Genomic DNA, 70,489 nt, shown 5'->3' on the forward strand with positions numbered 1-70,489 from the left:
GGTCACATGTGAAAGTGCCTTCAAAATCTTATTATATCGTGAAAACCAACTTCTGTTTCAGGCAAATAGAAGATTTATTTGTTTATTTTCTTATTTTACAAGAATAAATGTTTTTTCCCCAAATGTTTCATTTGAATTACAATCTTGACATTCTTAAAATGCCAACAGATTTATCCTACTTTTAAGCTCTTTAACCATTAACAATAAACACTGAAAAGACCTGACAAAGGAGGGGCAAAGGTCATTTTCCTTCCAAAGTCCTTCCAATTACAAGTCAAGATGATTTACAAAGACAGTGAAATTTTCCAACTCATAATAACAATAACAGAGTATAAGGGCTAGATTAAGAAAAAAGACAGTTTAGAGTGATCTTTTTTTTATTATTATTATTATTATTGTTCACTTTGACAATAAACTTGAAATACTATTTTAAGATTAAACTCAAAATATAATTTCACCTTAAGGAGTATGTGAGTCATGTGCATTATGCATTACATACTATTTATTTCAACTTTTGTTGTGAAATTTCATATTTACTCTCAAAATGAATAATTGAAAAATTCTTTCTTATATTGTTTTTTTCTTGGTCCTTACAAATAAAATATTTGTATCAAATGTACTTTCTTATACAGGACACTCAAAAGAGAACTTATTTTAACAATTTAAAAAGTTCGTACAAAGCTTAATGTCTTTAATTTTTTAAAGGGTGAAAAAAAACGTCTGAAAGTAGAAAGCCTTGTTGGTGTGCTCCCTTGCTTTCTAGTCTTCTCAAATTGCACCCTGCCCCTTCGTGTGAACTTCCTGGTCTCGAACCAACAGGAGTTCTAGCTGCGTGTCACGTGTCCAGCCTCGCTGAACTCTGACGTTGAGTGCGTCTTGTCGAAGTCGGAGCTGAGCAGAGGGGTGAGTTTCTAAAATCTTTACGTTAGCTAACAGTCCAACCTACAGAAAGCATCTGCACATGCTCATCAGTTAAAGTCATTACTGTGTGGTTGATCGCGCTTGAGCAGCTGATGCAAGTAAAGTTTTTGTAGGTTACACACGTTTGAAAAAAATCTGTTATGCAACAATAGGAATCAATGACATTTCTGCAGTTACAGGTTAACGTGTTTGAAAAGCGATTACAGTCCAATGCTACTTTGAATTGTTACATTTTCTGGACTGTATTTAGAGGGTTTTTTTAAACCATCCAAATCTACTTAGAAGACAGGAGATTCTAGCAATACCACTCACCTTTGTATCTTTTCTTAATGTTATCTCAGTTTAAAATCAAATAGAATAGAATAGCTCTTAATTGCCATTGTACATGTACAACGGAATTATGGAAATTATGGTTTCTAGTAATACCTGTCTGCACATCCTTAGATACACTGCAAATTCACCATAGTTGTACTGGTGCCACTTTTTCTTCTTTGTCTGAGATGGCCACAGTAACTGAAAATCTGCACTGTTTCTAAGACTAATGAACTGAGAACAGGCACAAGCAGTAAGCAGTGAAGCTTAAAATGTCATTTCTCATTTGAGTCACATTGTGTTTCATTATCTCATGTGAGGATTTACACACGAGTTAATACTTAATGAGCAACAGCAGACTGATAGGTAAGTTAAAGTTTTACAGTTTGCTTTAAGACAATGCAGAAGTGCAAAATGTGGAAATCCTGCACTGAATGGTTGAAATCTTCATTCAAATGCTAAACTGGCCCTATGACAGGTCAGTCCACCAGTGCCCAGCAGCCCACATGGTATGGTGTGCCATTTTGTGGTTATTTAAAAGAAAAAAGTTATTTTTTTTTCCTGGAGGTACCAGAGTGGTGTGAAGTGTTTTTGTTCTATAGCTTCACCAAGGCCATGGACATTTGAAAAGGTATACACCTCATTTGCCTGTGGCAATGGTATTAGCTCAGTAATAAACCCAGTATTTTCAAAAATTTTAAACTTCTCCTGGAAAAATTGATAAAACGTAGGAGTCTCCAGAACTGTTAGGCCCCAGCATCGACTGTTACCACTCACAAGAGAAGGAGTGCCATGTCTTTATGAATTAAATATAAATGAAGAATTCTTTGGCAAGTGCTAACTAGGATTGGATCCATCCTTACAGGCACTGTAGGAACTGTTAATTAGCTCTGCGGGGCCTACAATGCTTAATCCTTGGCCACAAGACTGGTGTGCATCAATTCCCTCTTGTTGGCTTACTTTTCAGGGCCTGCTGCAGAATTTGGCTTCTGCAGGCCTGAATTATAAATCTGGAGGACAAGTGTACATGCCCAGGCTTCGGGATAGTTCGTGGCCTCCATGATTGAGGCAAACAACCAGGTCTGGCTGTCAGGTTTAGTTTGTCAGACCAGGACTGCATAGTTGTTCTGGCAGCTTCTATAGAACCTTAAGCCTTGTTTTTGGCCAGGTTTTGGTTGTGTTTTGTATGAACTGCAACCTCACAAGAGCCCGTTTACCGGACTCACCAATGTCTGCTTTTGAACTATAGATGTTGCTATTGAGGATTATTTTATATTATTGTTCTCCTTTTGTTAATACAAAAGGAGAAGTCCAAACAGTAAACACAGCTATTGCAGAGTTTTCCTCAGAACAGTTTAATATTTTCAAGTTGTTAAGCTCTGTGTAAACCCTGGGCATCTCTGAGCTCTGAACTTCTTGCAAACTTGTGTATTCAACAATGACCATCTTGTGCACGCCAGGTTACAAAAAACAAGGCCTGCACGAAAAGTTGAAACAAAAGTAAAGAGTGGAACTGGTACCAAGAGTTGTGACGTCACTTTTGGCGCACGTTGCCGTTCTTAAGGGTGACAAAAACCATGTGTCAGTATACTAGCCCGCCTCCCCTTCCAAAGCCTTCGATGCTTGTTGCCTCCTGGGAATACGAGGCGGGTCTGGGCCCGGGCTGGAGAGTTGGCGCAGTGGCAGGAAGGCTGCTGTGTTGCCTGGGATTACTCCTCATCCCCTACCCAACCCTGTTGCTGGTCACATGCTCTATAATGTTGTACTGTGGACATTTATGTGCTTTCTGTGCAGAGGAGTTTTTTTGTTTCCTGTTCTCATGCTGTCCTCCTATAGCCCAGCATGAGTAGAGGTCTCTTTTTTTCCTCTTGTACTTTCCCATTGTAGTGTACATTTCAGTGGTTTTTCTGCAATGCAACCGTTCTCTGACTTGTATCCCCATGTGATGTCTGTGTTGTGTGTGTAAGGTCGGGGGCGGGTTCATTCCACTGCAGGGCAACCTGCCACTGCAAGTGGCGAATAAAATTTGAACTTGAACTTAATTGAGGGACATGCAGTACTGTGCTCAAGGTTGAGATAGGGTCAGATAACATTTTCAAACCAGGCCTTCCCGAGTCAGGACGACCTGAACTCTATTCAGACAATTTTCTTGGGAGTCACAATTATAAAGAACAAGCAATTTATTATACTATTACATATACATATACTCTCTCATAAACACCTTATTCTTAGAGGGTAGGACCCAATGGGGGTCTGTTTAATGGTTCTCTAGATTCAGAGGTAAGTAAGTACACATGTTCAGTAAGATGAGAGTTATAAAATATAGATAGTTATGCTTTACAACTCAAGTGAATTAAATTTAAATTATATAGAGCAAAATCACAGCAACAGTTGCTTTGTGGTGCTTTATATTCTAACGTAAAAGAGCCCACAATAATCTTCATAAATATATCATCTTCATGTTGGTAATATTGATGAAATGATAAGAAGAACTTTTGTGCTCTGAACTTTGTATAGACAGATGTGATTCCTGTATGTTATTCTATATCTTTAAGTCCTTGACTGAGAAACTGCCATATTGCATTATTTCTGGGCTGTGTCACGTCATATTTGGTCTAATTACTAACTTTCACTACAAGTTTCATGGTACTGATCTTGTCTGATTTGTTGGGTGACATTATTGTATTTTTTTTTTTTTTTTTTTTTTTGTCTTTTTGCCTGTCCTGTTTGGCTCTTTTGCCATCAGAATTATTGCCTAAAGGCAAAGAAAGATGCCCAACGGATTTACTTTACCAAATTGACCATCCCAGCCTTGCCATAATGGTCCATTTGATTCACCTTTTATTGTTTATTTTATTTTCACTTGCTGAATACGGGACAGACTTGACTGGAGGAAAGAAGGGGAGAAAGAAAGAGGGAAAGAGAAACAGCTGAGAAGAGGGACGGGGGAGAAGGGCAAAAAACAAAAACCAACAGAATGGGCAGGAAAGAAAAATGCATCTATCGATCACCTGGATCACCTGTTGAGAAAGAAAAAAGAAAACAAGCAGAAGAGAACAAGAGTAATAGAATAAACAACATCACAATGATATATGGGAATATGACAGTAAATACTAAATATTAAACATTATTGTGCAGCACATAACATCAACAGAACACAGTGTGCTTTGAGGTAGGAGCCAAAAAGGGTGTAGTTTGTGGGTGTGATCACCCGTGTGTACACCTGTGAGCATGGACACGCTTGTTTTTTTAAAAGGTTCCTTCATGTAATGATCTGCTAGAGGGTGTGGGGGGGCCACAGCCCTGTCCTCCAGCGCATGAAGCAGGTATGGAGGAGATCAAAACTCCAGACATCCAGAGGCCCCCAGAACACAAGAGACCAAGGAAGACCAACAGAGGGGCAGCCGCGCCACTGTCCCAGAAGAGCTGAGGAGAGTCCCAGATGAGGGCTCACTCAGCAGTCGCGGAGCAGATGCCAGGGGGAGTTGCAGTGACACGCTCGTGAGCTCCGCTGGCAGCCAGCTGTGCCTGAGTGACCGAGCCCCAGGCCGAGAGGCCGGGGGCACCCCACCTCCGAAGTGGCCCGAGCGAGCCCCAGGCTCCAGGCCCCGATAAGTAGGGATGGGACCGGTTCTGACATAAACGGTAGTAACCAGACCGAAAAGCAGCGCACATTTCGGTGCTTTATTTCGGTGCTTTTTTTCCTGAGCTGTGATACACTTCTAGCCAATCATTTTACGTTTCCGAGAATAGTAGGCGGGTCCAGGTACGTATGTTCTTTTAGAGCAGAGCTACAGATTAAAAATGTCCAAGGCGAAGCGGTCAAAAGTCTGGCTGTACTTCACAGCAAAATATGCAAACTCAGCAGCCTGCAACAAGTGCTTTAAGCTGATACTGTGATACTGTCAAAGGAAGTAACACCTCGAATCCGATGAAACACCTGGCGATGCATAGCGTTTTTTTTAAAAGCCCAGAAATGCGCCGTATTTGATAGCTTGCTGTGAGACCTCACACCGAGCGCATCTACTGCGGGTGGGTTGGCTGTTATGCAACATCCCCCAAAAACACGAAGAGGAGAGTCCTGGCCCCTAGCCCTGCCAGTGTAGCAGAAATGATGATGGATGATGATGCAGCAGCAGCCGTTCTTTTCTGCGTGCGTAGCTTCATGTTGTTCGAGTGTAATTTACGTTGAGTAGGCTAACCACGTTATTACATTAATGCATGTAAGGTGAACTAGCAAACATCATCATAGCTACATGCGGCTGTCTTCTTGTTTGATGGCAGATACTCCCTTCACCCTGGCCAAAAAGGCTAAAATGACCAAAGAAAAAGTGGAAAACAGTTAAACATGAGAGGTTTTTGGACAAAGTTTGTGTTTTTTCCATTGTTTAAGCACTGCTTCCAGCCATGAGTGATACCATATATGCCCCATAGCTGCAGAAAAGGCTAACATTGTTATCTTTTTACAAAAAACAGCTGAACATGAGAGGTTTTTGGACCAATTTTGTGTTCTCCATTCTTTAAGCACCGGTTTGAGCACCGTTTGAGCACCGGCACCATTTCAAAAGTACCGATTTGGCACCGGTATCGGATAAAACCTAAACGATACCCATCCCTACCGATAAGCGGCCGCCAAGGAGTGAGCCGGTGTGTACCTGGACGCCCATCCCCGGACACAAAGAACCTCCAACGCACCGATGTCTGAGGGAGTCCGCCACTGGCAGGGGAAGTGGTGGTGGGGGGAGATAGGCCTCCAAACCTTGGAGGGCCTGAGATGTCCCCAGAGAGGTGGCGTATGATACCCAACCTGACATATAGAGACAGGCATACAGGCACACACAGATACAAACATCCATTCCCACCCTCATGCTCTCATATGCACTTACTCCACACTCAACCAACGTGGAGACAGACATAAAGAGACGCTGTACACACGATCACACTCCCCAAAGGTACTCTACGAACCGGGTCTAGGTACCCTTGCCCCTGGAGGGGGGAACTGCACCCAGACCCAGGTGGTGTTACCCTTTTCCCTGCGGTGGGGAGAGGCAGACCGCCCCGACTCCGCAGCAGCAGGGAGGCCCCACACTCCAGACCGCAGTCGGACGGCCAACTCCTCCTCCTAGCCCCCCCGCTCCAGCAGGCTGCAGAGAATGGGGGTGAGAGAAGACTCCAAACCTCCCTCCACCCGCTCATTGTAGTGTTGATGCATGTGTGTTCTAAGGTGCATTTAAAACCCAGGAGGGCTTGGAGCTACCTGCCAGAGAGCAGCAGGTAAGCGCATAGTCCCTCCAGCTAGCCCTCAATGTCTACGTGTATTTAAAATTGAGAGGTGGGCAACGACGCCAGGGGTGAGGTGTACACCCTGATGGTACTTTGGATTCCGTGTATCGTGCCCACCCCCAAGATCCTATATGTATGTGTAATGAGAGTGTGAGTAATGTGAATGTCTAAGTTGTGGGATAAAATTGAGGCAGAGGCAGCCAGAAGGGGACAGGGGGGGGGGGGTAGCCTCCTCTGCACCCTGGTGACACACCCCTACTCCAAGGCCCTGCATGTGTGGGTGGTTGTGGTGGAGCGGGAAGAGGGAGGCAGCTGGAGATGGGGAGGGAAAGAAGGGAGGGCCAAGTGACCCCTCCCTGGGGCCAGCTCCCCCGCTGACCCCAGTAGGCACCCCCATACTCCGCGACCCGCCAGGGAAAGGGGGCCCAGGCCCATCCGGACCGGGGCCCAGTGCAGCAGCGCCTCCCGGCCCCACAGAGCCCGGGACAGTCCACACAACCCCACCACAGAAAAAACTGCACCCACCCCACCATCCACTCATCTTCCAGACTACATAAGACAATAGACGCCCAGGCTGAGATCTTCCTCCACCTCTTCTGTATCTCCCCCTCCTGCAGAGAGAGTTCCTGAAGAGAGGAAAGCTCCTGCAAGGTGTGACAATCTCCCCCACCAGTTGAAGAGCCCCCCAGGTGGCTCGACGCACCAGCGGCACCCTGCGCCAGGGCTGGGCCCCCATGCACGCACCCGCCCACAACCCCGGCAACACACCAACCAGGACCCAAGCCCCCGAGGCCCGGCCAGGGCCCCAGCCCAGAGACTGAGCGCCCCCAGAACCTCACACCCATCCCGGACCCACCCAGGGGCAGCCAGGCTACCAGGTCAGTAACCCACGTCCGTCAGCACAGACCCTCCCCTAGCCTTGCTGCACGCAGCCACGAGGAAACAGTCACCTGAGAGCCAACAGAGCCCCTAACTGGACATGACCGCTACCCCGGGTTGAGCCCCCCAAGGAAGATGCCTCCGGGGAACCCCCCGACACCCTAAGCCTGTCCCTACCCCCACACCAATCACAACAGTGAAGGCGGGACCAAACTATGACCCTCCACCCCCACTAGGTGATGGAGCTGATCAAAGGAGCCCAGAGCAATTGATCTGATGTGGTGGCAGAGGCTGTATCAAGACTAATGTAATCTAATAGATAATTTCTATATTGGTTAGAATTAAGATTATTTTTATTTTTCCAGTTCATGAGGACTGTTTTCTTGGCTATGCATAGGGCAGTGAAAACCATATGGGCTATATTCTTTTCTGAAGTGACATTATCTAAGCTGCCCAACAAACACACTAAGGGGGAAGTTGGAATGTTATATTTCAGGTACTTTGATAAGTCTTCACATATCTCGCGCCAAAACTTCTGAACTGGTGGACAGAACCAAAGAGCATGGATATAATTGTCCGGTGAATTGGGTGACATTATTGTAAATAAGGACCAGCACTCTGTGAACTGAATTTAAGCTGGTACTGGAAGCGGAAGACAGACTCACTGATAAAGCACATTTGTTAATAGGGCCTTTTTACCATAAGCTACAATCATTTTGAGCCAAGTAATAAAATTTACATTAATATTTATAATGCCTGACTTTGTCACTATTAGTGACTGAATGCGCTAAACCTAACACTACAGCAAGCTTCTAATGAATTCAAGTCCTCTTCGTAAGTGGTTTTGTGGGGTCACTTAAGAGTTCTCTCTTAGCTGTAGGCCATCAAATGCACCATTTTGCCAATGGTCAATGATTGCACAGTTATATAACCAAATTACGAATTGCACCACACTTTTCAGAGATTAGCAGTGAATGTATGTCTTTGCATGTCTGGACTGCTGAAAACCACGAATTAAAGTATAGAAATTTGTACATTTGTGTAAAAAACATGCTTGATATACCTTTTTAAATTAAGACTGAAAGCATTTATCTAAATAAATGTGCTGTTATTCTCCAATCTTTTGTTTGTTTTGTTCACAGCAGCAGTGAAAGGTAAACTATGGGTCGCCTGGATGGGAAAGTGATTGTTCTGTCCGCTGCTGCTCAGGGGATTGGACGTGCTGCAGCAATGGTAAAAACATTTCATATCTTCTTCTTAACATCTCACTGATTTAGTGGCTTCTAAATCACAGCAGAAAATGTTTATTTAGTAGTTAAATATTGCACTTATTCAGTGCTCTTTACATTTTGATAAGTATTAAATATAGATTAACTAATATAGGATATACTGCTTAGAGTTAAAGATTTTAAGAAGTCCCGTGATGTAATTTTTCTTAATGTAATTTAAAACATGTTTCTTCCAACTTCCTTATGTATAGAAACACTTAAGCATGTCACCTAATGTCCTGTAAATGACTGCTGTAATAGTGATTCCTGAGTTAATGGAGGCAAAGGTTCAGGACCGTCCTTTAGGGATATTCTTGCCAAAGAGATAACAACACACTTGAAAATCTCACACACTGGATTGGACCATCGCTACATCTGTTCCCTCCAAGTGATCTTAAAGTGTGCAAAGGTGCCTTGTATTACAGTGAACTGGGTTTTTATTGGAGGAATTCAACCTAAAAGTTAAAAGATGCAAATGTTATAAGGGGTCTTTTGAGCAAATCCATTTGCACTTTAAAAACCTGCCTTATTGATGGGAAGTTGAATGGATTTCAGAAGAGTTGTGGAACTGTGGATGGATATTGACAGTCTGCTTTCAGATGCTTGATAATGAGATATTGATTGGTATTGATGATCTGAATTATTCCCTGTAGTTGGAGTGCCCTCGTCCATTCGTACAGCAATTTAGATTCCTGCTCAGTTGTGTCTGTGGCTCGGTGTCCTTCTCTTTTCGGTTTTGTGTCATAACCAATCATCATAATTGCAAATTTTTCCTTAAATTTTATAGCACAGCATGTAGAACATTGAGGAACCACTTGGAACTGAACACTGATTATTTTTTTTTAAACTGTAGGCATTTGCTAAGGAGGGAGCTCAGGTCACAGCCACAGACATAAATGGAGAAAAGCTGAAGGAGCTGGATGGTATTCAAGGCAAGTGTCATCTCTGCTGATCTATGACTGCCATCTTCTGGCTATTTGAGGCGTTGCAAAAGGGATGCCAGTTTACTCCTATCCCTTCATTCAAGTTCTTTCACAACTTAATTATTTGATGCAAAGTTTTAAAATTTTGATTACTTTGAAATAGCTTGTACTTAGAGATAGGGTGGGAAGTTCAGTTATTCAAGAGGGGCTTAGATTAAAACCGTGGTTCCTCCACATCGAAAGGAGCCAGTTGAGATGGTTCGGGTATCTGACAAGGATGCCTCCTGGGTGCACCGTGAGGGAGGTTTTCTGGGATTGTCTGACTGAGAGGAGGTTTTAGCCTATAAAGCCTAGGACCTAGGTTCTCTGCTTAGGTTACCGGCACCAGATAAGTGGAAGAAGCAATGCATGCATTCTACTAATTTCTCTCATTTTGGCCAAAGCAGCTAATTAGTATAAATGCATAACACCTATGCTTTCCCCAGAGTGAAGTTGTTTTTTCTACAAGAGCCATTTAACGTATCTCTATTAGAGAAATTGAAATTGCACTGTGGTAATTTTAAAAAGAAAAAAAAAAAACAGATTATCTCATTTCTGGTGTGCATATCATATATTAGTTGTAAAAGGCTTTATATGGGTTTTAATTGTCTTTTCTTCAAGACTGTGAGAAGAGAACCATATCTCTATTTATTCTGGTCTCTGCAGTAAATGAGTTTGAATAAAAAGGACATGAGCAACATTCTTCTTCTGATATCACGCCTGAGCACTTCACCCTCTTAACTGGCTTTCTGCAGAGCCATTGAGCGGTCAGTAGGAAAAGATGTATGTTGAAGAAGATAGCAGCCAGGACCATTGTTTTGCTGTGTAACTGTGAAAATGATTGATAAATGAAGCTGCTATACCTTGAATTATTTCATGCACTAAAATAAAGCCAGCTGTTATGAAGACAAAAGCAGTGCAAGTATAATCTAAACTGTCCTTGTTTTTGTTTTCGGTGTCAGGGATCAGGACCAAAGTGGTGGACGTGACCAAGAAGGACCAAGTAGAAGCCCTGGCCAAGGAACATGACCATGTAGATGTTCTGTTCAACGTTGCTGGGTACTTTTTAAATTAGTTTTTATTTCTCTGATTTACTGAAGAAACAAAAACCTTACATAATTCTTGGAAAAACAAAATGTATGGTATTTAGAAGTTCCACATCAAGTAAAACAAATAAAGCTGTAATTTGCACCATTTTTGGAAGTAAATTCATGTGAGTTATTGTTGACAACAGATTAAAGTAGAAAACTGAAAAAAATATGTCAAAACCAGAATTCCTAAATCAGCAGTCACTGTGCATTTTACTTGTAGTTTCAAATAAACGTTAAGTTATTCTTTTTAACCATGAGGAAGTCAGGAGAGACAGAGAAGTATGTGAGGGTGGTGCAGGACATGTAAGAGGACAGCGAGACAGCGGTAAGGTGTGCAGTAGGAGTGACAGATGGGTTCAGGGTAAGGGTGGGATTACATTAGGGATCAGCTCTGAGCCCCTTCTTGTTTGCAGTGGTGATGGACAGGATGACAGATGAGGTCAGACAGGAGATACTGTGCACTATGATTATTTAAAGACAGAATACATGTGAATTAGATGGACACAGGTCGAAAGGTGAACATGCAAGTGAAGGTAGTGAAGGTAGATCAGTTTAAATACCTGCGTTCAACCATCAAAACCAATGGACAGTGCACAAGAGAGGTGAAGAAGAGATTGCAGGAGCATGGAGTGGCTGGAGACAAGTGTCAGGGATAATTTGTGACAGAAGGATAGCAACAAGAGTGAAAGAAAAGGTTCAAAAGATGGTAATAAAGATGCTCAGATTTTTGAGTGAACAGGATGGGTAATATTAGAACTGAGTACATCAGAGGGACAGCTCAGGTCGAACGGTTTGGAGACAGAGTTAGAAAGTCTAGGCTGAGATGGTTTGGAGATGTGCAGAGGAGGGACAGTGGACAGAGGATGTTGCCAGCAAGGAGGAAAAAAGACACAGATGAGGTTCTCGGATGAAGTCAAGGAGGACATGCAGTGTTGGTGTGACATAGGTGGAAGCTAGGAATAAGATGTGATGTCAGTTGGATGATCTGCTGTGGTGACCGCAAAAGGAGAAAAAAAGATAAAATTGAAGTTACACTTTTCTAATTCACCCATCTGTCTCCTGCTTACTACTTAATTACATTTCCAAAACCCCATAACATACATACATAACCCCCTCTCCCCTTTTCTCAATTTTATTAACAGGTTTCTTCTACATTATCACCTTTGAGTTTTATCTTGAAATGGCAGTAGTTTACCACTCTGGTTTTGATTAAGTTATTAGGTACAGTTTGTCCAAATTGTCATATTAATGCTGTCTAAAGTTATTAGATGAGGCTATTTTTCCACTAAATGTCTGTGCTCGTACACAGATTTGTGCATCATGGCACCATCTTGGATTGTGAAGAGGATGACTGGGACTTCACAATGAATGTCAATGTGCGGAGCATGTACCTGATGAGCAAGGCTTTCTTGCCTAAGGTGACTTTTGGCCACTTCACCAAACTCTTAACACCATTTATCCCGTGAATGTAATAGGTGCTACTGATAATAGTGTGACATATGCCTTTAATTTTGTTCTCATCCGTTGTTGGATTAGCTGCATTAACTGTACCACTGTGAACCCATGACATGATGGGTGAGGACTGCTCAGCTACTAATCCTGCTTTAGCTGCAAACTAACCAAACTGCCAAACTGTACCTTTAGCGCAGATCTCGGCACTTTTTATTGCTTTGTTTGTGTAGTTTTAATCTGGATTCAACAAAAACAATTCTGTTAATATGCCATTTGTCATTCTAGATGTTGGCAAAGAAGTCGGGAAACATTATTAACATGGCATCTGTTGCATCAAGCATAAAAGGTAAACGATCTTCCTCAGATCTTTTTTTTTTTTTTATTGCAGTTGCTTGTAGAACTATTCCTACTTAAAGGGACACGATGTCTTTGAAGTTTGGCCAGTCTTTGCAATCCTCTTATCTCAGATAAATGCTTTGCCTGCGTATGGCTGTGTGTGAGTGACAGATGTGTTTCCTCAACACAGGCGTTGTTAAGCGGTGTGTCTATAGTACCTCCAAGGCTGCAGTGATTGGGCTCACCAAGTCCATAGCTGCGGATTTCATTGAGCAAGGCATTCGCTGTAACTGTGTTTGTCCTGGTAAGGTTAGAACACAGTGCAACAAATCACCATATCACCATGTGTTTTTAGTCTTCCTCAGTGATACTCAAAGTATACTGTAAACGTCCTTGAAATTAAACTAAATTGATGGGGTGTTTTAGCTGAAGGTTGTTTCATGTTAGGGCACACTGGCTTAAGAGCCAGTCTAAAAAGATGCTGTGTATACTTTTATTTTGATTATTTATATACATCACATCCAAGTCCAACCCAATCGTATTTGATACTTATTAATAGAAAAATGTTCATTTAGCCAAAGACCATAATTTCTTAACTAACTCTTGTCTTTTGATAAACATTTCATTAGGCTTGCTCTCTTTCTATTTCTGTAGGGACTGTTGATACTCCATCACTGAGGGGTAGGATCCAGGCTCAGCCCGACCCAGAACAGGTATTGCAGGCTTTGATGTACATTTTCGCCAACCTGACAGTAATGCCTGCGTGATTCATATACTATGTGTCATATGTTATCTTTATTTACACAATGTTAAATAATGATGACTGGATGATGAAGATAATGAATGATCCAATTATAACTCATTTACAGGCTTATAAAGACTTTATGGCAAGACAGAAAACTGGCAGGCTGTGCACAGCCGAAGAGGTTGCACACCTGTGCGTATACCTGGCCTCAGATGAGGTGAGTGCTTGCACAGATGTAATTCAGGAGGTATAATAATAGTATGAATAGAGTGTAGGTATCATAGGAATACACATACCTAGAGAAAGCTGTAGATATTTTTGTCAGTAAAGTAATTTACCAGTGGTTTTAAACTGTCTGGGCCCTCCACAGTCAGCCTATGTGACTGGGACAGAGCACATCATCGATGGAGGTTGGAGACTGTGAGGAAACTGGAAGGACTACATCATTACAGAAGTGGAATCCAAACCTTGAATTCAAATAAAGTTGTCATAAATGGATAATTTTTTAAAATTATTATTATAAAATAAGAAAAAAATATCAGTAATATTGCATATTTTATGGAAAAATGTCTTGTTTTGCAACTGAAACCTATGCTGCAAATATATTTGTCATCCTAAATTCAAAATATAAATAATGTACAGAAGTGTGTAATCAACTTTAAACCTTTCCCGTTTTCCATTACTGTGCATTACTCTGTGCATAATAGTGAAACAAAAGCTATGTGCAAGATGTTAAGCAAACCAGTTTTCCAAGTAACCCAAGTTCTCCATGCACCGTTGTGGACGCTACATACTTGCTTGGCAGTCACTAATCCGCCTCATTCCTCATGTACCAGCTGGTGCATCTGCTGCAGGCCTACGAGAAAAGCTGCCACAGACAGCCCGCATGCTCTGGTGTTTACGATATGAGGTGAGCGCGTTTTTTCTTCTATAATTATAGGTAATTTTTGTCAGAGGCGGTCGCTTGCTAGCTATCTGCATAAAAGGTTGGGTGCACTGCCAGCTTTTAGTAGGCGGTACACAGGCATAAGCAGCTACTGGACAGTAGGACATCAAATATCGGACAAGAACCAGCTGTCAGGGTGGTGGAGATTAAACTAGCCCCCATACTTGCTGGTCCAGTTGACTGAAAAGTAAAATCCAGCTTGATTGTATAAACCGAAGTTAGAAAACCTCGGCCGTCAATTTAACGTTTAAAGAAATTAGGGTCGTTGTTTGACTTTAGCAGTAGGACATTGTACACAGCCTAAACGCTGTAATCCACAGATATTTGCGAAACGCTCCCATATTAAACGAAAAAATAGCTAGTGGCGGAAGGAGCGGTGGTAGCTGGCGATAGTGCACACCCAGGAGTGGGTCATGTCTGATAATGGAACCACAGCTAGTGAAACCAATTGAATAGTATGGCCAAAAGTTTCTTCTGTGCTTTGGCCATACACGTGTTTACAGTGAATGAAACATGGATACACCCCTATATCTCGAAGATTTGCTGGCGATAGTTGACAAACTAGGTTTAGTGATACCAGTGCGAGCGGGTTGTTGCCGTTGACAGCTGCACGTTAACCTACTTGCTTTAGCATCCGCGCTCTGTAACCTACCTACTTGAGCTAACGCTAGCTACTGTGCCATATGGTGTAGCTGTAAGCATTGATTAGCGGGGTTTGCTTACAATTGGATTAACAGGACGTCTGTCGCTCGCTAAAAGCAAGTTTCAAAACATTGTAGTAGCGTCTGTTTGGCGTTCCTGTGTATGTGGTACTTGTAACCACCAAAACACCATATTAATGTTATACACTGTTATACACAAACGTTGACAAGTCACTCACATTTTTATAGTACATACAGCACACATAGGGTTGCCAACCGTCCCTTAAAATACGGAATCGTCCCGTATTTCGAAACAAAAGTACACGTCCCGTATTGAGCTAATAAGGGACGCACTTTGTCCCGTAATACAGTGAGAATCAAAAGTAGTCTATAAATGTTTATGGAATTAACACTTTGTTTGAAAACATAATTCCCAGCCCCTCTCCTGCTTTGTGACCAATGAGCTGACAGCACACTTATGACAATTCGAGTATGACAATTCAGATTACCGCTCATCTCATTGGTCGAGGAAAGGTCGCTTGCGGAGAAAATACCGGAAGACAACAGATGACCACAACAAGAAGCATGGCCAACAGGGAAACAAACGCCGACACTGCGGTGCAAGTCTCGGACGACAGTACACCTAAAGCTGGGCAGACACTGTGCGATTTTTTCAGTCACGTTATTCAGCTCCTGCTCAAACTGCACGATTGACTCACAGGGGTTAGACGTTCATAGGTCACGATGCAGGGTCTCACACTATACGGCCCGATGCTCTGATGCGACCTGAGTGCTCACACTGTGCCTCCATAAAATGAAGGTTATAACAGAAAATCTGTCGCTCGCTCTCTCTGTCTTTCACTCACACAGACACACCACTACCATCAACTTTGCTAAATTGCTAATGAAAAACATTGATCAGGCAGCTGTGATTGAGCAGCAATGTAAATCCAACTATTTTCACGGTTGTTGTGGTCGTGATAATTTCGTGAGGCCACATCGAAAAGGCTCGGATGAGCTTTCCAAAGTTCTACAAGTTGTGCCTCCATCGCTTGTGTCCAGATCACACGCTGCACAGCCGTGCTGCGCCGTCTTTTTCACCAACGTTTACGTTTGCGCGTGAGCAGTGTGAGCGCCTGTGGTGACACCCTCACGAGCGATTGATGATCGGGAGCTGGTCGTGAGGTGTTAATCACTTCTCGTTACCCCACGTATACTACACGACGCACAATGAAGGCCAAAATCGGTCCGATCACTCAAAAATCGGCTCAAAATGGGCCAAAAATCGCACAGTGTGAGCCCAGCATTAGAGCAGCAATGTTTGTTCCCCTCAGAGAAAGGGAAGAATGGGAAAAGGAAAACACCTGGCTGGAAAACGTTAATATGGGCATGTGCAGTGAAAATCAGCGCTATGTGGCCAGAAGTGTGATAATATAATTTATTTTGTGTAATAAACAACTGCAAGGATAGATGATTACAACAAATTGATGACTAATACATAAAAGTAATACATAGATGAATAATGATGATGAGTTAAGATGCGTAATCATGGGAACAAGCGGGTTTACAAACAGGAGCAGCTGATTAGCATTAGAAAAGCTGAAATAATACCTCAACTGAAGCCAATTGTACTAAATGCACTAAATGTGCACTGTTACAAGAATATTTTTCTTTCTATTGTTTTCTATTATTTTAAGTTAAGCAGGACAGAGTGCTTTTAAAGAAAGATTTACTTGTATTCTTAAAAGTTAAGCATGACAGGCTTCTGTTTAAGAAAGAGACCTGTTTTATTGTGTTAATGTTGTCATTTTGAGCTAAAAATAAATGGCTAAATGATCATTTGTTTCACATGTGTTCATATCACAAAGAATAGAATATGCATCTACTTAAATCAACTTCAAGTCAAATGGTTAAAAAAATAATTTCACACACAAAAAAAGAGCTAGAAAATTCACCACACTGGGAAGGGTGAAGACAACTGGGTCGCCCGGCCCTGGCCACGAGGTGTCCCTTATTTATTTTTCAGGGAGTTGGCAACCCTAAGCACACAGAGCGAGAGACTGGGACTGATGTGGAGGTTACAGCAGCTCTCCTCAACAGTCCCATGTGTCCACCTGTGTATTAGCCTGATAAATCGCTGCTTGCACACGTTATAGCTTGTACTATGCAGTATTTGTGAAATGTAATGAAATCCATTTCTTTTAAATACCAAACACTCGTGTGTTTAGTCAATTATGCGCATGTAGGAGATTTAACCATATCATTTCACATTATGTCAATATTTGTACCAGCACCACTGATACTGTTTGTTTTTTCTTACTGATAAAAACCTATTGTATGAATGGAAACCTGTGGATAGAGGTGGATATGCCAAAAGAAAAGTAAAAGAACAGCCCACTGATGGCTAACCCCACCCCTCAGCTTGATGTCTTGTGATACAAGAGTGGACCAGAAAGATTGTAGGCAACCGCCATGGAGGACACCCAGCACAAACCTGCAAACCCGGACCTGAGTCCTGCACCCAGTCCAGTGCCTAGTCCAGCTCCCAGCCCACTATTGGACAGAATTCCTTTGCCTGTGCCAAACCATGTGGAGGTTTAGTATTTTACTGCTAATAATTTTTTGCACCTGTTGTTCTGTTTAATGATTCTATGTTGTATATATTGTTCATTAAAATTAATACCGTCGCCTTATTGATGTTTTTTTTTTCTTTTAATTTTTCCTCTGAGAAAGAATTGTAAACCAGTTCAAGGAATTCTCCCAACTTTGAGCCAACATAACCCCTTGAGCAACTCTGTGAAATTGTTATCAGTTTATAGGGCATATCACTTTGGCGTTCATTTCACAAGTGTATAGCAGTCTGTAAACTTAGGATATGGCATGCCTCTGTAAAACTGCTGGTATCCTTCTGACTGAAGATGTGCAAAATAAGACATAGTAAATATAATCCAGAAACACGTGCCACTATTTAGCTAGTTATGTTAATGCTGTATTTATGCTTATGTTATTATACTATATGTTATGACGAGTTGTGGAGTTGAGCAGTAAATTTGAATTTGCACACTAATCTGCACATTTCATATTTATTTGTCATCTGTTATGCACTGCCTTTAGAAATATGCTATGTCATCTAGCAGAACAGTTTGTGTGAACACTGACCTGCTCTACTCCATGTCGTGATCCTTCTTTTAAAGCACCTAAATGTGAACCAGATCCAGGTGGTGGTACGTCGCTGCTCAAGTCCAAATGTAACAGAGGAGACCACTTATTTTATTCCTCGTAACCCCGTAGTGGACGCCGGTACCAACACAGATCCACCAGTGGTCTGTTGTCCTTTGCTGCGAAGATTTTGCCCCTGTCCGCCAAGAGGCTTTCTCGCCTCCCTTATTACCAAAGGTAAAAAAGGAGGCTGATTTGTCCTCCAAAGCACATTTGTTGTATGTTTCCATCCAAGAATGTGTAAAAACTGCAGATCATGAGTATACAGTAGTTATTGAACTACCTGAGAAATGCAGCCCCATAATTCCCTGTTCTCTCTAGTTCTTTTGGCAGTTGTGCTCTTTGGAGTGGTTTGGTCAATCACAGAGGACGAATGTCTCCCAGGAGGAAACCTCTTTGGCATTACAATACTCTTCATCTGTGCAGTTGTTGGTGGAAAATTGGTGTCTCTCATTCGTCTGCCCAAACTTCCACCTTTCCCACCACTCCTTGGTAAGAGAGAAAATCTGGTGCTTTGACTTTTTATGGTGACACTGGCATGTTAATCTAAGTATTTAGTCCATATATATCTACACAGATTTATCCATCAGAGTGATATATAGTTCTAACTGATATTAGCCATGTTAACTGACATTGGCATTGCTCCATAGTGTAGTGGTGTACAGATTTGCCCAAGAAGTAAAAGATAACGACTTTGAAAACTAGAATCAAACACAAATCCCATTGGGACTGGATCGTGAAGGGCATCCGGTGTTCTTCCTCATGCAGCTAAACGCTTTTTATCACACTGTTTTTTGTTTCTCTCAAACAATAGGGGTTAACATAAAAGAAAGTGAAACCTCAACCCCAGTCATGGTCCTGGTTTCTTCCTGTTAAAAGGGGTTTTTCCCTTCCCACTGTTTCCAAATGCTTGCTCATAGGCGTTTGTCGTTGTTGAGGTTTTTGTCTTGTTGGGGTCTTTACCTTAGAATATAAGGACTGTTGTTGTTATTTCAATGTATATAAATAAAATAAAATTGAACTGAAAAAAAGATTGTCATTTTAAACATTGGTGCATGCCTAGTTGTTAGATTTGTGATTGTTAAACTTCCATATTTGTAAAGCACATACAGTTTTAATGATGGGTTCACTTATTGATAATGATGGGAGCACTGTGTCATTTATGACATAAAAGTGCATACATGCCATGAGCATTTGCTAACAGGCTGCCTTAATGGATTCTTGATGCCTACAAATGGGTATTAACCTTGTTATTTGTCTTTGTTTTTTGTTTTTTTTGTGCATGATAGACATCAGTATTTGTTAAACTGTTGGCAGTTATGTCAGCATGCAGGTAAAGTTTCTAAAAACCGCATTTCCAAGGACACTCATACATGATTATGCAATGCAAGGTGGCAGTATGGCTGTTCCTGTAATAACTTCATGTTCTTATCTCACATGGTGCTCATTCTCAATCTGGGCAACTCATCCTGCAGCTCACTGAACTATATAAAAAGAGGTTTGCTTCACTCTCTGAACTGAGCTCTTGCTGGGGAGTAAGACCTAGTAGTGCTGCAGTGCTGTCTGTATATTTTTATCTAGAAGCTTTTTGAAAAAAAGTCCTGTGTTAAAGCTTTGTCGTTGTTTGTATGTTGGCAACAGCGAGGTCAACTGATGAGTGATGATCCCTGCTGTGGGTGAGAGGGAAGTCAGGTGACGGTATATATTTCTGCGTGTTTAGAAAAAAACAAAACAATACCAAAAAACCTGAACCTTTAAATTGAAAACTGAATACTTCTTATTATACGTAACGTTCTACATCAGGGGTGGAGAACTCCAGGCCTCAAGGGCTGGTGTCCCACAGGTTTTAGATGTGTCCTTCATCCAACACAGCTGATTTAAATGGCTAAATTACCTCCTCAGCATGTCTTGAAGTTCTCCAGAGGCCTGGTAATGAACTAGTCATTGATTTAGGTGTGTTGACCCAGGTTGATATCTAAAACCTGCAGGACACTGGTCCTTGAGGCCTGGAGTTCCCCACCTCTGTTCTCCATCATCTAGGACTAAGGTTGAATTTCTTTGAGAAACTTTTAATTTGCATGAGCTTGTCAAGTTACTGTAAGTTTATCCATGTGAAAAGTTAAAAATCATGTTATCCGTTGATGTTCTGGATTTTTTGTGTTTTGCATCTCTTTGTTGTATTTTTACACAGCAAAGATTATTGTGGCACCTTTGGCTTGAAAAGATATGCCAATTGTGCTGCTAGTTTTCAGGGGGTGAAAACGTGCTGATCATCAGAAGTGTTATTTGCACTGTGCATTGTCATGATGTGATGTGACTCTCTCATTTGATCAATTTCCTTGATAAATATCAAGGAAACTGTAACCACTCCTTGTTTAGTTGATAACATTATAGGGAGGGGTAGAAGTTTGCATCTCTAAACATCTCGTTCATGTTTTTTCATTTTCATTTTCAGTAAGTCTTCAAAAAGGAGCTTTGCTTAACAGTTAGGTGTTAATTTTTGAGGTTTCTGGTTTGTCTAGTCTTTCAATAAACCACTAACTAGAATGCTGTTATAAAATTTAGAGGATGGTGCTTAGCTTCCATGGTAGAATATTTGTCTGGCAACCCATTAGAATATGTGCATCATATGTTTTTTCCCCCACTTATTATAGCATAAGACTTTCTCTGTAGATCCGAAATCTAACCTTTCTACTGCTTTTTTAGATAGATAATTAATTAATACTAATGTTGCATTGTTTGACTCGAACAATTATCCGAGTCAAGAAGTTTTAGAAGAGGTTGTGGATTGTTGAAACCTCTGGTGTTAGGGTTTCAACATTCACAGTTTGCAGAGTATCTGATTCTAACACCCTGTGTTCAAAAAGCAACTGGTGAGCTTGTGTTTTTTTTTTCTCTGTAGCAACATGAAAGAAAGCTTCAAAGAATAAACAAACCTTAATGGTAATAAGGATCAGCTTTCCTCTTTCTCACCCTCACTTGTGCTTTGCTGCAGGTATGCTGCTCATGGGCTTCCTGCTGAGGAACATTCCAGTTGTTACAGATGAGGTGTACATTGACTTCAAATGGTCTGCATCTCTCAGGAACATTGCTCTGGCTGTCATTCTGGCCAGAGCTGGTCTAGGGTTGGATCCCACGGTATGCTAGATACTATAGAAGCTTAACATCAGCATTGAGAGGTAGAAATACAGTAATTATATGTTAATCTCATCTCTTTTCACATGCCATTGTTATACTGGTGGTGAAGTGGTTGAAGTGGTTAAAGTAGTTAAAAGAAGAGTTAATTAAACCTTCTAAGGCCTAAACTCTTTCATGGCATGCATTTTTAATTTCTCTTTGCCATTTGGGCTGATTGGGACCTGATGAACGTAAAAACAAAGAATAAAAAGATTTATTTTTTTTTACCTAATTTTTGTTTCTGAGAAAAATGAGATCCACATATGAGGACATTCGCTTTAAATTTCGATAAAACGGTGGTAGTATAATGTCCTCGTAAGTGGATATCAGGCCCTTGTACAGCAAAATTTAGTATTTTGGTCTAGAGAACCCAAAATGTGATGTCCACATATGTGGATGCCAGGTCCTCGGAGGTTAAGAAATGACAGGAAGAATCTGTTCATGTTTTAGTCAGTTATTTACCTCATCATTCAGTACTACTAAATATGCTTGTTAAAGCTTTTTGTAGTGATGTGCAGAACCTAATAACTTGTTTGATGTGTGTGTCTGTTATCAGGCTCTAAGGAAACTAAAAGCTGTGTGTATACGTGTGGCAGCTGGGCCGTGCTCGATAGAGGCTTGCACCGTAGCTGTGATCTCTCACTTCCTCATGGGCTTGCCCTGGGTGTGGGCCTTCATCCTTGGGTAAATACAACACTACTCTCACTTCATAACCAAAATCACCATTGATTGATGTCTATGGCAAATCTATACACATACTTTAAAATTACTGTTTCATTCGTGATCCCCAGGTGTGTCACAAACACAAAATTTGTATTTGGTGACTCGCTGGGTGAAATCGGTCGCAAAGAAGGTGCTGCCCCAGAAATTGCTGTGATCGCTAGCAGATTGACATGGCTACCTGTAACTGGCATGAAAGATGTTGACATTGCTGCAAACTACTTGCCAAGTGGTAGTGAAACATTAAAAAAAGCCTGGAACAAACCAGAAAGGGAGGATGATTGTCCATTGCTACTGAGACCATCACATTTCAAAAGGCACAACTTTTAAATCTTCTTAGTCAGGGAATAGACATTTTAATCCCAGCGACTGGTAGCTGCTAGGAAGTCCTTGATTGGTGTCAAGGCCTGTGTGACTAGGGCCCAATGAACCAGACTTTGTCCTGTTTTTGTCTGGATTTTACCTGCAACTTAACTTTGTGTTATATTCATATTTGGATTATGTGACCACTTAGCTCTCTGGGTCCATGAGAAATTAGAGAGCTGAGTGAAGGTCAAATCTTACTTTGTGAAAAATTAAACCTAACACTGCAAAAAAAAACCAAAAAAGAAACCAAAACACTGCAGTTATAAGGAACATGTTTACATGAAGAACAGCACAAAAACTGAAATTTAAATAAGATGCATATCTGCTTCATCAGCATTGAGGGTATTAAGTGGAGCATTAGTATTTGTAAAAAAACAAGAAGCTCTGGTTTTACATCTAGATAGCTTGTTCTTCTTGTGTTGCATGTTGTGGTTAATGGATGACTTAGTAGAAAGAAGGCCCTGTTAGCTGTTCATAACCACAGAAATCTTTTTCTACTAATTCCACTTTACATTAGTCAGCTCAAACTTTTCCTTTTGCTTCTACCCAAATGGTAAGACGTCATAATAAACATTGTTAAATGGTAAATGTATAGCTAAATAAATGTTAGGCAATATGTTTCTCAATTGAACAGTAACACAATTACTATAAAAGTAAAGTAATGTCTGATTATCATGATCAATTATTATATTATTTAACATGTTTAGTATCATCGTGTGGTTTAAATGCATTTTATGAGCATTGATACAAGAACAGAATATGTTTCTTAAAATAAATAATTATTACACAAACTAATGACATACAGGCAAGTTTTAAATTGTTAATGATTAGCAGACAAAAAACAATCTATTATAATGTCATCTTCTTCACAATACAATAACTATTTGTTTGCTTAAAAACTGATTTACTATTTATTAACTATGATATAATAAATTCTTACCAAATGTTTGTAAAGCTTGCTCAGTTTTTCATTTATCAGTGAATAAATGAACCCTCTATCTTCTCCACGTTGCAGCTTCGTGCTAGGAGCTGTGTCTCCAGCAGTGGTGGTTCCCTCCATGCTCCTGCTGCAGAAGGACGGTTACGGTGTAGAGAAGGGCATCCCCACCCTGCTGATGGCTGCAGGCAGCTTTGATGACATTCTTGCGATCACAGGATTCACAACATGCTTGGGCATGGCCTTTGCCACAGGTAATCTCTGCTCTGTGCGTTTACATGTGTGGAGCCGTGAGAGGAAAACAAGAATTGATGGATTTATCGCTTTGTTTTGCCTTTGACACACAACAGCACCTTATCTCCCGAAGAGAAACACATAGAAGAAAATAACTTTTTGCTGTAGTTTGTAAAGATGTCACCAGAGGGTGTGAGCGTGCTGATTACTCTTAATACAGAGTTCTGGCACCAGTTCATTATATATGGCAGAATCTGAATTTTTTACCTTTGTATTGCTGCAACACTCTTTCTATTGTGGTGTAATTCAACAGCACTCAAACTGTAGATGCCAAAATGTCCAACATGTTAAGCCTTCCTTACACTAAATAAAGTGTAAGAAAGTGTAAAGTATATACTTTGAGTGTTTGCTGGCTTCTGTATTAAGCTGCATTAGTTAGAGAGACTTGTTTCTGAACTGGCAAATTAAAATATTTTAGAAATTCACAATTTCACAAATGTTTGTTTTGATTGATTCTTCTAGGTTCAACTTGGTACAACCTCCTCAGGGGGGTGCTGGAGGTGGCAGGAGGGATGGTTGCTGGGATTCTTCTTGGTTTTCTCATCCAGTACTTCCCTAGTGTTGACCAGGTAAAGTAACAGCCAGGAAAAGCTTGTATGGATAATTCACTAGCAGGGACCACTCCCTTGGTAACGATGAGCAATGAGGGATGAGGGAGTGTGACTAGTGCTGCGGTTTGGGGAAGGCCTTGAAGGGGACTGGCGACGGCTCTCTGTACTAACGAGAAATAAAGGGAGGAAAGGAAGAGAGGAGAGGACAGGAGAAGAGAGTAAAGAAAAAAAGGGGGGCAGGGTGGAGCATGAAAATGAGAACAGTGGGTGTTGGAGAAGGGGGGCTTTTATAGCCTGAGGCCAGAGGGGGCATGAAGGAGGAGTGGTCCCGCTCCTGAAATTCAGATGATATCTCCACAAAAGTATAACCCTTTTTCCATAAAAAAGTTTGGGGTAGTGTGTGAATAGGAAACATAATAAGAATAAAACTGCAGATTTTAACCCTGTTAACTGAAAAAGTGAACTGAAAAAGTATCAGATGTGAAAGGTTTTATTTTTAATGTGCTCATTTTGCCCTTTTTACCTCAGAATGTGCCACATGTTTTTACTGGGGACATATTTGGACTAAGCAGGCCAGTTTAGCCCAAGGACTCTTACTGTCATCTCAATGGCAGCATGTGTTAAAAACCTCGATACTATGTAGCTTTAGATTACATATTGGATTTATTTCTTCATCAAAAGTGAAAGTGCTGTGAACCAACACGTCCTAGCTTCTTTGCAAATGATTTCTTATAGACCTTAGAGCTATTATTTGTTAAATAATGCATATTGTAATCCTTTTCGCTATCTAGAAACCTACTGTTAACTATTTCTTCTAGAAACACTTGGTGATGAAGCGTTCCTTCTTGGTGCTGGGTCTGTCTGTTTTTGCTGTGTTTGGCAGCGGTGTGGCAGGCTTTCCTGGCTCCGGAGGCCTGTGCACCTTGGTGCTGGCATTCCTGGCTGGCCTCGGCTGGGGGACAGAAAAGGTAAAAATAATGCATCTAATAACTACAGTACATCAGTACGTCTGTTTGCAGTTTTCTGACTTTGGAGGTGAATTTGAACGAGGCTAACTGTCCAAAATCTTAGACCTAACTTCTTGGTTGTTATATATTATAATTAAATGTGAACAGTGAACATGTCCTGCATTCTTTGTCCTTAGGCACGTGTGGAAGAAGTGATAGGGTGGGCGTGGGATGTGTTTCAGCCTCTTCTCTTTGGACTGATAGGAGCTGAGATTCGAGTCTCTGAGTTGGAGGGACACACAGTTGGTGAGATAAACAGACACACACACACAAACAGCCTTCAAAATAACCCACAGTAAGATGGCTGTTATCACTGTGAAAAATTCAAATATTACTCTGTGTATGAAAATATATTTGCATAACCCAAAAAAAGAGGCAATGTGAGAGATATGATGCTTCTTCCCGTCCTGTAAATACTAATCCCTCTGTCTTTGTTAGCACTTTACAGCTATAGCAGTTTACTAAATAACTTATGACATGTTTGTTTTGCATGAGTCAGTGCAGCTGAAATGACACTGCACATAATTTTCTTGCAGTAATTTTTTTTTTGGGGGGGGGGGATTTATATGGTGTACATATAATATTGTTGTCCTTGTATGACTTTTGCCTCTACATGTCTCTAGGTCTGGGTATCGTCTCTCTCCTCATTGGTCTGCTGGTTAGAGTGGGGTTCACCTTCGTCTGTGTGTTGTTTGCGGGCTTTAGCATAAAGGAAAAAGTGTTCATAGCCCTAGCATGGATGCCTAAAGCAACAGTGCAGGTATGTCTCCTTAGCAAATCTTTGAATGAAAAGCATATGCATTAAATGTCTTTGAAGTCTGTGGGGTTGTGCCGCATCTTGGCTTGTCTCTGTCAGGCAGCTATAGGATCCACAGCTTTGGACATGGCGAGGACAAAGGATGACAAGCAGCTGCAGAAATACGGCATGGACGTGCTGACTGTGGCTGTGCTCGCCATCCTTCTCACAGCCCCTGTAGGTGCACTTATCATAGGGCTGTGTGGCCCTCGCCTGCTGCAAAAGCCAGAGAACCCAGTCAGCGGTGAGCGAGTCAAACCCAGTTTATCAGCTTTCTTCCTAGGTATGTAAAGTCTTTCTTTTGAAAATTCAAGCTCGGCTCAGCAACCTTTGCTAACCTAACTAGGTGTGTTTGAGTAGTGAGTATCCTTTCCTTTCCTAATATTTTTCCTGCTACACCCTTATGACATAAAGATTTGCATAGCTTGGGCCACTGTGTCATTCAGCAGCTTCACGATTTTTTACAGGCACACAACAGTGGTATTGTGTTCATGTAAATACATTTATTCACAGTGCAAAAAGTGCAGCTAGTTTCATTTTTTAAATCTTTCATTTTCTCACTCTTATTATTTTTTTCCTCCCTGTCTCTTCTTCCTCTTTCTTAGGCACTGCAGCAGGAGATCAAGATGACAATGAAACTCCCGTCACCTATGAAAGTACACTCTGATGTCAAGTGTGAGAGAGGAGAATTAAAGAAACTCCTCACACCTCAGATATTTGAACTTCTCTTTGGCCACCGAGTGGCCCTCGCTGTGTCTCTGTTGTTCAGCTCTCTGTGTTCGCAGTCCTGCAGGAACACGTGAATCATTTTGTATTTATAGCATCTGGTGATTTCCAGGCCTAACACTGCAAACAAATGACCCACATTGCACTGTCTGGAAAAAAAATAATATTGTTTTCAAGGTATAGAAATGGTTTATACTTTTAAAAGGATCTTGTCATATTCACTAAATCCAGAATTTTTCCACTGTTCTTGATTGGATTACCAGTAAGAAAGCACTTTACTTTGACTTGAAAGGTCAAAGTAAAGCAGCTTTCTTCGTGGGGGACGGAGAACGTTTTGGGATGTTGTTGATAAGCAATTTTTATTGCTATGAGTAGACTACACTGTAAAACCACATGCAAGTTTTAGGCATCCTACATCTTCATGCTGTGTTTGTTTACTTTGATTTGTGTATGCATATTAGCCCTCTGTCAGTATGGTGAGATCAGTTGCGTAGTTTGCAAAGAGTCAGGGAAGGATTTGTGTAATTGATAATATTTTAGTTTAAGTACGATGCTGATAAATGTCAGCCAGTGTGATCATGTCCATATCTGCAAAACTGTATGAATCCAACATTTTATAATTGAAGAAGAAATATAGATTTTTCAGTATTCTTAGTCAAAGGAGCTTGCAAAGAAAAGCGTCTGGACTTCTTTAAGTTGCTTGAAGACGTTTCACCTCTCATCCGAGAAGCTTCTTCAGTTCAGTCCAAAACTGGATTATAGATGGCAGAGAGTTGGTGTCGTAAACCCCGCCTCTGTTCAAAGATGGTCGCTCACAGTGGACATCTATGTCCACTGTGAGCGACCATCTACGATGACCTGGATGACTGAGAACCTTCAGACATATTCAGTATTCTTAGTTTTTTTTTTTTTAATTGCAGAATGTATCTGGTGTAACATGAAATGTCTTTTGCTTTAATTTATATGACCTCACTTAAAAGATTTCATAATAGCAGCTATTTATGAAATTTTTTTTCCATTTTACCCAAATACTATGTAAAAGTAAATTTATTGTCCATCTTTAACATTGCTGCAGTAAAAGCTTAAATTATTCAAAAGTGTTGTGTGAGCAGTTTCCTTTCTGGTCACACTAGCGGTGCGCTTCTAGTGAGGATCTGTGGGTAAGGCCATCAGTGTGGGCCTGGAACAAATGCCTCTACTAGACTGCTGTAAAATTAGTAGACATTCATGATATGAGAAGATCAATGGTGATCCAACAACATTTATGCTTCCAAAAGGCCAAAATTATCAGTTGTCTAGTGAATCTGATGGTTTTTCCACATCATTTTTGACTATGGTAACTTCAACCCTCTAGTGCCAATAAAAAGACTTGTTCTGAATACTAACAGCTCAATGTTTGTTGGACTGGCATGAAGTCCACCTCTGAAAAGTCACACACTCTTGTAGCTCCCTTCCATTACCACCATTGCCTGAAAAACTGACTTTAAAAAAAAAATTATATATATATATATTAAAATGATAAACATAACCGCTTAAAAAATAAATTAAAAAAAAAAAAAAGCATTCTCTAAGTACAACCTTACAGACCTTTTATTTCCAAAGGTGACAAGCAGACACATCTCATTAATTTAACATTAAAGATGCCAAAATTCTCTTTATTTCTACATCTAGCATGAATAAATTCACACCATTATCTTGCAAAGCTCATGAACAGTTATACTGTAAAAAACAAACAAACAAAATGCAGATTTGTTATTGATAGTCATTAATGAAGAAAATTTTCCAAGACAACTTCATACAGATATGACAAAAGCCAAAGGAAACAGACATTTTCAAACCTTGAAAGTTTAGTGAAACACAATTTATCTTGAAATTACTTGTGTGGTTTGAAATGTATTAAGGCAACAGAACAGAATACAAAATGTAAAACTCAACATTTAAAGGCTATGAGTAGAACAGATTTAAAGAATAAGTAGCTTCCCATACACACAATAACTTAAAATATGTCACATCCATTAAGTATGGAAATGTTAGTATTTGGCACACATATCTGAAGCAAACAAAATAAAGGAATTAAAGAAAAAAGAAGGAAAAAAAAGCTGTCCAATATCATCCAAAATGAAGGAAGGTCAGACTAGTTTTGAGGACTCCATTTAAACAGACATTTATCTGCAAAACCTCTCGCCTGATGGCCTCACATTAGATAAATGCATCATAAAGTCACTGCAATTATGCAGTTATGTTTCAAGTTTCCCCCTCAAAGTGGTCCCAGTCAAATAAAACTGCTCCTCTGTTAAACAACAAACGTGAACAATGAACAAAAAGGCCCACACAAAAACGAAGTTACTCTTTTTTTATTTTTTAAAAACTTCCCTTATTGCAAACTATCATTAAAGTATCCCAAATGTAGCTTTCAAACAGAGTGTGGTTTCTATTTTTAAGTAAATATAACACCAAGACAAGAGCAAGAAAAACTGTTTAGAGAAAAAAATCCGATCAGTGGTCAATTATAGTATCTTCTTTTTAAGTATGAGCGGTCCCACGTTGTCTCCAGTCAGCTCGTTGTGCTTTAAGTGTGACTTGTCGCATACAGGAAACTAAAACAGGAAACAATATTAACTGATCAGCAAGACGTAAAATGCCCAAACACTTATCCCAGCTTAACTAGAGGGGTTTATCAATAAATCACAAGCAATAATAATAATAATAATAATAATAATAATGTGGATAATACAGAAATGTATCCTGCAGTCTGTGTGAACAATATTTAGATTTACTAACAGTATACTTCAGAAAATACTAACAGACTTACAGTTTTGGAACGCCAGCAGCGACAGTAACACACATTTGCGCTGTTCAGGTCCTCAATGTCTATCTCATTGACCACTTTTGGGTTCTCTTTCTGGATCTTCAGATTGATCAGGCTGTCCCTCTGCTTTTTCTTCTTAGGCAGAAAGGGGCGAATGGTGAGATAACCGAGCAAAGCCAAGATGCCCAGAAGAGGAAGCAACCGGAGCCACTCAGACACTATAGATATTATAGCATAAACAACATACACACATTAGCTAAAGAAGAAAAACACGCATACAATGTTGAACTGGATTCTATGGTCCTAAAACTGGCATTTACTACTGGCCATTCAGATTAGAGATGAAACCAACTGACAGGAAATGTATCATATATGTTGATGAGCCAGTACTAGTACTCATATGCAATGTATACATAAGAAACGTTTTTACTCTATCACTACCGTTTCAAGTGTGTTTCTGGTTCTGCTGGGGGTTTCTTCCTGTTTAGAGGGTTTCTCCTTCCCACCATCACCAAGTGCTTGCTCGTGGAGAGGGGAGGGGTGATTGTCTGGGTTTCTTTCTTTCATTATGGGGTCTTTACGCCATAATACACAATTATACTACTATTGTGATTTGGGGTTATATTAATCAACTGACCTCAACTAAATTTCGCACTGTCTGTCAAGTGTGACAAAAACACATCTTCAACAGTGCTGTGTGCATTTCCGTACACTCTTCCTCATTCTGATGAACTCATTAGTGAGCCAGTCAAGCCTCATATATGTGATTTATTCAAGGAGCTTTATTGTCATTTGCATCACATGTTAACATGAGGTGGAACGAAATTATGTACACACGGTCCCGGAGCGAAGAGACAGAATAATGAAAAAAAAAAAAAAACAAAACAAACAGAAATGTTTTTAAAAAGTAATCAATGAATAGGTTTGTTTAACGAAAAAGAATAACAAGTAATAAAACAACACGATAAGCAGAGTGCAACAACCTGAGTACCAGTATGGAGTTATAAGCATAATTTTGCATAAATAATGCATAAGAGAAATCTTAGTGATTTATGCACGCTAAAAATGTGGATCAAAATGTGGATTCTCGGATCCACATTTCTTGTATAGCTTGTGTCTGATCTGCATTACTAATGTATTATTACACTCGATCCAACTCGAGTGTCATATCACACCAACAGCTACCAGGGGAAATGCCACACCGAGACCTTAAAAGTGCTCTGGGAAAACCCGCCTTATGCTCCACCATACATCAGAATCAGAATACTTTATTGATCCCTGGGGGAAATTATACATGGTGAAGACACAATCGGGATTAAAGACAGCTGTGTAATTTCACTATTAGCACTGTGTCAGACCCCAGCTTTTGATAATACCTTTATGCGGGTTAAAAGGATTCTGATGCCTAATGGGACATTTCTAATCCTTAATCCTTTTAACAAATTGTACACAGTTCAAAAGGGATGTCTTTGCATGTGGGAGAATGGCTATGCACCGTCATCTAATATGAACTGACCCACTTTGCTGCTTAGGACAAACTGACAGTTAGCAGGGCCTTCATAACTAGGCTTTAACTTAAAACCACTAATATTATGCCTGTCAGTGAGTATTAACCAACGCCATCTCCCAAAAGAAGAGTGTTGGTTTTGGTTGAAGGCCTTCTCAGATGGGCATTAATGTTTTACTTTCTCCACAAGGGTTAGCTAGTGATGTAAATGCCATTACCAAAGGGTGCATGTGACACTGTGTGCCTTTCATTGTGTTGTGGTCAAGCTATCATGATACTACAAAGAGTATCAACTGCACATGCTTCCTTCAGGCAGACTCAGGAGTATTATAACTACACATGCCTTGCTTTAAACGTCCTCATCCACAAATCCAAAACTTTTCAATGATCTATGCTGGCTCAAAAGATCAAGTTTTGAATTGACTTCACGAAGCCCTGGTTTACTTCTTCCGTTCCTATATTTAAACTGCGCAAGACTTGCCAAAGTTCAGCATTTCGGTTCTCAGTTAAACTGGTTCAGCAGATACTACGTGTGATGTTAAGAGTTCACAGAACAGTCTGAAAGAGTCAGCGCAGCTGGGACCACAGGGTAGTAGGTTAGTATGCAAAACGGGCCCCGAGAGAGTCTCAGACGCATTTGTATGATTTATTCAAAATAATTTAAAAACTTCTGCAGGAGCGCCACCAGATGATCATATGGTGCAAAATAAAACAAATGTGTTTAAAACTTGCTTTTCACAAAATTACAGTTTGGCCAGTGCTCGAATGAGCAGGACAATTAAGAAAAATCGTTTTTACACAAGCGATATGCAGGTAATTAGCAATTAGCATCACACCATTCACAGGACTTCACTTACAAAAAGACAATGTTTGTAAAGTTATAACGAATTCGTGGTTATTATCACGTGTTTGCACATTCAAACAGACGCAAACAACCAACAAGCACGACCGTAAGGTCATTACTTTGTCTTTGACACACACACAGACAAGCACAAAAGATTTACGCTTAGCTGTTTCATGACTCAAAGAAGCACTCTGGGACATAATCCCTGTTTTTGTAGGACTGCTCTTCACGACACTACTAAAGCAGCGTTTGAAGAAGCAGCTAGCTAGAGTAAAAAAACTCTGTCTCCCACGAGTTTACTACTCATCACCCCAGGACTGTCTGAAGTTCAACACAGCAGCTGCTAATTACCTGTTAACCTCGCAAATCCGCCGATGGTCTCCGGCAGCGGTAGCCTCTTGAGGTAGGCTGGAAGCTGGACTTTTATTATTTTTGCTATCGTCTCTAAAACCATTGTGAATTGCTCGGTTGAGGAGCTTTTGTGTTTGACTTGAATAGTTCCTGAGCTTCGTTTATGTCACGGCGTTCATTACTAAGCGCAGTTTTTTTTTTTGCCGGTACGTAAGCCCCTTCTGATGAAAAGTAGAAAGAACCGAGAAGAAGCGTAGACGTCTCTGTGAATACACGTAACGATGGCACGTGACGGTGGCGTCAGACCAATCAGCGTCCGAGGACCTGGTCGTCTACGATTGGACAACTTGAATTTTGCGTGAGGATGGCTTCTTCTGCAATTTCATGTGCACTTTCTAAAAAAAAAAGGTGTGTGTGTGTGTGTTCGTCAGAGAGTCAGCACAGAAGCACTATAGTCTGAAGTCTATTTTTTAATCTGATACCATCAGGGGGTCAGGGGGTCAGTGTTGACATTGTGGAGGACTATAAATACCTTGGAGTACACATTGACAATAAACTGGACTGGGCTAAAAACACCACAGCACTTTACAGGAAGGGCCAGAGTCGTCTCTATTTTTTGAGGCGACTGAGGTCCTTCAACATCTGCCAGAAAATGCTGAGGATTTTCTATGAGTCTGTTGTGGCCAGTGCGATCCTCTATGCTGTTGCATGCTGGGGGAGCAGGCTGAGGGTCGCAGATGCCAACAGACTTAATAAACTAATCCGTAAGGCCAGCAATGTTGTGGGGATGGAGCTGGACTCCCTCAAGGTGGTGTCGGAGAGGCGGATGCTGTCCAAGATAAAGACAATGTTGGATAACACCTCCCACCCACTCCATGACATGCTGGTCAGTCACAGGAGCACGTTCAGTGAGAGACTGAGATTACCGAAAAGCACCACTGAACGACACAGGAAATCATTCCTGCCTGTGGCTATCTCCCTGTACAACGCATCCACTTAACACACTGTTTACTGCTACAACTACACATGTTTCTTTTCCAACTATTTATTTATGAGTGACTTATGTATGTATGTATGTATATATATGTATATATTGTACTATTCTTAGTTAGTGTATTGTCTGTCTTGTCTTAATGTTGGTTTAAAATGGAGCACTGTAACAAAAAATAATTTCCCCCAGGGATCAATAAAGTATTCTGATTCTGATGATTCTGATTCAAAATTATTGCACGCTTTTAGTAACTGTCGCGGTCCACCCCTAAGCCTAAGTAGTTCCCCCTTTTTTAAAGTCTTTTTTTCGTGTTTCACACTTGTGGAACTGTAAATTAGCAGCAGTTATAAGAGCACTGTCATTTCACAGTGAATTCAAAATTTAAAGAAACCTGCCTTCATTTTTAGAAACCCACCAATCATGGTAAACTCACGTAGGATAAGCTCCTTTTTCTTAGTAGGAGTTACACGTAAGTCTGCAACAGTACACATTATCTTTGCTTTAGAATGGGATTTCCAAAGAAAGAAAACCTCGGCAGTTTTAATAGCTGAAGATGTCTGTAGATTATTTAACGGCTGTTTAATATTAATATTTTTATATATATATATATATTTAAGGTGGTCTGGTTTTGTTGATTACAGCTGTGCATTGTATTCTGGATGTATCGGTAATATTCACTGTTATGTATCATTTTACTATATAAAAGTTTAAATACCTTTGTTTTTACTGTACCTGTGATAAACAAATAAAATCTCACAAAATGGCAATAATCTGTGTGTGTGTCCTACCTGTGTCCTGCAGTTAAAAATATCCTAAAGCCTCAGATGTATTTATATTGTGCTAGTTCAAACATCAATCGCCTCAATGTGTTTCGAAATATGGACTCCAAAAACGATGGTTTCACCTGAATCATTACTGTTACTGTTAGTAATGATCCACGTCTTTTTTCATACCTTGGCTCATGTGTTTACACACATGATTAATAGTGGGTCAACGACCACCTCCTAAGAGACAATCCCCACTAGAGTTTAAATACCCAGCACTCTCCACCTTTTGGTTTTATAACTGAAGAAGCCTCTTGGATGAGAGGCAAAACTTCTTCAACAAACTTAAATAAGTTCAGTTGCCCTATTTTCAAGCTCCTAAGACTGCCAGGACCTTGGTGAACTAGAACCCTTTCAAATTACTGCTGTTCCAAGGTCAAGAAACAAACATCTTAAACACAATATACAATATTTATTTCTGGCTCAGGGTCCTGTAAAGTGACATTCAGCGGCATTATCCACATCAACATGATCTATGCGCCCTCTAGTGCCATTATGGCACTGGTGCTGTCTTTCAAGTACTGTGTCAGAACTTCATTACCCATAGTTCATTGTGGGTTCAAGTATCCTACTTTTCGCCTGTTTTTTTTTTAACCCCGGTGTTTGTGTAGCAACTGTCAAGCTCACCGCTTACTAAAAATAAATAATAGTAATTTATTTGAGTTAATACTGACAATTATAAATTCAGTGCAAATTAACGACTTGTTATAGTGCTTTTCTTTAAAACTCTCGATTCCACCGGGATATTTATGGTCAACTAAGATCCTTGTGAGAGGTCCTCAGTCTCCAGTGTCATTGGTGAATGACCGAAGATGTCTCACAGCAGATTGTTTGCTAGGCTGCTTTGTAAGTATTGTAGCAAACAATAGTTTAGTCATACAAATTGTTTGACAGTTTGCTTTCGGTATCGCACGTATACTTACCGTCTGTGTGCTCTACATTAGCTTTGCAGGCACGTATAGTTTTGCACCGGCTAGCAAGGCTCCTGTGGGTTGGCTGTCAGGGGGCTTACACGTTAGTTAACCACGTTAGCCTGGAGACCGTAGAGGAATGCAGGGAAAACTCACTGACAGTTAGCAGGACCTTAGCCTTACGCTAAATAAAATCTAACTTTAAGCACCTACCAGCCTGCTTCCGTACAAGTGTTAATTGTTGATCGTTGATCTTTGACCTTGCATGTCTTGTGAACTACAACGGCTGTGTGTGACAGCAGGTTCATCAGCCCATGTTATCGAGCAGTAACTGAAAGCAGCTAAATGAACTTTTTGAGGCAGTTTATTTGCATGTTACTTTCTGACAGTTAAAAAAATGTAAAAATAAGTTTGCGTTAGATTTTAGAGGGCGACATAACTTTAATTTAGTACGCCTTTCTTGAGACTTTAGCTAAGATGAACTTTGCTTATCTCACTGATAAATTGTGTCTTGTTGGGAGGTTTGAAAGCGGGCCAAAGTTCAGTTAGTCAGGCTGCTGGTTAATATTAGCCCAGTCACAAACACGCGTTAGGGCTGAACTGAAAAAGAAAAACAGGAATGATTTTGGGGCATTTGGGCTACAGGACAGTGTGTTCGGCAAAAGAAGCCTGTGAGTTTATTTGTTTTAGCCTGTAGAGATCGCGGTGTCATATTATTTATTTTGGCAGTGTCCTCTTAGTAAATAGGCTGCACCTTTATTTTTGAATAGTAGCTTCACAAAGTGAGTAAGAGGGAAGAACGGATCACCACAAGACAAGCTCGAGTCTCACATGACATTGAAGGAACTGCAAGAACTGAAATAATAATTGTTATTAGTCAGACAGATGCAGTTTTAATATAATTAATATTTGTATAGAAAACGCATTTCGAACTGTGTGTACGCACAATGAGAAAATACATTGTTCTTTTTCTTGCAGTTGGATGTGAATTGTAAAATATGAAACACCTAGCTACCCATTTGCTGCTTGGAGACTGATGAGCTTTAATTTATATTAATGTCGTCAATGTCACTATCAGTTCTTCTTATATTTGATTCTTTATTGATTTCCATGGTAATTTTCTGCTGTGAGGGGAGTTTAACTACATAGTCTTTTGACATTAATGCAGTAGTATAGTAGTAAAAGTGTCTCATAGCCATGTTGTGAGTAGTGCAGCATATTTCTCATTTTACCTGTTAGGTGAGATTATGTAATACCTACAGTCTTTGTCTTATCAGATGCCTCGCAGCATGCATAAACCTTGATTAAAGTTCTTCAACTGAGTCGTGACCTGCAGCTGCTGGACACATTGTTACACCAAACACTAACTAACTTGTAATGCCTCCGTAGGTTAACTAAAATTATCATAAAACTGAACAGAAGTCTTAAAAATTGAGTGGGGTTTTTTTTGGTAACATTTTCTGTAAAACATATCTCTGTAAGTCTTAAAAGAAAGTTTTAAATGTTGCTCAGCAACTTTGAAGGATAGTTGGAGGGTAAAAGATTGTTGCCAAAAACAGTGTGGAGCTTAGGGTTTCCCTGAAAGGTAAATATTTGATTAAACACTTTGCTGTCCACTGTGAGAAGAGTGGTTTAGGATCGGTTCAGATTTGAGAGAAACTGCAGTTTACTTGTTGCAAAACATGTCTCCTTTGAACAAAACAGGTTTAATGTGTAGTCTTGCCTCTATGTTAAGTTCTCACAAATAACAAAAAAACTCTGTTGTTCCCTTTTCCCCCGTCCATTAGTGCAGCACAGTGGAGTCAGACACTGCTACACAGGCACAAGAAAGAACCTGTACATCGACAAGAACACGAAGGTCATCTGCCAAGGTTTCACGGGGAAGCAGGTTTGGACTGAAAACCTCTCGTTGTTTTTGCTTCACATCAGTTTAAGTTACTGCAATCTTGTTGTGAAATCTCAGGTTTTCCTTACTGCACACACAATTCCTCATTTTTGTATGTCAAAGACTTTCTGTATGAGTAAGATTACCAGAAGGACATTTTAAAAGTGCATCTCCATCAGCTGTAAAAATCTCATTCTTTATTTCTGCCTAAATTCAGTTTTGTTTTAATGGCACAAGTTATGTCAGTGTAGTTCAAGTTAATTTTATGTTTACAGCCTAATAAGTCTGTTGTGTCTTAGAGATTTGTCTCAGACCTTTTAGCATTAAAACCTTGGCTAAGATGAAGAAAAGCTCCTGCATTGTCCCAAGGAGAGCAGAATCCTTTATTACTCCTTAACAACCCAAACATAGTCCTTACTCTATTCTCTCAGGGCACATACTCATGTCAAAACAGAGAATCATAATTTCACTAACAATTTGAAAGTTGTTTAAAAGGTTTAAAATGGAATCAAATACTGTACTGTGCAAAAGCCTTGGTCTGCTGGTCATTTTGTTTTGTTTTGTTGGGAAAACGGAAAGTAAGTGCAGAGCTTTATTAAAACATGTGCAAACATTCAGGGAATAATCAGGAATAGTTCTCCAGGCTTCTCGAAGGTTATTCAAAGCTGTTTTGAATGACCTTCTGATGTTAACTGCTTTTTGTTCTGTTCTTAATAGAGTTAAGGTCCAGACTCTGAGGATTTTCCTGTGTTCATAAGTCCAAAACTTATGAATTGTTGGCAAGATTTCCAACACCACTGGCTGAAATGCAGCCCCAAACCATGACACAGCCTGCACCTGCCTTAAACCAAAAATTTCACACGTGGATTCATCACTCCATAGGACTCTTTTACATTTGACTTTCAATCCAATTCTTGTGTACCTGTGGGACATGACTTCCAGCGAGTCTATTTCTGATGAGGCATCAGTGATCAGTTGAGGATCAGCTGAAGGGCTGGTGCATGTCTTTCCTGGATTTTTTACATCCAGACTTTCGGATACTCTTCATATGCTGTAGAGCTTTAAGCTTTGCCATCACTACAATTTAAAACAGTTTTTTAAAAACCTTTTTTTTTCAATGCTATGTAAACACAACGCTGGTTTGTCCCTTGAGCTTTGTTCATAGGTCAGTGTCAAGAACTGGGCTATAAATGAGTGAAAAAACATTCAGTGTCCAAAGAACAGCTTTGAAAGACCTTCAAAAAGCTCAGAGAAGTATTGTTCAAGAGCACCTTAAAAATACAAGAAAGCCTGGCTCCTTTGAAGTAAAGTACAAAGAAATAAGGGGTGGCTCAAGGCTTTGCGGCACTGTAATAATTTAAATAGTTAAAGTTAGCAAAATGTAAAAGTGTTTGGTAAAAAGTCCCTGATGCTAAGTTTGTGTAAATGCTGGAACACTTGATACTGCTGTGATTCTGCTGTTTGCTGTGGATTTTGTGGATTTGTTTCAGCCTTATAAATCAAGTTTGATCCTTTAATTTTTCCAGCTTATTCTTAAATAGAAAATAATTTTCATTTTTAATTTGACTTGTCTCCCCCCCTCCCCCCTCCCCCCAACAACTACCCTTTATCATGGTTTTAACCAAGCTTAACTCTGCTTGGCAGATTGTTGAGCCTTTGATTCATTTATTATTTTTTCCGTGCATGAAAAACCTTATGTGATTTGCTTTGAAAAGTGGCAGTGAAGGAGAATTACAATCTTCTTGGCAAGTGTGTTCAACAAGCCAGAAACGTGGACTTCACAGATTTATATTCCCCCCGCCCCGCGTCCTTCCTCACATTTCATTTTTCATCTTCCATTTTCTCTTCAACATAATAAAAGGTTGTTAAATATAGTTCTAGTGAACACTCTGGGTAATTAGAAAAGGATGAGAAATGAAGCAAGTGCTATTGAGTGCACATTGCCGTGTCTTCCTGGCTTGATAAGCAAGTCATTTTTCAAAATTATTGTACCAACATTTGCGATAATAATGACCGGCAAAAACAGCAAAGTTAGCAGGGTGAAGAACTATATTACAAATGGGCGGGAAAATGCTGATTCATAGCTTCTAATTCCTCTTAATAGGCTGGTTATAATTTTTACATTAAGGTCATTTATTTGCGCTTGTAGTTACGGTCTGTGCTGCTCCATCTACATTGTTTCAGCCTCTCGAGTGATAATTAACTGACTCCACGCAGATAGGATTCGTTCAGCAGAAAATCAGTTCGGTCTGAATTCATGAGCTCATTTTCTGCGAAGGTGCAACTGAGGTTCAGTTAAATTATTCTTTCACAGATCTACAAAATGCATTGTGATCCCTTAGTGTTACTGCGGCTGTATCCTGTTCATTGAAGTAAGTCTTAAAGCATGTGTACGGCACATATATTGTTTGCCAGTTGCTTTCAGCTCTTTATTGAAACTGTAGTTTGATCATGTGAAATATTCTAAATGTTCTGTTTACGTGTAGGCGTGGAAGTTAAAAGTGTCTTACTAAAGTTACAGCATTCACAGACTGTTATAAACAGCCCATTTGTGTTTGCAGATCAAGTATTAGTGCATCATAATGTGTATACTCTTGAGATTTAACTATGCTTAACCCGATGCTTGAGCTAGGATGTCTGAGATTATCATATTTTACGCGTTTCTATGGGCAGGGTTGAAGCAAAGTGGTGAATCGCTTTCCTGCGTGTCTAGAATAAAATGCACAAACCTTGGCAGTGCAGCACGACATGTTCTCCGTGGCCCACATGGAAGTGACAGTGTGTGAAATATTTTGTAAACTAACTTTCTTGGGAGATATTTCACACTCGGCGCTGGCGACTATCCAACGCTGCTTTTGATTTGTTTTTCAAATGTTCTGCTAGGAGATTAAACTTAGCTTACATCATTACTTATTTGTCAAGATCATTTAGATTCCTTCTCATTGAATATATTTACCGGTGCCTTCACCCCCTGCTAGAATCCAGCCTAGTTTCTGTATTTATCCTTTTTCTCAGCAGCACCGGTGATTAATCTTGGATGGCATCATATTTCCTACTTCCACTCTGTCTGCAATGATATCTCAATGTTGGTGCAGTAGAAGTGGCTGTACCCATTTCATTACACATGTGTACACAAACTGATTGCGCTCTCTTCCTCTTCACTTGTAGGGGACGTTTCACAGTCAGCAGTCTCTCGACTATGGCTCCCAGTTAGTTGGAGGAGTTTCCCCTGGCAAGGGTGGCAAGACCCACCTTGGCCTGCCAGTTTTTAACTCTGTGAAGGAGGTGTGTGTGACTCCTTGTCTAATTGTGTTGTAATTGTGCTTATTGCTGTTGTAATTCTTTTTTAAAAACAAGAACTAAAATATGTAGTTTGTATTCTTCCTACTGTGATCCTTTGCAGATGGATTTTTGTAACGTAACATTAGGTGGCACTGTTTCATAACTTGAGAATGTCCCTTTTTTTTTTTTTTTTTGATGCAATGCCAATGCCTTTTATTCTTTGCTTCAGGCAAAGCAGGGCACAGGGGCAGACGCCTCTGTGATTTATGTACCTCCTCCATTCGCGGCAGCAGCCATCATTGAGGCCATTGACGCAGAGATACCTCTGGTGGTGTGCATCACTGAGGGCATCCCCCAGCAGGACATGGTTAAAGTCAAACATAAGCTTCTGCGCCAGAGCGCTACTCGCCTCATAGGCCCAAACTGCCCAGGAGTCATTAATGTAAGTGCATACATAAATACACAGCGGAGGACAAATATACTTACTTCTATTTCCTTTTTTTTTTTTTTTGTGAGTGGGGGTGGCTGAGAGGGTTGAAAGCCCAAATTCCTTCTCATGGACTCCCTGAGATTTAATGCATTAATAATAACAGTGATTTTTTTCCTTTTTAATATCATGGGAGTTTATCCAGTAGATAAAATGGAGAAAATGACAAATGACTGTCTTTTTAAAAATTGTTATTTATTATATTATTATTACTTATTGTTATAGAAGAAAAAGTTTAAAAACAGGTTTTTAAATTGTAAAAAATTACAATGAAGTAATAATGAACTGCAAATGTGAACTGCAAAAAACAATGTGTTTTGTTTTAGATATACACTGAAATATGTGGGTTTTATTTGTTTTCTCAGCCTGGGGAATGTAAGATTGGCATCATGCCAGGCCACATTCACAAGAAAGGAAGAATCGGTGAGTGGTGATGTATCTAAGGTCACACAGGCAAAAGCTTTAAACATTAAGCATAATTGAATATAACTTTAAAATGCCAAAAGTTAATGTATTTAAGAATGTGTGAAATCTAGAGAGCTTACATGGTGTTGTATGCCCTCACTGGCTACTTTAAATGGGCACACCTTGCCAGTATCAGGTTGGACTCCCTTTCAACTTCAGAACCTTCTTAATTCTTCATGGCACAAATTTAACAAGATGCTAGAAACATTTCTTAGAGATTCGACTGCTGTAACAGAAGTCAAGACTTCTCAGACCAGTCAACCTTTTTTCCCCAGTCTTCTGTGGTCCAGTGCAAATTGTCACCACAGTTTCCTTTTTTCTGTTCATGAGTGGTATCTGCTGCTGCTGTAGCCCTTTTGCTTCAACGTTTGAAGAGTTGTGTAAGAGATACTCTTCTGCATACCTTGGTTGTAACGAGTGGTAATTTGAGTTACTGTTGCCTTCCTATTAACCTAAGGCAGTCTGGCCATTCTCCTCTGGCATCAACAAGGCATTTTCACCTGGAGACCTGCCTGTCATTGGATATTCTCTCTTTTTTACACCATTCTTTGTAAGCACTAAAGATGGGAATCCCAGCAGATCAACAGCTTTTTTTTTTTTTTTTTTTTTTTTTTTAATACTCAGATCAGTACATCAGGCTATTTAAAAACCATGGATCGCTCAGATACTTAAAATCACCTTTCTTTTCTCATTCTAATGACTGAGTTGCTGCCGTGTGATTGGCTCACTAGATATTTGTGCTAACCAGTGTTGGTCAAGTTACTTGAAAAAAGTAATCAGTAACTAATTACTGATTACTTCCCCCAAAAAGTAATCCCATTACTTTACTGATTACTTATTTTAAAAAGTAATTAATTACTTAGTTACTTAGTTAGTTTTTAAAAACACGATTTACAACCTGAAGAGGTGATAAAGTGATAGATCTTTCAGCCCAATTCTACTTTTTCTGCATAATCCATCATACAAAATGTAATCAAATGGAAAAGTCTCTTTTTTTAAACTTGTTTTATTAGTTTTAATCTTTTAACTTTATGCATCAAGCAAAAATGTAATTATCTGCAACATTCTCTGACTTGAAGAAATTCGTTTAACATTTAAACCTATTTTCTGCACATTCCAGCACATAAAAGAAAATATTTTTTGTGTTTACACTCACTCTTTCAAATAGATGCAAGTAAAACACAGCAGAAAATAAATAAAGTCAAAGACTCAGCGGTCCTGTTGCTCTATTTTCACCTGTAAAGCAGGACTGGGGGTAGGCGGAGGTTTACCCTGGTGCAGGTGTGCTGCGGTCAGTTGATGAATCCGCGAGTTTCTCTGTGAGTTTCCCATTACGTCGTTGCGCACTCGGTGCTTTCTTGGAAGTTTAGGGGGTTTTTTCGCTGTAAAAAGTTTTCTTCCTACGCACAACGGACACTAATGTTTTTGTCACTTTTTATGGAATCAAACTCAAAGTAAGGTCAGTACTTCCACGTTTTAAACGCTGCACGCTCATACTCTCTCCCGCACTCGATATATGATCCATTGTTGATCTGCACACAGCTGTTGTCACGAACGTCGCACTCGCTTACGTCACTGTCATGAGACATTCTTGCAAAAAAATCATGGTTTTAGTAACGCAGTAACGCAGCGTTCCTATGGGAAAGTAACGGTAATCTAATTACCGATTTTGCAATAGTAATCCCTTACTTTACTCGTTACTGTAATCTGATTACTTTTTTCAAGTAACGCGTTATTGCCCATCTCTGGTGCTAACTAGTAGTTGAACAGGGACACTCAATAAAGGGGTCAAAATTCAAAATGAATAACACTCACCTGTTGGTTCAGGCTTCTCCAACCACAGTCATTAAATGGCTGAAGAAAAACACGCTGCCTTTCTTTCCAGGTTGAAATTTTTTTCCTTTTTTTTTTATTTTTAAACACAGCACTATTTAGATCTTACATCGAGCTCCTGCTGTTGACAGCTTGACGTGCAGCATGTGCTCCCGGCTAGTGAACCTTTACAGGAAGTCTGTTATATATGTAGTAAATCGCCTGCCATTTATTATTATATTTTTATTTTTTTACCGCAGCATAGAGGGAGCAGCTGTTATGATGGTGATCCGTTTTGTATTTTATGTCTTGGTGAAAAGATGTTGACAAAAAAATGGCAGCTGCATTTTATTTTATTATATCACCTTTGACCAATATTTCTTTTAATGATGTTTAACTGTAAGCAAAGAAACCTAAGAAGTTCTTTCTTTCAGGCATTGTTTCTAGATCGGGTACCCTGACATATGAAGCTGTGCATCAAACTACGCAAGTAGGCCTGGGCCAGTCACTCTGTGTTGGTAAGCTACCAATGACTTTTGGCATATTAAGTTTAAACTGAACACGCAGTGCTGTTGAATGCATTTTTATATCTGTGCAACATAAAACAAGCTTTTAACTGCTCGAAGTAGATGCCAGGGAGATTTTGTAGGCATGAACAGAGAGAATTTTATATTAGTATGTGCTGCATTTGGTTTGAAGACATGCTGGTCACTTATTACCAAGCACTCAACATCACATCCTTATATTTAATTTAAACCTCACTGTGAATGTTGGCAGGACCTTAGACGTGATAAGATATTAGACTTTCATCTTTAATAATTACTCCAGAGATTAAATAAAAAAAAAAAAAGAATATTTTACAGGACTCTGTAGAAATAGGAAGGTGAACTTGGAAGATCACCTTGCTCTAAAACTCATCAGATGCTAATACATTTCAGCAAATAGCTCAGACGTTTTCTAATAAAAAGGCACTTTTCTGATCAGTGCTCAGAATATTCCTCTCAGATCTGAGCATTAAAGGTGCTGCTATCTTTGAAGAGCCCTATTGAGATCGGACAGATCCATTGAGTGGCTCAGATGGATATAGAAACTTACTTTCAAAAGTCTTTGTCCTGAAAATCTTAAGGATAGTGTTTTTCATCTCACTCGCTCATCTATAGCCGTACATAAAATGTGATTGTGTACCATATATCTTAAATATATCCTTTTTTCTCTTAAATTCATGCTTCTTTTGTTTTTTTTTAGGTACATCTCAAAAAAGACAATACTAGCTTTTACACATTCTGTAAAATAATGATACATTTATTACAAATGTAGCTGGTAAATAAAAGCAGATAAAGGATTGCAGGTAATATCATATTTTCTGCATATCTCACATGTTTATGTGGGACTTTCCATTAACCCACCCATCTGTTTATTACCCTACTTTCTCTACAGTGTCTCATAGCCTTGTTTTAATAATTCATTGATTTACAGCATGGATTAACAACACATGCTGCTTGATAGCACAACCTGTGACATTTTCCCAAACTCTGTTTCCCGCTGTTTAAAAACCCAGTGTATTCATTCGTCAATTTTGTATCGCTCCCTATTGTTATTCACAGTATGAGCATCAGCATGTTTGCTTTCTAGGAGGCAGCTCAGAATATCTGTTTAGATTTTATTAGAACATCTTGACATTCAGTAACGACACAATCACATCCAGCTCTGTTACATCTTGGCAAAACATCAAAAGATTAACTGTTTTACAAAAACAAATTCTTTTGGCCAACTTGTGTGCCACCAGAAAATCCATATCAAAGAGCTACTTGGACTCTGGAATTAAATGAAAAACAACTTGGCTTCATCATTATTTAGACATTTTAATTATGGAGTGTCCTCTAGCCAGACTTCATAAAGCTAGTGCCGCAACAGTATTAAATATTGTAGAGTTCATTAAACGGAGTTTATTGGTGGGTCTGCTCGTGACTTCTGAAGTTTGAGTATGACCTAGGGGCTACAACAAATTACAGTTAATGCAATATTTAATATCACTGTCATCTTTGTTGCTGTTAATGTGGGTGCGCTTTGATTAGTATGCATGTAATTTTTTTTTTTCTTGGTGTTGCCAGGTTTTCTAATGGTGCGAATATAAATTAAGAAGACATTGAGTCTGTGGAGATTTGTCTTGTGGAGATTTGCCCATGCTTTTGTAGATCCTGATGGAAAGTATTGTTAAAAATGATTATTGCACCCTTGTGGTTTTCAAAAGCTTTGTAATTTTTGTTTCCTGGATATGAAACAAAAGACATTAAAGTACCACGCAGAGATGCAGATGATTTGGGACAATTGAGGTAAAACTGAAAAATGATTGAGAATGTTTGGTTTTTTTGACTCTGTCCAGTTGAACTTTTTTTTTTTTCTCCCCTAACAAAATGTCTCAGAAATGACTCTGCAGTTAATTTTATAGAGCTGTACAGCGTTTCCAGCTCATTGCTTTAGCTCTCTGTCACTGGTCAGCACTGGCATTGCAAGTAGTAGGACATTTAAAGGATCTGTGTCCAATGTTTATTTGTTGTGCAGAGTCAATTTTGCCCTGCTGAAATGCTAAACTAGAGCTTAAAAGTCACTTGATATACAGTATATTGTACATCATTTGCTAATCAAGGCACTGCTCAATGAAAATGAGACCAGATTTACAGGGAAATTAAATCAGTTAATATTAATTGTTGTGTGAAACAGTCCGGGCAAAGCATCCCCAGATTATCTTGGTAGTGGTTATCGGATGTTGTTGACGTGAAGCTGGCTTCCAGCGGCTGCTTATTTGATGAAGCCTGAACAGCCATGTGATCCTCCTTCACAGGCATTATCATTATCAAGTGTTTGCTTTGTCTCCTGCAAGGTATTGGCGGGGATCCATTTAATGGCACAAACTTCATAGACTGTCTGGAGGTGTTCCTGCAGGATCCCAAGACGGAGGGCATTATTCTTATTGGAGAAATTGGAGGAAATGCAGAGGAGAATGCAGCAGAGTACCTGAAACAGCACAACTCTGTAAGGAAATGACACACTGGACACCCATAATCTCACTTCACTCTCCTGCTAATATCCCCTCACACAGCGCTTCACCTTAACACATACATTTTTTATAAGAACAGATATATCCTTTTCTGAATTAGCTCTCAGTTATGCCCTTTCAAAATATGTCAGCTCAAGTGAAGACTGGAAGCCATCATATGAGCTATGAGCGTGATCGTATCTTCAGGCTGGCTTTCTTACTTCTCTGTGTCAGTGTGATTTGTGTGATCAAGATAAGCTGACAGATGGGATGAAGGTATGATTCACAGGACATGTTCTGAAATCAGCAGTGCTGATGAACAGTGAACATTTTGTGAGACCACATATGATAAAGAGTCGGGTGAGGATTGACTTGTGTATCCCAGTGGCTGTGAACTTGTATATATTTAAAAAATAATTTTTTGTTCGGGGTCTGAATACTTTTAGCCTGTTAATTTTTCCGTGTGCATGTGTTTGCTTCTGTGTCCACGTGCGCGCTTATGGTGCTCTCGAGCTAAGAAATGAATTTGATTTGCCCTCAGCTTCTCTAATGCATGCAAATCTCCTCCTGGCGTCTCAGGAGAATAACTTCTCACACTCTACAAATAAAGTACAAACACCCGCCACCCAATCACCCAGAGTGTTGACAGGAAGGGACAGTTCAAATGAAACACATGCAAGAAAAAGCCCAGCAGAGCGTGGGAGTAAGCTGCAGATCTCATGTTGAAAGTTAGTTGTGTAGAACATCGTACATAAAATGGCATTCTTTAACTGTAATAGTTGAAAAAGGGTAGAAAGATATCTGAAGACATTGTTTTTACTTTAACTCAACTTTTCTAGATTTGGATACATTCAAATTCAAGTCACTGATGCACTGCCAGCGGTGTGCTCCCATAAGTGAAAATGGCAGTGTCTGGAATAAGCAGTAGGCTACCTTAAAATAAAATGTTAATACACGTAAGTATGTTTTGCTTCTGTCAGTATCTTCTTGGTTTTAATCGCAGGGTGGAAAACTCCAAAACCTGGTCCAGTAAACTTTCAGTTTGATTTGAAACTTGGATTTATCTAAAATAAGGTCTAAGGTGAGTGGAAGGAAAAAGAACATATCAAATATTATTGTTTAGTGTCAAGCACATTATAAAACAGGCAATGTGCGTCATCAGGGTAGCGTAGGTGTGATTTGATTAAATTTGATTGACAGCAGTGATATAAGCGATCAACCCACCTTATGTCTTGTTCCAAACGAAATCCCACATTTAAGCATTAATCTTACACATCTCTCTAATGGTCATTGTTTGATATTCTGGTATTTGGTTTGATCTCCTCTGATAGATTTGTGATTTTTCAAAAAGGCTCTTATTTTTATTAATCTTATTTTGGATTTGAACACAGAGCTGGCATAGTCTTTGGATTTCCATCTTTTAGTATCAACGGTGCCTTGCCATCACCTTCTACCAGCAGCTATAGATATGCTCACTACCAGACCAACATGTCGTCACATAAACTATCAACTTCTGTGTAATTCAACAAACGCTCAAAGATTAAAACGATATGGCCGTCCCTAGAGCGCAGCACATGTAGCAGACTTCATAAATCATGGAGGTCATTCTTGTTTCTGTTTGTTTTTTTACAGTATAAATCGATCAGTTTTGTTTTTTTTTTTTTTTATTTGCTAAAATTTCGACACACCAGCACCACCACAAATCTACTATTCTCTGGTCTTTTAGCGTGGTTACATCATCCACTCTCTTTTTATATAACCAGACCTCCGAACTGATTCGACATCTTTCAAAAACAGGTTCATACTCCATAATAACTGGGTTTTATTGAAGGGATGCGTTTTATTTTTAGCAAATTATTATTTTTCCCAGCTGAGCCTTGGCTGAACCTGGCACAACACAGCCAGTACAGGAAAGATTAAAATATCTCATGTGAAATAAACAGTTTTGTGCTGAGCTTTTTCAGTATGTATTCACAGAGGGCCACATTACTCATTTCAAGACGTTAAACCCAAAACTGTTTCTTAAATGCCCCGTTTCGCATTAGCTTGACAAATTGTGCCACATTGGACACGTTGTGTATTCAGTGCCCATTGAAATTAAAGGTTGAGTGTCATGATTGATTTATGTTATGCAACATTTAATAAATTGATCTCCTGACGTGCGAACGACATATTAGACCAAAAGGGGAGAAAGTATTGATTTCAGTATCCATCAGTGTTACAGCTGAGTTACTGCACACTATTTTGTCTACCGCTGCTTTAATTCAGTGAAATGCAAGAAAACAAACTCATACTTCCCACTAGGTTCTGCTGTCAGATTTTATGATGTAGGGCATATGTCAGCATTAAGCCTTCATTGGTGTTGATGCCCTCTATTGCCAAGTAAAAAGTGGTTTTATAACATCACCTGTATCAGCGGTTTATCAATACAAGAGTCTCACAGGCTTTCTAACAGAAAAAGGCTTTCCACGCCATATTAAAATTTGGGTCATGCATGCCAAATACGTCATAGTATTTGGCACCTCGACTACTGTGGTGGGTATGTATAAATAAAATGTCCTCACCCCATCTCCACTGACCTTTTAAATAAGCATTTTATTCTGTGAGGAAAAAAAAAAAACCCTGAAAATGAAGGAAGGCTGTAGTTTGGATGAAGTCTGAAGTTGAAGCGCTGGCACATGTTATTTACACCCCGCCCTCATCATGTTGGTGAGGCCACCTGCGTGTCCCAGTTTTACTTTTAAGCTTATGAAAACAATTCCTCAATTTAGAGCAGGGTATTTTGTGTTTATAGAACAAAGGCGTTTTCCAGTCATGTTGGCACAGAGGAGGTGTTAGAACGTTATATTATGCGATTGGTCTCATAATTAAGGTAATAAATCTGTACAGCTAACAGTGGAAGACAAAAGACGGGTAAAGGGATATTGTAATATGACACCCTTCCCTGTATGAGTTGTTACTTGGAGCCCGGGGAAGCAGGGATTAATGGAGTAATTAAACCTCTTGCGTTTGAGTTAGATTTAAGACTTGATCCACACGAGGTTGGTTTGTTTATTTAGAATGTGATTTGACTCCTGAATACTGAATGGGCTGTTTGTGCTAATTTGTTTTTATGCATACATTTTCGATGCATAGAGCAGATGCTTCCAACATATTTAGAGCACTTTAAAATGATGTTCCCTCCCTATTTTCATTTCCCTGTTAACTATTCAAGTGTTAATGCCTCATTAGTGGTGCATTTCTGAGCCAAGGTCCTCAGCATTTCCCCGGCTGGTATATGTCCTGTGAGTCTTAATTATCAGAAGTCATCTCTAGTATATATTAGTAGCTGCCATTTTGTTCCTGCCAGTGTCAGGTTTGAATCTGAAGCTGAAATGGCAGTTTGAAGTGGGTGTCTTTGAAGGACCTCACTATATTGCTGTAAAGGCTGTAAAGCATGCCACATTCACCCTCTGAAAGCAGCTCACCGGATGAGCCACAGCCTCTGTTGAAAGCACAGGACTAAGGCTGTGTGCGTGCACTTGTGTTTGTTTGTGCGCTAGTTTAAATTTGTGCATGCGCACACGCACCAAGCAGTCCTCTGCAATTATGTTGTTATTCCTAAGTATGAAATATTAGCTGCTGTACGTGTGTGTGCGCGTGCGCACACACACACACACACACACACACACACACACACACACACACAGAGTCCCCCTTGCTAGTTGTGTTATTGGTGAAGATGAAATATTAGCTCTCTTCACCTTGGAAATGATCTTAACTGTTGAATGTATCATCCATCAGTGAGAAAGCAGTATAGATGGGTGCTGAGCTAATCAGTGCCTACATGACTAATTACCATTTTAGAAATGAGATGATATGAAACGGCGGGAGCCTGAACCCCTATCTGGTCATACACCAACCCATGCAATTAAATGGCTTGATTGACCCTTTTGTTTTAATATTGCAGACTGAGACAGAGATGGCAGGTTAGACAAGCCTGTTATCATGGGATTCTCTAATAGGAGGACAAGGGGTGTTTCATTTCTAATGAATGAATAAAATGCAGGTGCAGAAAGAGGATTCAACTTTTCTCTTCTTGTGCTTTCTGATGCTATTTGCATCTGACACTTTCTCTTGAGCAGTTTCCCCTTTTCTGTGCATCTTCACCCCATTTTTATGTTCCGATTTTCCTTTTCCTCCTTTTCCAGGGTGATAATTCAAAGCCTGTGGTATCCTTCATCGCTGGTCTAACTGCTCCTCCTGGCCGTAGAATGGGCCATGCTGGTGCCATCATCGCTGGCGGAAAGGGTGGAGCCAAAGAGAAGATTGCAGCCCTCCAGTCAGCTGGAGTTGTAGTCAGCATGTCCCCTGCTCAGTTGGGCAGCACTATGTTCAAGGTGAGTCACTTGGACCAGTAAATATTCAAAGGCTCAAAGATTAGTAATCATGAACAGTGATGGAAAGTACGGCTCCAATGTGTCAGTGGTTGATAACTGTCAGAAATGACTGCAGGCAACTTTAGATCAGTTGAGAACAGCAAGCTTTTTAGCTAGCAGTGCCATAAATAACAAATGCCCAGGTGGGTGTATTTGCATGGTTTTGTCATGGTGAAATTAAGCTTGATCCAGAGCTGGTATTTGTTAGAGTAACCCAATTTTGTCGCCTAAAATCAGAGTCTTGCTGAAAATGAAAGGTGAAATTACATTGTCATGTTTTTGTGGTTGTAGTCTTTAAGAAGTTAGTTTAACAGTGTTGTCTCTAAGTTGCAATAAAGGGCAAAAACCACATCAATAGTTTTCCCGCGCGAATTTAAACCTAAATTCAGTAAGATTCTTATAAGAAAAAAAAAAAACTAGGGCTGCCAACGTTAACGTGTTAACGCCGTCATCGGGATTAAAATTTTTGGAGCGCATCTGGACCGCAGAACGGACAAACTTTGAATAAACTGCCCAAAATGCGTTGGCAGAGACATTCAGAGTCATTCTACGCTCCAGATGGGTTGATTGCGTTAAAAATTTTAATCTCGTTAATTGTGATGATGGCGTTTACCCGTTAGTGTTGACAGCCCTGAAAAAGAAAAAAAAAAGTCTCTATAGTAAGGGATATAATTTTGATCCCTCCTGAATTTTTAAGTTTGGTCACATAAAGAAATTATTATTGTTATAGCTTTGTTTTAATGGAGGGAGACAGAAAATCACTGCAAAATTATTTTTAATTAATTTTGCTTGTCATTGATTGAAATAAGTATTTGATGTGACTTAGTAGTTGGTGGAGAAACCCTTGTTGGAAAGCACAGTGGTAAGATGCTTTCTAAGGTGATCACCAGGTTTGCAAGATTACAGGAGGGATTTTGGTTCACCCCTCTTTACTGACACTCTCTAAATGATACTTGGCAGCTTGAATCTTCACAGTATTTCAATAGGACTGAGGTCTGGAGACTGGATAGGTTCCTCCATGACTTTAATGTGCTTCTTTAGGCACTCCTTTGTTGGCGTCTTTGTTATATATGATTTGGGACATTGTCATACTGGAAAACCCACGACTAGGTATGTGTGTAATTAGTCGACTAGCTGACGTTTAATCTAATTGGTAAAATTGAATTGATGGCTTATGTCGGTAAACTGTCTTAAATGTTATGCAACAGTCTGTCACCAAATGGCGCATTGTTGATGAGAAAGCCATCAATCTGTTAATCTAGCTTTCTCCGAAAGGTGGATGGTCTCTCCCTGAGCGATAGGGTGAAGAGTTCAGTGCTTTGCGAGGGGTTCAGAGTAGAACTGCTACTCCTCCACATCGAAGGGAGACGGCTGCTTCTTGGGTAAGGTTTTCCGGTCTGGGATATCCTACCGCGAGGAGGCCCTGGCTTAAACCAGTAGTCTTCTGCAGTCTTTTGACAGCTCTTTGGTCTCACCTGTGGTGGTGGAAAGGTTGGAATAGAAGGAAGAGATTCTGTGAACAAGTGTGATTTCTAAACATACTGAATTGTGATCAGGGGTATCTGTAATTCATTGGCATGTGTCCCCATGAGGCACACAAACTGCAATCCGTTGCTTTGGGAATTCTGGCTGGGTTTTAAATACTTTACCTACATACTGTACATGCATACATATATACAAATCTATTTGAATTTCATTGAGTGAAAAATGCATTTTTTTTTAGTTGTTCTCTCTCTATTAAAACAAAACTGCCACAAAAATTAGAGACTATTAATGTCATGGGCGAAGTTACAAATTCAGCAGGTGATCCAATAAATAATTAATCCCCCCCATGTGTCTGTGTGTGGATCAGAGCTGATTGATAGTTAAATTTAACAGTATCGCATGATATGAAAATACTTATTGCTGGAATATTTAGTCATTGGTGGGAACGGTGTTAAAAATGCTTCGCTTTAAACAGAAGCAAGCAGAATTCTTATTAATTTAACTATATCCCAAACAATTTATGTCACACTTATGTTTTTTCAGATACATGCAATTTAAAAATTAGGACAAGAAATGCATAGAAAGCAAAAAATTATGATATCTACCCCATGCATAAATATGTGGTTCATTGTTTAATGTAGAACTATAAAATATACTTGTTTGCATTTATTTTATTTTTAAAGTTTATGCAATGTATCAACTAATGAATAAACATATTTTAAGCATAATTACATGTAAGTGAAATTGTGATAATTCTTCTCTTTAGTTTGCAGACCAAAATATCTTGTGATCCTGGTCACTTGTATCTCTTATCACAGTTAATGTACTCATGTAAGGAGGTTTATTTAGTTATTTATCTCTTCTGAGTAGCAAAGGCTGAGATTGAACTTTTAATATGCTATAAAGAAAGGCAGAAGAGAAGGGCAGAAATTAATAAATGTGTGTTTACTGTGGCAGAGTTGCTGGCATTGCCTCTTTATTTCAGTTTATCTCTAGGGAAGAACTGTTAACAAGATGTATAAAAAGTGAAAGCATGTATTACACCCATTCATCATCTTATACTTTCATTACCACTGCTGGCACAACTGCACGCAGATATAGATTTACATGACTTTCTTTCCCAAAGTTTAATTCATAATCATTGCGTGTAATGATGAAAAACGTCCTGCGTGGTTGCTCATATTGCTGCACGTTGTGTTCATACATCTCTGTTAATCTCATTGACCGCCTTAATCGGAGTAATAACATGTAAGAGAAGAAAGTAGAAATAATGCTATCTCCACAGGCAGGAACAACAACCGGGGAATTACTGTGTCAGCTGATCTGCATGAACCTGAACATCAGGAGTCCAAACGTGCATCTGCAGAAATCTATACATGCGTCATCAAATGCAATCAGATGTTATAACAGTATTTTGTGAGCTCGAGAAAACTTTGACATTTCAGAAGGGCCAAGGTTTCAGTAAAATCTCTAATTCCAAGTGTTAATAATAGTTTAACCTCTTAAACATCTTAATGGAACATGACTGCTTTTTGTTCCCACTCCAATCCTTGCACCATGTTCATCATAAGAATAATCAAGTTCAGACTGAGAGCTCACTTGTAAGTAGGACACAGTATACTAATAGTGCCTCCTTCTGTCATTCTGTGTGTAGCCATTTGAAAATTTAGTAAAAGTAAAAAAAATAATATTAATAATAAAATGCAGCAGAATGAGGAATATTTATTCCTCGGGTGTAACTTTGGTCCTTTGTTGTCTAATGCATGTTAGACAGGAAAATGAAACTGAACAAGGTGTACATCTTCAGCATCAAGCTGCACTAACACACTGAATCAGCGGCTTTTTTTCTATCAGACGGGGGGTAACAGGATGAAGATTAGACAACGACCAGTTCATGGCTCATTTTTAACTAGATATAAAGTCATAGCCTTAAAAGATTTAAAGCCTGAAGTTTTCTCTTTTTTCCTGATATTTATTGTGGAATATTTTATTCATCTTTACAATTTGTTTGCTGCACCTTCTTTCCCACAGATCTCAGGATTGTGATCATCCTTTTAGTGTTTGTGCCATTTTTATTGTTTCAGCAGTGCTAGGACACCCTTTTTATTTCTTATTCAAGTTAACTAAAAACATTTTCTTTGCATGTACTGTATGTTTTTGTTACAGTACAACTTCTAAACTGTTGAATCTCCAAATAACATTAAACGCCCAAATTAAGGGGGAAAAGAAAATCTTATGTGCACCCCACTACAAAAAAAATCTTCAACAGAGCTGCATGGATGTGGTTTTTATCATGCAGTATTAGTTATAAGCAAACAACCTTACAAATGTCATGAGATTCCTTTGTTGCTGAACTATGTGTGTGACATCCATTTCAAAACAATCTCTGCCCACTGCAGACCAGCAAGAAATGCAAAAAATACAATAAGCTCCTGTAGGTTTCCACGTCCCACACAAAGCCAAAAATTAGTAGTAACACACTCGCAATGATAAACAAAGGCAAAATTTAGTTGCGCTGGGTGCAAGGAGAAGAAATCAGTAAACCTATATTTATCTGAGAACAACTTAATTTATATGCAAAGGAAGAATAATTATGACCTTTTACTTGTTTACAAAATCACAGTATTATCTTATCCCGCTGATAAAGCTGCAAAGGTTTATGGAGACACAAAAATATCGAATCTGGATTTTGTTTTTGTAATATATTTAAAAGTTAAAGCAGGCGTGCTGACCATATTTACAATGCCTGCTTTCTTCATGTATCCGCGCCCAAGTGTCACAGCTGTCATTGCTCGCTTGTAAAGGTTTTGCTTTTCTTTCACATTACATGTTCGTCTGCTCTCCCCAGTTTCAATCCAGGCGTGTTCTCACCTGTCGCTTTTGAGTGGCAACCTCTACTTGCTCATTTTTACTCCCCCTCTTGCTCTTGACTTGTCAACCATTAGACGCTGTCTCACAAAGAAGGCTTCTTTTTTTCTTCTTCCTTTTTTTTTCTCCTCCCCCTCCCTCACAGACGGCTCTGCTTTCTTACCTTAGTGCTATGATTCCTACCTTTGAGTTAGTGTCTGTTGACACGGACCAACAAAGCATCTGTCTGCTTGTCACAAACACCCCCTCTTGTCTTTCTTGCCACTCTTTCCAACCCATTACCCTTTTTTTTTTGTGTCCTCTAATTTTTTTTCTTTTTTTTTCTTTTTTTTTAGCCAAAAGCCTAACCTCCTCCCCTCTTCTAATTGTACCTCATCTGTAAAGCACAAACTTGGTGAACAAGATCATGGCTCCCCAGTTCCCTCCTCCCACTCCATCTAATTGTTGCTTTAAAGAATGCGCTTGCGTTGGCTACCGAGCATTTTACATTATTCAAACACAAGCCTGTTTCCTCCTGAAGGTGGCAGTAGACCTTCAGGTATCCAGACGCCACAGAGGAATAGGCCGACATGTGCATGACTACTTGTGTGTTCTGTAGACCTGATAAATGACTTTTGCATTAAGTTACTTTCCTCCTGTGGAATGGAAAATTCTCTGGGAACGACGTATTCTATCATCCTATGATTTGTGTGATATTTCCCAAATTGAATATGTAAATAGCAACATCCTTTTTAATGGCTAACATAATGCTTTCTCATTTATAGTCACATGGTTGGACCGTGCTGATAAACAGAACAACCATAACCACGCATAAATCAGATTTTTGCAGATGGGTAGTCCCTATCAATCAGAGGAAGTGTGCTGTTTTAATGCTGGCAACTGGAACTTAGTGAGATGTGCGTGCTACATGATTTACACTCTCCAGGAAAGAAAAAAAAAAAAAAAAAAACAGGCACTCCACAGCTCTAGCCGCCTTTGTTTTCCCCCTTCAACAGCAGATCTGATACATGGGATCAAAACAGAGCTGAGTGAATTCTGCATGAATAAATCATTCACGTCTGTCTCACTTCATGTCACGTTGTTTCTTTTCTTCTTCCTCTGTGTTGTCCATCTCTGCAGGAGTTTGAGAAGAGGAAGATGTTGTAAATTGCGCAAGAAGGCAGCTGACCTCTTACCCCCTGCCTCGAAATTGAGATGAGCAGCCTGAGTCTGGAGGTGGATATACCCCTACAGTGTCTGTAAACCCCGATTATTTCAACTACGATACGCACACGAAGTGTTTATATTGTAATTTCTGCCATGAACTCATACCTTGCACATAAATGGAAAGAATAAAACAGTGTTTTACTGGTATCCTAAAGAAACCATTGTACACTATGAAAAGCTTTATGGATGTTTTCCTTCTCCACACAATGTCAGCAGCTTACGGATCGACGCCACAGTGATCTGTTTCGTTCTGTTCTGCTGTTCCTGCTCTATGATGGATTTCATCACTAATTTCACTGGTTGCCCACCCGAATAACAAACATTTCTCATATCATTTTGTCAGCTGTGTCGCCTGTACTTTCACGTGGCATATGTAAGAAACAGATGTGGTCTCCTTGTAGAACGGCATTGCTGTCCCTAGATTTTTAGGCATCATTAAAGTAACTCGAGAAGTACAAATCATCACTTAAATGGGGATGCAGAAGGTGCAGGCAATGTGGTATAGATACAGAAACAACTGCCAGGTGAGCATTTATGACAAAAGTGCTTCTCTTGCAATGTTAATAAATCCCACTTCTGAAAACGCCTCATTTGACTGCCATTGTAAAGTCACTGCATCTGGTTTCAGTTTTGACTCATTCTTAAGGAGAAACGATGATTAGGCCAATTGATTATTTCGTTCAGAGATTAGAAGTCAAATTTACCACATTCAGTCATAAAGTCGAACACTAGTATTGACTAGTATCAGCTTGTCAGTGCCAATCTTTGAGGGAGAGCAGGAATTTCTGAGATTACAAAATAGACTAAGCTTTTGTTTCACCTTCCATTTTTACTCAACCTCTCTTTGTTGGAGCGTGAACTGCTCTGAGGTTTGTCGAGAGTCAGTACCACAAATATGTCCCTTGAATAAATTGTGAGCAAAGTGTCCTTTAAGTTCTTTGAAGCGTCATTTATCCTCAAGTCACTATTGAATGAAAGGACGTGAAGAGAGTGGAAGTCGTAATGTCACGTCTATCCAGGGATGGTCTCCACGAGTATCTGCAACTCAATGCAGTATCTAATGTAGCATTTCCTTTGTCAGTATTGAAAAATGAAGCCTGTCCTTGCGCTTGACTTTAAGACAACACCCATAATCGTTAATCTAAAACCTTCAACAGATTTCTCTTCTCTCCGTTAGTTCGTGGGCACGACTCTTGCGTCGTGACATTTATCCACTGAACATCCAGAGGTTATGAGGAAAATTGTTGAGTGGAGGCATCTAAGCTGAAAAATATTAAATAAGTAAATAAAATGAACACTTAGCCAAGTGCACTGTGTGACATACTAATGAGGAACTTCAGTTCAGTGGTTGGATTTTTAGTTATTAGCATAACAAATTTCATTTGGGTTGTGTAATAGGTTTTCTTACCTCTGGAACAAAACGTAAAACTTTCATAATGCATGATTATTTTTGAGGCTGCCGTTTTTCCCAAGCTTTCTACAACAGTCGTGTGTGGTTTTTGAGTTTTATCGAGCCAAGGTAAAGTGAAGCTTTGCTCTGAATGCTAGTATTTTCTAAGACTGTATATTTGAGCAACATACAGCTTGTGTGAGCATTCACAGAAAACTTTCAGGTTTTTCTCTGATCAACACAAAGTCAACTTCCACAAAAAGTTGCGGGTTAAACCGACACCTCATTACTGAACACAAGGTGAGTGTGGAGCGGGTGAGAGAAAATGAAAGGGGAAGATAAGGTTACAGTTGGTTTTGTGCCCACAGAATCTATTTAAATTAACTCACTGGGAACAAAAGTGTGTAATGAAGCATATAAAGCCCTACACTGGACATCTTTACAGCCTATTCTTATCTGCTCCACAGCAGTCAGCCAAGGCAGATTATTATGTGTAAACATTGTTAACAATTACTTTTTAATCTGCATTAGTGAATTAACATAATGACTGACAGTGGCACAGAAAGCTTATTTGTTTAGAGGCTCAGAAGTTCCTTCTTGTACTTCTGCTGTGTTCTGCTTGTATGCAAGAACTAAATCGGGCCAAAGTTAACCCTTTAGTGCAGTTTAACTGCTCCGTCTTTAGGATTTACTCAACTTTATCACAAGTAACAGCAGGTTCAAAATTAAAATGAACTTACTTTGGAAGCTGGCTTGTTTTCATCTTGTTAGTCATACAAAGCCCTTAAGGTTAATTTCCTATGGAAGTTTTTCTAGTTTAGATGATAAACGTTGTTTACTATCTCCAGTCATACTCAGAAATTTGGACACAGCGGCGGCTGTGGCTCGGGAGGTAAAATGGATCTACTAATAACTAATTGAAAGATCAGTGAAGTATCTATGGGCAAGATATCGAAACCTAAGTTGTCCCCAATACATCCAGTGGAGTGTGAATTTGTGAATGTTAGATGAAAAACACATTGGCATTGAAAAATGTGCTTGTAGAGTGTGTGAGTGTGTGTGTGTGTGTGTGTGTGTGTTTGTAAATAAATGGGTGAAAGGCTTGTAGTATAAAAGCACTTTGAGTACTCAGAGTAGAAAAGCACTATATTAATTTTTTATAAAGCACCTTTCACAGACATGATCCCAATAATTGACATAATAAATCTATTGAAATTGGTTTGGAGTTCAGTGTGCTCGGTTCATTTTGAAAACATCTCGGGTTGTTTTTTGGGTTTCTGTTTAGTTATCGGTGGACGTTGCTTTTACAACATAACATGCAACCTTTGACTCCACTAACAAAGCGGCGTTGATGACAGCTGCATTTGATGTCATTCTTTGGGTGGAGTAGCTGGACGGCCTGAGCTGACAATTTATTCCCTCAGACCAAAGAGTTAACTTTATTCATAAAGCTATAAATGGCTGAGTCAAGTCCAGCAACAGACCTGCAGCAAAGTCCTCATTACCAAGAGAGTTCAGCTGACTTCAGCCGAGTCAATCGTCTGAGCTGAAGAAACAAGAATATTCCTCGGAGCAGGCAGCAGCCCTAATGAACTCAACAGGGTACTCTGCAAGTGCCCTTGTGCACGCTGTAACACCTTATAAGAGGAGAGGTTAGCAGCACCAAGGTGCCCAGCATGTAAATCAGTTATTTAATTAAACAGTTGCTAAAGGCACAGACCAGGTAAATCTTGTGTTGAGTTGTAAAGGCTTTTCCTTTAAAAGTATGCTCAGGGAAGCTAACCGGCAGTGTGTGTCGGGTCATTAACATTCCTATTGAAATGTATCTGTGGCATGAGCTGCTACCTGCCAATTAGGATAACAGTGCTTAAATACCAAAAAAGCTGTGCAATCTGGAAGCGGTGCAGGTGCAGGTTAGATTTGTTTTGTTTTGTAATTGCCCTGGTTTGTTGGCAGCGGTCTTCAATGAACTGCTAATCGGTTTAGTGTCACATATTGCTCCTTTCAGCCTGAAAGTGCCAGCGATCGTTATCAGATTGTTTTATTGATAACATTGAACGTACCTCCTGCAGTGTCAGGTTGGCGCAGTCTCCATTAAAGCATCGGAGAGCAGTAGTAGTATGGACCAGAAACGAAATCACGGGGCTTGGCAGTAGCAATTTGCATGAGGTGGTATTGTTTTAATAGAAGCACTAACTTGAGATTGCTTTGGGAATTGAGGGCAGGAATGAGGATAGAAGAGCGGATGTACAGGGATCTTGAAACAGAGCCCCATTCTTTCTTTCTTTTTTCTCCCCCAAGTCAGCAGTGGATTAGTTTCTTCTTCTGACAGAGGAAAGGCTTTATTTGTCTAGCTTATGAGGATATAAGGACAGAAAAACAATGTTTCATCTAGAGAGTGAACTGCAGATTTTTCTAAATAAACTCACATTTTTGGAGTTAGCTTTTAAATACTGTGCAAAAGTCACCCCATATTTTATAATATTTTCTTTTGAAAACAGGAATTTGGGTGTATACATGTATTGAAATATGCAAACATACATGGAAATGCAGTGCATGAGGGTACATAAGACAAAGATAGCTTTGCCGTACAACAAGCTTCTGCTGCTTCTTTTGGAGTCACCACAGTGGCCTCCTCAGAAGAAGACTCATGTCTTCTTGTCACACCAACCCTCTGAATGTCCTCCTTCACTGCATCCATGAATCTTGTCTGTGGTCTTCCTTTTTTCCTCCTAGATTGAATTTTCTTATTCAACATCCTTTTTTCAGTATAACCACAAACCTCCTCTATACAAGTCCAAACCACCTCAGCCTTGGCGCTCTAATTTTATCTCCAAAGATTTAAGCTGTCCTTCTGATAAACTCAGTATTTTGGTATGACCAGCATTATTTTTCAGAACAGGCTAAACTCTCTTAGGCAGCTTTCTTGTCATTTCTTTAAGGAGTCTTTGGGAATAGTTGTCCAGGCATCTTGAAGGACATTCAAAGCTCTTCCTTGGATGTTTCTGCCTTTTGTTCTGTTTTCTGTGAACATAATCCTACACTGCATTAGTAATGTTGAGGTCTGTGCTTTGTGGAGGCCAATCCATGACTGATTGTGTTCCATTATGTGCTTTTCTATCCAGGTATGTTTTTACTGATGGGATCAAGCTGTTGCCAATTTGATGCGTTCAGATGGTATTGCATGGTGGATCAAAATCTGCATTCATAACTCCATCAATCATTTGTATTTCTTTGTATGTTTACCTAAATAAATGGGAAGAAATTATGTTATTTCAACAAGGACAAGGACCTTAGGATACAATTTAGGTTCTCTGGTATGTCTATCCCTTCAGTGATGTGTCATTAAAAAAATAAAATAATAATAATTCTTAACCAACAAACAAAAAATAGCATTTTTCTAAAAATGGTCAGGTATGGGGACTGGCCTGAAAATGATCAAAGATGAAAATGTTCAAAGACAAACTTTGAAAGACCTACAGAAAAGTACTATTAAAGACCTCTTTAAAAAATATAAGAAAGTCTGGCCCTTGAAAGCAAATATACAGTAATATGGGGTGTACCCAATAATTGGCTCAGTTATATGTTTGTAAATTAATACATTAGCTCGATAACAATAAACAGTATTAACATCTTACTAACAGATTATAACTTAACTTATTAAATGACATTAGGCTCAATTTCTAAATCTTTTTGTTTCAAACTGTCCCACAGTTTCAACCTCACAGGAAAGAAAACATGAGGATTTGGGAAAAGGCTAAATTAATTTACAGCCAGGTCCACTGGTGAACACGTAATGACTGTAATGGTGAGCTCACATGCTGGGTTATCATGTCCAACCAGTCAGTGCCGTGGCTCATCAGCAGTCCTCCCAGTGGGAATGACCGCAGTGTGGGCTGATACTGAGAAGGGACTGGCTTTGATGTGCAGTGATACATTTTTATGATATCACCATGGGTGGCTTTTAATTTGCCTAAAGTGATGTTTGTTAAAAAAAAATGGGAACAAGGCTGACACAAATAGGAATTCTAAAACACAGAATTAGATCTTGACAAGATCATTACAGTTCCTTTCACGTGTGTATTGGGAATAATTTAATGAATAATCTGCCTCCAACACAAGCCTATCTCATCATATTTTATTAATACAAACATTTTTTTTGGTCATTTCCTTCCTTCAATAGGCCAAAAAATCAGTAGCCTTTTAAAAAGCTGAATCATGTCGTTCAGCAGGCGAGATATTCCACTAAAAGTGAAATGGAGTTAGCAGAACTTACAAAGGGATGTCTAATGTAAGTTCCTCTGATCGTTAAATGCTTATTTGACTTTCAGTTTACATGCTGCTTTGTTTGTCTGCAGCCGCAGGATGGAGGGATCTCTTCATAAGTCATGATTTGCAGCTCCCGGTGATGCCTCAGGATGTGAGATGCTGCGGTAGTTGAGGTGCTTTATAAAGTTTATCATCTTTGAGCTTAGATATAACCCAAGCTTCACATAGATCCTAGGAACTTGTTGTTGAAATTCTGTTAGAAAACGCACATTATTATTGATTCGCATTTTATTCATAGCCAAGCTTGGGAATTCACCTGCTGCTGACTCCACAGTCACTCTGGGCCTGTGGAGTCATAAAAACAGCCCCGCACACGATAAAGGTATTGTAACTTCTATTTCACCAGAAGGATGACTGAACAGAGGATTACTATTAAGAGCTGTCTCAAACTGCATCGTTTCCCGATTGATGTATTGATCGCAGCCATTGTTTTCCTCACAGCACAGAGGTTAGTTTACCTGCGCTTTTGATAAGGAGAAGATGGAAGAATGCTGTATTTTGCCGCATAATGGCTTCCTAACAGCCTGGAGTCTCATCAGAAAGGCAGTGATCTCCTCTGGCAGCTCATTCAGTCCCTTATAGCACAATGCTGCGGAGTACCTCCTCAAGCTGCCTATCCATCATACCCCAAGAAAACACACCAGATCAAGTAATGTTAGCCGTAACACAGTTTAAGCTTTTCTCTGTGTTGTGCTTTTATTAAATTTAGTGCCAGTGCAGAGAGTCTCTGTGGACAAGTTGATAGCTAGACAAAAGTCCAAGAGGAAACGGCTACTGTATAACAACACTTTGGAAAAGGTGGAGAGAGAATCTCCTGTGATTTAAAGGTTACAGGTGTGATGCCTGAAAAGGGTAGAAAATGGGAGCAGGTTTCGTTGGACTATAGGGAGTCCGATACCACCCAAAATGCAGCTGTCTGGACTCGTCTTGTTTTTTTTCGTGTCTGTTTTTTAAGGGCAAGGAAAGTAAATACATATAGTGCTGTTTTTTTGATTGAGAAATAAAAAAAAAAAACACCCAGCACGCCCCTGCGGGCGGTTTATCCTTCAAGCTCGGGTCCTCTACCAGAGGCCTGGGAGCTTGAGGGTCCTGCGCAGTATCTTAGCTGTTCCCAGGACTGCGCTCTTCTGGACAGAGATCTCCGATGTTATTCCCGGGATCTGCTGGAGCCACTCGCCTAGCTTGGGAGTCACCGCACCTAGTGCTCCGATTACCACGGGGACCACCGTTACCTTCACCCTCCACATCCTCTCGAGCTCTTCTCTGAGCCCTTGGTATTTCTCCAGCTTCTCGTGTTCCTTCTTCCTGATATTGCTGTCATTCGGAACCGCTACATCGATCACTACGGCCGTCTTCTTCTGTTTGTCTACCACCACTATGTCCGGTTGGTTAGCCACCACCATTTTGTCCGTCTGTATCTGGAAGTCCCACAGGATCTTAGCTCGGTCATTCTCCACCACCCTTGGGGGCATCTCCCATTTTGACCTCGGGACTTCTAGGTTATACTCGGCACAGATGTTCCTGTACACTATGCCGGCCACTTGGTTATGGCGTTCCATGTATGCCTTGCCTGCTAGCATCTTGCACCCTGCTGTTATGTGCTGGATTGTCTCTGGGGCATCTTTACACAGCCTGCACCTGGGGTCTTGCCTGGTGTGATAGACCCCAGCCTCTTGGACTTGGGGTGAAACCCTCCATGCATGGTCAGGAGCTTTCTTGTCTTTATGTCAGTGGCTTCTATCTCCTCCTTTGGCCAGCCTATTACCCCAGCAGGGTACCTGATCACGGGCAGGGCGTATGTGTTGATGGCCCGGATCTTGTTCTTACCATTCAGCTGACTCCTCAGGACTTGCCTGACCCTCTGCAGGTACTTGGTGGTTGCAGCCTTTCTAGCGGCCTCTTCATGGTTCCCATTTGCCTGCGGGATCCCCAGGTACTTGTAACTGTCCTCTATGTCTGCAATGTTGCCTTCTGGTAGTTCAATCCCCTCAGTTCTGACTACCTTCCCTCTCTTTGTTACCATCCGACTACACTTCTCCAGTCCGAACGACATTCCAATGTCATTGCTGTATAGCCTGGTAGTATGGATCAGTGAATCGATGTCTCGTTCACTCTTGGCATACAGCTTGATGTCATCCATGTACAGGAGGTGGCTGACAACTGCTCCGTTCCGTAGTCGGTATCCGTAGCCAGTCTTGTTAATGATCTCACTGAGGGGGTTCAGGCCTATGCAGAACAGCAGTGGGGACAGAGCATCTCCTTGGTAGATCCCGCACTTGATGGTAACTTGTGCTATGGGCTTGGAGTTGGCCTCTAGTGTTGTACGCCACATCCCCATTGAGTTCCTGATGAAGGCTCTTAGGGTCCCATTGATCTTGTACAATTCTAGGCATTCCAGTATCCAGCTGTGGGGCATTGAGTCATAGGCCTTCTTGTAATCAATCCAGGCAGTGCACAGGTTGGTCAGTCTGGTCTTGCAGTCTCGGCTGATTGTTCTGTCTACCAGTAGCTGGTGTTTTGCACCTCTGGTATTCTGGCCAATTCCTTTCTGTGTCCCGCTCATGTATTGACCCATGTGCCTGTTCATCTTAGCCGATATGATGCCTGACAGGAGCTTCCATGTAGTACTGAGGCAGGTTATTGGTCGGTAGTTGGAGGGGACCGGTCCCTTCTTGGGGTCCTTGGGGATCAGGACCGTCCGGCCTTCAGTTAGCCATTCCGGGTGTCTCTCGTTAACTAGCAGCTGGTTCATTTGTGCTGCCAGACGCTCGTGGAGTGCAGTCAGCTTCTTCAGCCAGTAGGCGTGAACCATGTCGGGCCCTGGTGCTGTCCAACTCTTCATACTGGAGACCCTTTCTTGGATATCTGCCACTGTGATGGTTACTGGACCCTGTTCAGGGAGGTCGCTGTGGTCTGCCCTCAGATCCACTAGCCACTGAGCATTGCCGTTATGGGTTGCATCCTTCTCCCATATGCTCTTCCAGTATTGCTCCGTCTCCAGCCTTGGTGGTGCTGTTCTCTTATTGTTCCCTTGCCACTGAGAGTACACCTTTGCTGGTTCTGTGGAGAACAGCTGGTTTATTCTCCTGCCTTCTATCTCTCTGGTGTACCTCCTCAAGCGGCTGGCCAAGGCTGTGAGTCTTTGCTTGGCAGTTTCCAAGGCCTCAGGTATGGACAGCTTGCTGTATTTCTTAGGCACCTTATTTGTCGCACCTTTCTGCAACTCTGTTAGTTGGCTAACCTCCCTCCGTGCTACTTTGATCTTGCCCTCTAGCCTCCTTCTCCATGGAGGGTACTGCCCCTTGTGGCTGTTCAACTTGTAGCCAAGCATCTCACTGATCACTGCTGCCGTATTGTAGATCAGCTTGTTAGTGTCGGTAATCGTGGTTGTAGGTATTGCCCGTAGTGCTGCATTAACATCATCTAGCAGACCTTCTGAGGGTACTTCACGTAATCTTGGTAACCGGCTACGGGGGATCCAGGTTTCAAGCTTGGCCATGATCCTATTTTTCAGGTCAGTTCCTCTCGCACTCAACGATCCTTCTCCTATCGCACTTGGGGCTATGTACCCAATCTCGGGTGGGGGTGATGATATCTCCCCCCTGACCTGGCGTCCTGACTCCTCCTTGCCGTAGCATTTGTGTTGTACCTCGTCAATCTCTAGCTGTGAGAGCAGTCCCTTCTTTCGAATGTTGGAACACTGAGCTACTAGTTGTTTCGCCGTCATTGTGGATGTTGGGTATCGAAGAATCCATATATATATATATATATATATATATATATATATATATATATATATATATATATATATATATATATATATATATATATTAGTGCTGTCAAAATTATCGCGTTAATTGTTAAGATCAACGCGAAATGTTTAATGCATTAAAAAAATTTAACGCTGATTTTGTTTTTTTATTAATTTCCTGTAATCTAAGACCTTTAAATTCATGAGCACCTCTGGAGGAGGGGGCAACAGTGTGCTATGCTGGCGTTTGGCCTGACAGAAATGATTAGAAGAAGAAGAAGAAGTGACACCATGCTACTATCTAGCTAACACTAGCTAACACACGCAAGCATGGACGAGGGCGGACTTTTGGGTGGAAAGTTTCTCTTTAAGAAGTTGCCTGATGGCTTGTTGGACAAAACGAGAGTAAGATGCACAATTTGCAACGCTGAATTCAAGTACCACAGAAGCAGTTCATCACTGGCGTATCACCTGAGAGCAAAACACCCAACTGAATCCACCTCTACGGGACCTCGCCAGTCTACGCTTCAGGAGTATGGTGCTTGTGGACGAATAACAAAAAATGTGAGAGAAAAGGTAACCAATTCCTTGGTTGTTTGGATAGCTAAAAACTGCCGACCAGTTAGCATAGTAGAAGATGATGGACTGAGAGAAGTCATTCGTGCTGCATCAGGAGATGAGTGTTACAATCTGCCCTCGAGAGGAACCATTGTGTCGAGACTGCACACTTTGTATGGGGACCAGAGGGCTCAGCAGTCCAGCAAGCTTGTGCAAGTAAGGAATGTCGCTCTCACCGGAGACCACTGGACTTCGGTGAACAACGATAATTACTTAAAATATAAAGAATAAAAAAATGTAATTGGAGCCAGGCTATTAATAAAGTAATTGAGATTAATCGCAATTAATAACAGAAAATTGTGAGATTAGTTAGTTAATTTTTTTTAATCTATTGACAGCACTAATATACAAAAACACCCAGCACGCCCCTGCGGGCGGTTTATCCTTCAAGCTCGGGTCCTCTACCAGAGGCCTGGGAGCTTGAGGGTCCTGCGCAGTATCTTAGCTGTTCCCAGGACTGCGCTCTTCTGGACAGAGATCTCCGATGTTGTTCCCGGGATCTGCTGGAGCCACTCGCCTAGCTTGGGAGTCACCGCACCTAGTGCTCCGATTACCACGGGGACCACCATTACCTTCACCCTCCACATCCTCTCGAGCTCTTCTCTGAGCCCTTGGTATTTCTCCAGCTTCTCGTGTTCCTTCTTCCTGATATTGCTGTCATTCGGAACCGCTACATCGATCACTACGGCCGTCTTCTTCTGTTTGTCTACCACCACTATGTCCGGTTGGTTAGCCACCACCATTTTGTCCGTCTGTATCTGGAAGTCCCACAGGATCTTAGCTCGGTCATTCTTCACCACCCTTGGGGGCATCTCCCATTTTGACCTCGGGACTTCCAGGTTATACTCGGCACAGATGTTCCTGTACACTATGCCGGCCACTTGGTTATGGCGTTCCATGTATGCCTTGCCTGCTAGCATCTTGCACCCTGCTGTTATGTGCTGGATTGTCTCTGGGGCATCTTTACACAGCCTGCACCTGGGGTCTTGCCTGGTGTGATAGACCCCAGCCTCTATGGATCTTGTACTCAGAGCTTGTTCTTGTGCTGCCATGATTAGTGCCTCTGTGCTGTCTTTCAGTCCAGCTTTGTCCAGCCACTGGTAGGATTTCTGGATATCAGCCACCTCCTCTATCTGCCGGTGGTACATACCGTGCAGGGGCCTGTCCTTCCATGATGGTTCCTCGTTTCCCTCCTCTTTCTTGGGTTTCTGCTGCCTGAGGTATTCACTGAGCACTCGGTCAGTTGGGGCCATCTTCCCAATGTATTCTTGGATGTTCGTTGTCTCATCCTGGACTGTGGTGCTGACACTCACCAGTCCCCGGCCCCCTTCCTTCCGCTTAGCGTACAGCCTCAGGGTGCTGGACTTGGGGTGAAACCCTCCATGCATGGTAAGGAGCTTTCTTGTCTTTATGTCAGTGGCTTCTATCTCCTCCTTTGGCCAGCCTATTACCCCAGCAGGGTACCTGATCACGGGCAGGGCGTACGTGTTGATGGCCCGGATCTTGTTCTTACCATTCAGCTGACTCCTCAGGACTTGCCTGACCCTCTGCAGGTACTTGGTGGTTGCAGCCTTTCTAGCGGCCTCTTCATGGTTCCCATTTGCCTGTGGGATCCCCAGGTACTTGTAACTGTCCTCTATGTCTGCAATGTTGCCTTCTGGTAGTTCAATCCCCTCAGTTCTGACTACCTTCCCTCTCTTTGATACCATCCGACTACACTTCTCCAGTCCGAACGACATTCCAATGTCATTGCTGTATAGCCTGGTAGTGTGGATCAGTGAATCGATGTCTCGTTCACTCTTGGCATACAGCTTGATGTCATCCATGTACAGGAGGTGGCTGACAACTGCTCCGTTCCGTAGTCGGTATCCGTAGCCAGTCTTGTTAATGATCTCACTGAGGGGGTTCAGGCCTATGCAGAACAGCAGTGGGGACAGAGCATCTCCTTGGTAGATCCCGCACTTGATGGTGACTTGTGCTATGGGCTTGGAGTTGGCCTCTAGTGTTGTACGCCACATCCCCATTGAGTTCCTGATGAAGGCTCTTAGGGTCCCATTGATCTTGTACAATTCTAGGCATTCCAGTATCCAGCTGTGGGGCATTGAGTCATAGGCCTTCTTGTAATCAATCCAGGCAGTGCACAGGTTGGTCAGTCTGGTCTTGCAGTCTCGGCTGATTGTTCTGTCTACCAGTAGCTGGTGTTTTGCGCCTCTGGTATTCTTGCCAATTCCTTTCTGTGTCCCGCTCATGTATTGACCCATGTGCCTGTTCATCTTAGCCGATATGATGCCTGACAGGAGCTTCCATGTAGTACTGAGGCAAGTTATTGGTCGGTAGTTGGAGGGGACCGGTCCCTTCTTGGGGTCCTTGGGGATCAGGACCGTCCGGCCTTCAGTTAGCCATTCCGGGTGTCTCTCGTTAACTAGCAGCTGGTTCATTTGTGCTGCCAGACGCTCGTGGAGTGCAGTCAGCTTCTTCAGCCAGTAGGCATGAACCATGTCGGGCCCTGGTGCTGTCCAACTCTTCATACTGGAGACTCTTTCTTGGATATCTGCCACTGTGATGGTTACTGGACCCTGTTCAGGGAGGTTGCTGTGGTCTGCCCTCAGATCCTCTAGCCACTGAGCATTGCCGTTATGGGTTGCATCCTTCTCCCATATGCTCTTCCAGTATTGCTCCGTCTCCAGCCTTGGTGGTGCTGTTCTCTTATTGTTCCCTTGCCACTGAGAGTACACCTTTGCTGGTTCTGTGGAGAACAGCTGGTTTATTCTCCTGCCTTCTATCTCTCTAGTGTACCTCCTCAAGCGGCTGGCCAAGGCTGTGAGTCTTTGCTTGGCAGTTTCCAAGGCCTCAGGTATGGACAGCTTGCTGTATTTCTTAGGCACCTTATTTGTCGCACCTTTCTGCAACTCCGTTAGTTGGCTAACCTCCCTCCGAGCTACTTGAGCAGCTGGATAGCGTAGTGGTTAGACTACACGCCTTTGGAACAGAGGATCGCAAGTTCGATTCCTGCCTGGGGCGTCTGTATCCAGTAAGGGTCCTAAGGCTAGACCCCCTATGCTAAGCGAGCCTACCGCAGACATGAGCGAGACAAATAAATATGAAGGCATGCCGGCTCGGACGTCGCCCGGATCAACAAGGTCCGCGTCAGGTGTTGAGGAACCAGGGCACCCTGACGAAAAGTGGGCTACTGGAACAAGAAGGCATCGGTGGGCAAGAGACGAAAACAGGGCGTTGTTGGAATGCTACTACGCAAGTAACCCCGGCGGAAGGGGCTACATGAATAGGATGAGGATGATTCTTCGATACCCAACATCCACAATGACGGCGAAACAACTAGTAGCTCAGTGTTCCAACATTCGAAAGAAGGGACTGCTGTCACAGCTAGAGATTGACGAGGTACAACACCAATGCTACGGCAAGGAGGAGTCAGGACGCCAGGTCAGGGGGGCGATATCATCACCCCCACCCGAGATTGGGTACATAGCCCCAAGTGCGATAGGAGAAGGATCGTTGAGTGCGAGAGGAACTGACCTGAAAAATAGGATCATGGCCAAGCTTGAAACCTCGATCCCCCGTAGCCGGTTACCAAGATTACGTGAAGTACCCTCAGAAGGTCTGCTAGATGATGTTAATGCAGCACTACGGGCAATACCTACAACCACGATTACCGACACTAACAAGCTGATCTACAATACGGCAGCAGTGATCAGTGAGATGCTTGGCTACACGTTGAACAGCGACAAGGGGCAGTACCCTCCATGGAGAAGGAGGCTAGAGGGCAAGATCAAAGTAGCACGGAGGGATATATATATATATATATATATATATATATATATATATATATATATTAGGGGTGCAACGATACACAAAATTCACGGCTCGGTTCGGTTCGATACTTTGGTGTCACGGTTCGATATTTTTTCGATACATTTTTAATGTATTTTTAATTTGTCATTTATTAAAATTATAAATTTATATTTTAACTCAAAAGTACAGTTTTTAAATTTAACCCTAACCCTTGTGCGTGTTTTTTATTTTGACAGCGAATGCGCACCTGCGGACCACTTATGTGCAGCCCTGGTTATTTAGCTCATCATATTGCAGCCACAGAAATTCTTTTGTCCATGAAACCATAAAGCTGCACTTTCTTTTTGCCTTATAGTCTGATTTGTCATAACTTCTCCGTTTTGTGGTAAGCTTTTCTTTGGCTGTCACTTCTTCACCCTGACCTGTCTTATTTGGCTCAGCAGAACTGAAATGTTTTTACACACTCACTCACATAAGCTCAGCGATTCTCTGCGCGATCAACCTCTCACATGTTTAAGCTTGCTGCGGGAGATTTCACTTGTCATGTTTGCATAGTAAGCTAACGATTAATAAGACGATGTCAGAGGAATTGGTGCACAAATTATCATCACTCACAGATCAGTGCTGTCGCTCTCTATACACAGTTCGCACGATTGCAAAGTGAAAGCAAAAAAACAAGCGCAAATTCAAACGCGATTTCAATATGTCACATATTGACAGTGGCTCACCGATGCCAATGACATAATTACCCAGCTACATTTCCGAAAGAATGCAAAAGCA

The 70,489-nt window shown here is 40.7% G+C and overlaps 4 protein-coding genes across 11 annotated transcripts; 3 read left to right on the plus strand and 1 right to left on the minus strand.

Annotated features, from left to right (window-relative positions):
- Positions 1 to 780: 780 nt before the first annotated feature.
- On the plus strand, positions 781 to 13,750 carry bdh2 (3-hydroxybutyrate dehydrogenase, type 2). Of its 2 annotated transcripts, none has more exons than XM_004549522.3 (10): positions 781 to 903; positions 8,538 to 8,628; positions 9,517 to 9,595; positions 10,588 to 10,684; positions 12,026 to 12,134; positions 12,454 to 12,514; positions 12,695 to 12,808; positions 13,159 to 13,217; positions 13,374 to 13,466; positions 13,620 to 13,750. In XM_004549522.3, exons 2-10 carry the CDS (start codon positions 8,557 to 8,559, stop codon positions 13,671 to 13,673), a joined length of 738 nt encoding a protein of 245 aa, XP_004549579.1. In that variant the 5' UTR covers positions 781 to 903; positions 8,538 to 8,556; the 3' UTR covers positions 13,674 to 13,750. The 2 variants fall into 2 exon arrangements, with proteins under 2 accessions (XP_004549579.1, XP_012774184.1); XM_012918730.2 differs by having other exon boundaries at positions 797 to 903; positions 8,541 to 8,628.
- A 142-nt stretch (positions 13,751 to 13,892) lies between these two features.
- Positions 13,893 to 28,081, plus strand: si:dkey-162b23.4 (sodium/hydrogen exchanger 9B2). 6 transcript variants are annotated; one of them, XM_076884886.1, is made up of 14 exons: positions 13,893 to 14,159; positions 17,196 to 17,431; positions 18,031 to 18,232; positions 18,377 to 18,547; positions 20,511 to 20,540; positions 21,051 to 21,193; positions 21,789 to 21,916; positions 23,334 to 23,509; positions 24,012 to 24,118; positions 24,919 to 25,068; positions 25,245 to 25,353; positions 25,731 to 25,867; positions 25,964 to 26,147; positions 26,509 to 28,081. In XM_076884886.1, the coding sequence occupies exons 2-14, from the start codon at positions 17,309 to 17,311 to the stop codon at positions 26,568 to 26,570; spliced, it is 1,722 nt and encodes a 573-aa protein (XP_076741001.1). In that variant the 5' UTR covers positions 13,893 to 14,159; positions 17,196 to 17,308; the 3' UTR covers positions 26,571 to 28,081. The 6 variants fall into 6 exon arrangements, with proteins under 6 accessions (XP_076741001.1, XP_076740999.1, XP_076741000.1 ...); XM_076884884.1 differs by having other exon boundaries at positions 25,964 to 26,186; positions 26,509 to 28,079; XM_076884885.1 differs by having other exon boundaries at positions 17,258 to 17,431; positions 25,964 to 26,186; positions 26,509 to 28,079.
- Positions 28,082 to 28,201: 120 nt separating this feature from the next.
- cisd2 (CDGSH iron sulfur domain 2) lies at positions 28,202 to 32,377 on the minus strand. Its single transcript, XM_014413359.4, has 3 exons — positions 32,141 to 32,377; positions 29,442 to 29,656; positions 28,202 to 29,226 (listed from the first exon to the last, which is right to left on the minus strand). The coding sequence occupies exons 1-3, from the start codon at positions 32,241 to 32,243 to the stop codon at positions 29,137 to 29,139; spliced, it is 408 nt and encodes a 135-aa protein (XP_014268845.1). The 5' UTR covers positions 32,244 to 32,377; the 3' UTR covers positions 28,202 to 29,136.
- Positions 32,378 to 34,652: 2,275 nt separating this feature from the next.
- suclg1 (succinate-CoA ligase GDP/ADP-forming subunit alph) lies at positions 34,653 to 56,744 on the plus strand. Of its 2 annotated transcripts, none has more exons than XM_004549525.3 (9): positions 34,653 to 34,801; positions 36,654 to 36,754; positions 39,920 to 40,036; positions 40,263 to 40,475; positions 40,886 to 40,943; positions 43,232 to 43,315; positions 45,679 to 45,830; positions 50,025 to 50,213; positions 55,725 to 56,744. In XM_004549525.3, the coding sequence occupies exons 1-9, from the start codon at positions 34,768 to 34,770 to the stop codon at positions 55,749 to 55,751; spliced, it is 975 nt and encodes a 324-aa protein (XP_004549582.1). In that variant the 5' UTR covers positions 34,653 to 34,767; the 3' UTR covers positions 55,752 to 56,744. The 2 variants fall into 2 exon arrangements, with proteins under 2 accessions (XP_004549582.1, XP_004549581.1); XM_004549524.6 differs by lacking the exon at positions 34,653 to 34,801 and adding an exon at positions 35,445 to 35,537.
- The last annotated feature ends 13,745 nt before the right edge of the window (positions 56,745 to 70,489 follow it).

Source organism: Maylandia zebra, linkage group LG6 (genome assembly GCF_041146795.1).
Source record: "Maylandia zebra isolate NMK-2024a linkage group LG6, Mzebra_GT3a, whole genome shotgun sequence".
NCBI lineage: Eukaryota > Metazoa > Chordata > Actinopteri > Cichliformes > Cichlidae > Maylandia > Maylandia zebra.

Excerpts from the sequence above, each read along its gene's own strand:
- si:dkey-162b23.4 (XM_076884884.1), top strand. The coding sequence starts at position 17,309 with ATGGAGGACACCCAGCACAAACCTGCAAACCCGGACCTGAGTCCTGCA. Across the intron at positions 20,541-21,050 it reads AAAAGGAGCTTTGCTTAACA|GTATGCTGCTCATGGGCTTC; the intron begins GTTAGGTGTTAA and ends GCTTTGCTGCAG. Across the intron at positions 25,868-25,963 it reads TGCCTAAAGCAACAGTGCAG|GCAGCTATAGGATCCACAGC; the intron begins GTATGTCTCCTT and ends TGTCTCTGTCAG.
- cisd2 (XM_014413359.4), bottom strand. The coding sequence starts at position 32,243 with ATGGTTTTAGAGACGATAGCAAAAATAATAAAAGTCCAGCTTCCAGCC. Across the intron at positions 29,657-32,140 it reads CGGATTTGCGAGGTTAACAG|TGTCTGAGTGGCTCCGGTTG; the intron begins GTAATTAGCAGC and ends TAATATCTATAG. Across the intron at positions 29,227-29,441 it reads GCTGCTGGCGTTCCAAAACT|TTTCCTGTATGCGACAAGTC; the intron begins GTAAGTCTGTTA and ends TTCCTGTTTTAG.
- bdh2 (XM_004549522.3), top strand. The coding sequence starts at position 8,557 with ATGGGTCGCCTGGATGGGAAAGTGATTGTTCTGTCCGCTGCTGCTCAG. Across the intron at positions 8,629-9,516 it reads TTGGACGTGCTGCAGCAATG|GCATTTGCTAAGGAGGGAGC; the intron begins GTAAAAACATTT and ends TTTAAACTGTAG. Across the intron at positions 13,467-13,619 it reads TATACCTGGCCTCAGATGAG|TCAGCCTATGTGACTGGGAC; the intron begins GTGAGTGCTTGC and ends GGCCCTCCACAG.
- suclg1 (XM_004549524.6), top strand. The coding sequence starts at position 35,486 with ATGATTTTGGGGCATTTGGGCTACAGGACAGTGTGTTCGGCAAAAGAA. Across the intron at positions 40,037-40,262 it reads TTTTTAACTCTGTGAAGGAG|GCAAAGCAGGGCACAGGGGC; the intron begins GTGTGTGTGACT and ends TCTTTGCTTCAG. Across the intron at positions 50,214-55,724 it reads TGGGCAGCACTATGTTCAAG|GAGTTTGAGAAGAGGAAGAT; the intron begins GTGAGTCACTTG and ends CCATCTCTGCAG.